The sequence below is a fragment of the Lactuca virosa genome, chromosome 7 (assembly GCF_052849685.1).
Source record: "Lactuca virosa cultivar CGN04683 chromosome 7, Lactuca_virosa_CGN04683_v6, whole genome shotgun sequence".
Classification (NCBI taxonomy): domain Eukaryota; kingdom Viridiplantae; phylum Streptophyta; class Magnoliopsida; order Asterales; family Asteraceae; genus Lactuca; species Lactuca virosa.
In genome coordinates, this window is record NC_136432.1 from 105,790,763 (window position 1) to 105,862,851 (window position 72,089).

The 72,089-nt window shown below is 35.1% G+C and overlaps 2 protein-coding genes and 1 pseudogene across 6 annotated transcripts; 2 read left to right on the forward strand and 1 right to left on the reverse strand.

The window, feature by feature from the left end:
- Positions 1 to 25,254: 25,254 nt before the first annotated feature.
- LOC145124359 (transcription factor IBH1-like 1 pseudogene) lies at positions 25,255 to 26,827 on the forward strand (annotated as a pseudogene). 2 transcript variants are annotated; one of them, XR_013715608.1, is made up of 2 exons: positions 25,255 to 25,386; positions 25,848 to 26,827. The product of XR_013715608.1 is annotated as a transcription factor IBH1-like 1 pseudogene, transcript variant X1 (transcript). The 2 variants fall into 2 exon arrangements; XR_013715609.1 differs by having other exon boundaries at positions 25,382 to 25,483.
- Positions 26,828 to 29,984: 3,157 nt separating this feature from the next.
- On the reverse strand, positions 29,985 to 34,944 carry LOC145124358 (Alg9-like mannosyltransferase family). Of its 3 annotated transcripts, XM_079059671.1 has the most exons (10): positions 34,747 to 34,944; positions 33,788 to 34,032; positions 33,586 to 33,703; positions 33,399 to 33,503; positions 32,446 to 32,732; positions 31,806 to 32,087; positions 30,829 to 31,009; positions 30,600 to 30,751; positions 30,321 to 30,483; positions 29,985 to 30,224 (listed from the first exon to the last, which is right to left on the reverse strand). In XM_079059671.1, exons 2-10 carry the CDS (start codon positions 34,000 to 34,002, stop codon positions 30,141 to 30,143), a joined length of 1,587 nt encoding a protein of 528 aa, XP_078915797.1. In that variant the 5' UTR covers positions 34,003 to 34,032; positions 34,747 to 34,944; the 3' UTR covers positions 29,985 to 30,140. The 3 variants fall into 3 exon arrangements, with proteins under 3 accessions (XP_078915797.1, XP_078915799.1, XP_078915798.1); XM_079059673.1 differs by lacking the exons at positions 33,399 to 33,503; positions 33,586 to 33,703; positions 33,788 to 34,032; positions 34,747 to 34,944 and adding an exon at positions 33,124 to 33,388; XM_079059672.1 differs by lacking the exons at positions 33,399 to 33,503; positions 33,586 to 33,703; positions 33,788 to 34,032; positions 34,747 to 34,944 and adding an exon at positions 32,850 to 32,955.
- Positions 34,945 to 38,539: 3,595 nt separating this feature from the next.
- Positions 38,540 to 39,067, forward strand: LOC145127016 (uncharacterized). Its single transcript, XM_079062271.1, has 2 exons — positions 38,540 to 38,820; positions 38,938 to 39,067. The coding sequence occupies exons 1-2, from the start codon at positions 38,540 to 38,542 to the stop codon at positions 39,065 to 39,067; spliced, it is 411 nt and encodes a 136-aa protein (XP_078918397.1).
- Positions 39,068 to 72,089: the final 33,022 nt, after the last annotated feature.

Here is a 72,089-nt window from a genome sequence, read left to right on the forward strand (position 1 = left end):
GTTGTTTAACCAGCAAACCTAAAAAGAAAGTTAGTTCACCCATCATGCTCATCTCAAATCTCTTGGACATAACCTCAACGAACTTAGAACTTAGTTTCTCATCAGTGGATCGGAAAAATAATGTCATCAACATACACTTAAGCAAGAATGATGTTGTAACAAACTGTTATTTCAAACCTATGTAATAATGTAGGTCAATTTGTAGTTCTTTATAAAATAATAAAGAGAAATTTTAGCATATTGTGTATATTTATATAATTAACCCTCAAAAATAAAGTATTAAACAATCTCGATTGGGATGAACCAAGTGGTAGAGATTGTAACAAGGTTTCCAAAAATATAAAGAACACTAAAATCCGAGTTATAACGAAGAAGTTATGACCAATCGAAGATCCGCGACAAAACCGGCAAAACACTGTTCAGTGTAAAAACTGAATTTTCAATAAAAGGCTTTTCAGCCATAATAATCTAAATGAAAGTTGTAGATTACGTTAAACCGAGAACTTTCATAAAAAGAACATCAAAATCTGACTTCGTATGAGGAAGTTATGATTTTTCTAAGTTTCAGTATAGCAGTATAGAGCTAAAAACTCGAAATATCGATCGAGTGATTTTTAGCCGACACAACCTAAACGATAATTGAAGGTCTCGTCAATAGTAGTACAACGGTAAAAATACAGACAAAAACGTAAGTCGGATGAAGAAGTTATGAATTTTTAACGGAATTCCTGTCCCGGTCTGTTAAAAATAATAATATTAAAAATAATGTCAAAATTAGCCAACGAAATCTAAACGAAAGTCGTAGAGTATAATTTTACCTACGCGTGCATATAAAGAACGTCGAAAACGGAGCTCGTATGCGAAAGTTATGAATTTCGCAAGTTTTGGGCACAAAAATCGAGAAATGTTGAAAACCGGGAAAATTTGCATGGTGTACCTTCAGCCACATCACCCTCGCATGCGAGGCTTCTCCGTGTCTGCCTCGTGGCACCTTCTTATTGGACCGAAGTTGCGGTCCAGTAGCCGTCGGACACGCCCTTCGCACCCTGAGCTTCCGAACTCGCACCGTGCCTCCTCCTGATTGCACCGAAGTTCGGTCCACTCCTGATCCGACACCACCGAGCCAGCTGTTCGAAGCGAGCCCTTCTCCCTCGCCACCTGTCCAAACACACAGCAGCTTCTCCCTGCTTCGGATCCGAGGCTTCGGCCTATATAAGAGCTGCGAGACTTCTCGGATTTTTCACACATTTCACCGAAATTTTCACCTTTCTTCACATTTTTCACCCCTTTCACTTCCATAAACTTACAAACAGCCCCCAAAGCCCCGGTATCATATCTCAAACCCTAAGCAAGCCTCGAAGCCCCGAGATTCATGAGAAAAACAACTTTCTCCAGTCGAAAGTCTGCTCAATTTAAGCCGGTTTTTGGTCAAATAAACTCCTTTCCAGGAAACGAAACGCTGTCCAAATCACCACCTATCAAGTGAGTTCATAACCCCGTATTTTCATAATTTCTACTGTTTTAAGGGGGAATACAAGTATAACACAAGAACTTTGTGTTATAAAATCATGATTTCAAATCATGATAAAACGACATTAAATCATCAAAAATACTCAAAACATTAAACTCTTTTATAAACTTATATTTTTCCCCAAAATTCATATTTGTATATATATATATATATATATATATATATATATATATATATATATATATATATATATATATAAGATTTAAAAGGCTTAGGACTGATAACTCATTCTGGGTCCTTTTCCTTGTTTGGATGTGGGCTTATAGTACCGGTTATTTGTCCGAGTGTCGTTTAAATTTTACTTATATATAGAATTGTGTATGTATACAAATATAAAAGTTATTTCATCGGTTCAAATACCTTTGTATCATGTTGAGCAAGGGGTTACATGCAAAAATAGTTAAATACCGATTCAGAGAGTACATATAAATTATAATAGGTATGATTTATGATACATAGAACAATAATTCATGATTCAATTATACTAGAATACACTGTTTTACAAGAAACAAGGGTTTTGATTCAAAATAAATCAAGGGTTTACAATTGTCAAATACATGTTCGGAATACTAATTCAAGAACATACTGTCAATCATTTATTTCAGAATGATTGGGTTTTCATGACTAATATACATGTAACGTTTATAAGCTTTTTATGAGTCATTCAATTCAGGTTGTTTAATTCATTTAGACAACCAAGGTAAAGTCCTGATATTATAACCAGAGTCTCCAGCCAGGGGATCGAAACAAGTTGTGTGTAGATCTATATCGGGATTGACAACCCCGCACTTAGGCTGCTAGCTACAGTCAGGCATGCACGCCAATGAGTGGCAATTATTATCAACAGTTTAAACGGCCACAAAGCGTTTGTTTCAGGCCATCATGTCTTAGTATGGTTATAATAACTCATTAAAAAGATATTAACAATACGTTAGTGTATAATCAACTAAACGTAAGTACACCTTCAAAGTACCAGTTTACAGAATACAACTACAATAGTACGATACAGTTTTCAATAACAGCTGGTGAAACCAGGCACACTCTCAGTTACAAGTTTTACAAATACTGAACATTGGTTTACAAATGGAACGGTTTTATGGGAATAAAACTACTTTTCATATACAGCAGAAAATATAGGATTTTTTGGAACAGTTTACATATTCGAGATACCGAAACATCCTTTTAAACATAAATACATATGCACTCACTCAATTTTATGTTGATACTCCCTTTTTAAATTACTTGTATTCTCAGGGAAACAATAAACAGGTACTCCCCGAGCTTTTTGAGAAGATGGAGCTAATTTGAGTCATATATTCTTCCTTTGAATAACTATTTTGGTTTCAATATACAATGATTGAACACATGTAAATACTTATACTTTTTAAATACAATGGTTGTTTGTACTTTGATTACTATGATGCATGTGTTGTGATACTACAATTGAAGTCCTCCACCCCTGGACGTTTCCGCCGTCTGGTTTGGGGGTGTGACAGATTGGTATCAGAGCATTGTTTATAGTGAACTCAGTATATCAATCCATAAAAGATATACAAACTATAAATATATCGGGGCTAAGAGCCCTGACTACAAGTATATTTTTTAAAGATTTAAGTATTTTTACAAGAAGTATACTAACACTCATACCTACAAGTACAGTATCACAATCATAAGAACTTAAAAGTATTTAAGTGTTGAAAATTATAGTCAAACCACGGCAGTTATGTAATCATATCTGGGATTAATATAGCCTGATCAACTATATTGATTTGAGATATGACCAACATGTGTTTGGGAGTGATAGTAGTGTTGCGACATGTCTAAAACTTACCAACCATACAAATTCAGAAGAACTATAGAACAGATCACATAAATTAAAATACTATGGGAGTATTTTACTATCCTTACCTCTAATACAGATAATATGGCCGAACATAATTTACCTGGGGACCCCTACAATCAACAAAATGCGGGTTGGATTTCAGACTCAGATGAAGAACCCTCTGAAGACAGTGAATCAAGTGGTACTGACACAGAACCACAAGTCTGCAATCCTGGGGAGCGTCCCCTGAGACAAGGAGAAGCAGAACCCATACCAAAATGGGGCCACTATATAAACAATTGGAGTCGGCAAGACGGCCAACGCCCTCCTTACGGAATGGCAAGAGGTTTCTATAACGTCTCTAGAGGAGGATCAGCCGATAGAGCTCTTCCAGTTATAGTAAATTGAATAGCCCGCCAAGCCGATCAAGCAAGGATTTCGATTAACACTGCAGATATCCTTCGTCTTGATGAAATGCAGGATGACACCCAACATCATATAGAAGCCCTTCAAAGGCAAGTCAATGCTGCTCAATCAGAGATAAGAGAATTGAGAGAGCATCAAGCTGCCCAAGAAAGGCGATGGAAAGCACAAGACGAAGCGGAACCCAGCAACCGTCGTAGCAACCGCCGCAAGTAGTGTTCGCACTACTTCTACTTTCTACTTTCTATATCGAATGTATATACTACTTTTCACGATATATATGAAACCGGGTATCAATAAAACAATAAGCACTTTACTTCAACAAGAGTTATTACAATTTTCATAAACATTTTATTCCAAAGATTTGGTACAGACATGTTCCAGTGTTATTTTTCATACTTTCAATACGACCGCGAAAATTTTATTTTCGGTAGGTCGGTTTGATGTCGACACTTTCTCAGTATTGTGGTATATTATAGACCTGCTTTAAGGTCAAATTTTCCGGACCTTATGTACTTAATATACCAATACAATCGACATGTACTTTCATACTCTTTGAAAAATAACCACTCAATTTCATATTATCCTTTTGCAAGTTGTACTTGCAGTTGATTTCTATTTCCAATTCTTTACAAGATTCATGTTCAATTAAGTGTTTAGTTCAGAGATATCAAATTCATATTCATTCTTGATATCTCACTATCTTTTTATCTATTGACTTTTATAGAAAAAGATGCCTCCTCGTAGAAATCCAATACATGTCAATGAAGCACCGACGCCACCACCACCTCCTCAATTCGACCCCGCTATGTTCCAAGCGGCGGTCACGGCAGCTGTAACTGTTGCCATGTCTCATATCAATACTCCTGGTGCTAGTGGTTCGGGAGCTGGTGCACATCCTTATAACCATGGCGAGAGTCATGAGCACTCGCGAGAGTGCACTTATAAATACTTCTCGAATGCCAAACCCAGGACCTTTAATGGAACTGGAGGAGTGATGTTTTTAAGGCAATGGATTGAGAAGACAGAAGCAATCTTTGAAATTTGCTCATGTTTGAAGAGAAGCAAAGTCAAATTCGCTGCTTGTACCTTTTCGGATAGAGCTTTAACATGGTGGAATGGCCATATTAAGTCACTTACTCTGGTAGTGGCTAACTCGATCAGCTGGGAGAACTTGAAAGTCATGTTAATGCGGGAATACTGTCCGCGAGGGGAAATACAGAAACTTAAGAAAGAACTCTGGGGCCTTACAATGGTTGGTTTTGACATATCAACCTATACCAGTAGGTTCTGTGATCTGGCAATTCTTTGTCCGGATATGGTTCCTATGGAGAGCAAAAAGATTGAGAGATATATTTGGGGTATGTCGCCCCAAATTTAGTCAAGTGTTTTAGCTTCGAAGCCTGTTACTTTTGACAGTGCCAAAGAGCTGGCACAATCTCTTATCGACCACGGAGCCCGTCAAAACTCAGTAGTTGCTCTACCAGAACAACCGAAGGGAAACAACAACAACAACAATAACAACAACAATAGCAAGAAGAAGGGTTGGAACAAGAGGAAGGGCAAATCTCCTCTGGAACCTTCAAAGAAGCAACAAGTAGTGGTAGTCCATGCCGCTACTGTACCTGCTACCATACTTACCACTGTACCTGCTGCTGTCCATAATAACCTTGCACCAACTAAGCCCTATGCTGGTAACCTCCCTAAATGCAACAAGTGCAATTTTCACCACAACGGAAATTGCCAAGAAATGCAGTGTCGTAACTGCAACAGGAAAGGGCATACTGCCCAATTTTGTAGAATACCACCCCAACCACTTAACCAAGTACCTGCCGCTGGAGTAGGTCAAGCATGCTACCAATGCGGTGATGTGGGGCATTTCACGAGATATTGTCCAAAAGCTGGAAATGTCGGTGGAGTTGGGAGGATTCTAGCACTGGGTCACGAAGAAGCGGTGGCAGACCCTGTGGTGGTAACGGGTACGTTCCTTCTCAACAATACTTATGCATGCATTCTATTTGATTGTGGTGCTGAGAGGAGCTTCGTGAGCCATAACTTTAAACATATACTAAATCAAAACTCCCAACCACTAAAAGAAACATTCACAGTCGAAATGGCTAACGGGAAATTCGAATCCACCAACGATATATACATATGATGTATCCTTACTTTGAATGACTTTTCTTTCCCAATAGACCTAATGTCGGTCTCTATCAAAAGTTTTGACGTCATAATAGGTATGGATTGGTTGTGCTCCAACCATGCTGACATCCTATGCTATGAAAGAGTTATTCGTCTGAACTTGCAAAGTAACGAAACTCTCATTATTTATGGCGACAAACCCGGAACGAACCTTCAGATCATTTCTTGCATCAAGGCACAAAAATATCTTCGTAAGGAGTACTGTGCTTTCCTAGCTCATGTGGTAGACAAAAAGCAAGAAGTGAAAGACATCACGAGCATTCCTGAGGTCTGTAACTTTCTCGACGTTTTTCCCGATGATCTTCCAGGAGTGCCTCCCGAATGACAAGTCGAGTTCCGAATCGACTTAATCCCTAGAGCTACCCCTGTAGCCAAATCCCTTATCGCCTTGCACCTTCTGAAATGCAAGAATTATCCAGCCATCTTAACGAACTCCTTAGCAAAGGTTTCATAAGACCAAGCTTCTCACATTGGGGAGCACCGGTTTTGTTCGTAAAGAAGAAGGATGGATCATTCCGCATGTGCATAGACTACCACGAGCTGAATAAATTTACCATCAATAATCGATATCCTTTGCCTCGCATTGACGATCTGTTCGACCAACTTCAAGGTGCGAACTACTTCTCGAAAATAGACTTAAGATCCGGGTATCACCGGTTACAGATTTTGGAGGAAAACATTCCCAAGACCGCCTTTAGAACTCGTTATGGTCATTACGAGTTTATAGTGATGCCATTCAGATTGACGAATGCACCTACTGTGTTCATGGACTTAATGAACAGAGTATGTCGTCCATTCCTAGACAAATTCGTCATAGTCTTCATTGACGACATCCTTATCTACTCAAGAAGCAAAGAGGAACATGACCAACACCTTCGTCAAGTACTACAAACCCTTAGAACCGAAAAACTCTATGCGAAAGTTCTCAAAGTGCGAGTTTTGGATTAGGAAGGTTAATTTCCCAGGTCACGTGGTCAGTTCAGAAGGAATACACGTCGACCCTTCCAAAATAAAGGCAATTGAAAACTAGTCAGCACCCAAAACACCTACAGAAATCCGTCAATTCTTAGGTCTTGCTGGAAATTATCGTAGATTCATCCAGAATTTCTCTCGAATAGCTAAGCCTCTTACCACCCTGACGCAAAAAGGTGTAACTTTTAGTTGGGGAGTGAAGCAAGAAACGACATTCCAAACGCTCAAACAAGCCTTGTGCAGTGCACCGATCTTGTCTCTACCCGAAGGGACAGAGGACTTTGTAGTGTACTGTGATGCTTCAAATCAAGGGCTTGGGTGTGTTCTTATGCAAAGAGGAAAGGTTATCTCCTACGCCTCAAGACAGCTTAAGACGCATGAAGTCAACTATACAACACATGACCTTGAGCTAGGAGCAGTGGTGTTTGCTCTGAAGATCTGGAGACATTATTTATATGGCACGAAATGCACAATATTCACGGACCATAAAAGTCTCCAGCACATCTTCGATCAGAAAGAGTTGAACATGAGACAACGATGATGGGTGGAGCTACTGAACGATTACGAATGTGAAATTCTTTATCACCCTGGTAAAGCAAACGTAGTAGCTGACGCCCTTAGCAGAAAAAAATACTCGGGACGCCGGGTAAAGTCGTTGACCATGACAATCCATTTACATCTGTCCACACAGATCAAAGAGGCTCAACTTGAAACCCTGAAACCTGAAAACGTGGCAGATGAAACCCTGAGAGGAATGGATAAGAACTTCAAAGTCAGGGATGATGGAGTCTATTATTTCATGAACCGGATCTGGACGCCAAAGTTCGGTGGTTACAGAGACATGGTTATGAATGAAGCTCACAAAACCCGATACTCCATTCATCCAGGTTCAGACAAGATGTATCTGGACCTTAAGAAACTATATTGGTGGCCTAACATGAAGGCCGAAATCGCTACCTTTGTGGGCAAGTGCCTTACTTGTGCCAAAGTCAAGGTAGAGTACCAGAAACCTTCAGGTTTATTACAACAACCTGAGATCCCTGAATGGAAGTGGGAGCGGATTATGATGGATTTCATAACTAAGTTACCCAAGAAAACGGGTGGTTATGATACTATTTAGGTAATCGTCGATAGATTAACCAAATACGCACACTTCTTACCAATAAAGGAAACCGAGAAGATGAAGAAGCTAACCAGAACTTACCTCAAAGATATTGTTAGACTGCATGGTGTGCCAATATCTATTATCTCAGACCGAGATAGTAGATTCACCTCTCATTTCTGGCAGTCTTTACAAAACTCTCTGGGAACTAGGCTGGACATGAGTACAACCTACCATCCACAAACCGACGGACAAAGTGAGAGAAAGATTCAAACATTAGAAGACATGTTACGAGCTTGCGTGATAGACTTTGGAAAGGCATGGGATATCCATTTACCCCTTGTTGAATTCTCTTATAACAACAGTTATCACACTAGCATAAAGGCTGCTCCATTCGAAGCCCTCTATGGCCGCAAGTGCAGATCCCCTCTGTACTGGGCTGAAGTGGGTGACACGCAGCTAGGTAGAGGTCAAACTTCTGACAGTGCTCTCACTGGTCCGGAAATTATCCGAGAAACTACCGAGAAGATCGTACAAATTCGAGAGCGACTTAAAGCTTCCAGAGATAGACAGAAAAGCTACGCTGACAAAAGGAGAAAACCCTTGGAATTTCAGGTTGGTGACCGCGTCTTGTTAAAGGTCTCACCCTGGAAGGGCATGATATGCTTTGGAAAGCGTGACAAATTGAATCCAAGGTACATAGGACCATTCGATATTCTTGCCAGAATCGGTCCTCTAGCTTACAAACTTCGACTACCCCAAGAACTAAGTAACATTCATCCTACCTTCCATGTTTCGAACTTGAAAAAGTGTCTATCCAACGAGACTCTTGTGATCCCACTCGAGGAAATCGAGTTAAATGAGAGCCTTAATTTTATGGAAGAACCCATAGAGATTCTAGACAGGGAAGTTAAGAAAACCAAACAAAGTCGTATCCCGATAGTGAAGGTTCGCTGGAATGCAAAACGGGGACCTGAATTCAATTAGGAGCGGGAGGATCAAATGCAACAGAAATATCCACATCTTTTTCCCTAGTCTATCTGTCATGCTAATTTCGGGACGAAATTCTCTCTAACGGGGGGATAATGTAACAAACCGTTATTTCAAACCTATGTAATAATGTAGGTCAATTTGTAGTTCTTTTTAAAATAATAAAGAGAAATTTTAGCATACTGTGTTAAACAATCTCGATTGGGATGAACCAAGTGGTAGAAATTGTAACAAGGTTTCCAAAAATATTAAGAACACTAAAATCCGAGTTATAACGAAGAAGTTATGACCAATCGAAGATCCGCGACAAAACCGGCAAAACATTGTTCAGTGTACAAACTGAATTTTCAATAAAAGGCTTTTCAGCCATAACAATCTATATGAAAGTTGTAGATTACGTTAAACCGAGAACTTTCATAAAAAGAACATCAAAATCTGACTTCGTATGAGGAAGTTATGATTTTTCTAAGTTTCAGTATAGCAGTATAGAGCTAAAACCTCGAAATATCGATCGAGTGATTTTTAGCCGACACAACCTAAACGAGAATTGAAGGTCTCGTCAATAGTAGTACAACGGTAAAAAGACAGACAAAAATGGACGTCGGATGAAGAAGTTATGAATTTTTAACGGAATTCCTGTCCCGGTCTGTTAAAAATAATAATATTAAAAATAATTTCAAAATTAACCGACGAAGTCTAAACGAAAGTTGTATAGTATAACTTTACCTACGCGTGTATATAAAGAACGTCGAAAACGGAGCTCGTATGCGAAAGTTATGAATTTTGCAAGTTTTTGGCACAAAAATCGAGAAATGTTGAAAACCGGGGAAATTCGCATGGTGTACCTTCGGCCACGTCACCCTCGCATGCGAGGCTTCTCCGTGTCTGCCTCGTGGCACCTTCTTATTGGACCGAAGTTGCGGTCTAGTAGCCGTCGGCCACGCCCTTCGCACCCTGGAGCTTCCGAACTCGCACCGTGCCTCCTCCTGATTGGACCGAAGTTCGGTCCACTCCTGATCCGACACCACCGAGCCAGCTGTCCGAAGCGAGCCCTTCTCCCTCGCCACCTGTCCAAACACGCGGCAGCTTCTCCCTGCTTCGGATCCGAGGCTTCGGCCTATATAAGAGCTGCAAGACTTCTCGGATTTTTCACACATTTCACCCAAATTTTCACCTTTCTTCACATTTTTCACCCCTTTCACTTCCATAAACTTACAAACAACCCCCAAAGCCCCGGTATCATATCTCAAACCCTAAGCAAGCCTCGAAGCCCCGAGATTCCCGAGAAAAACAACTTTCTCCAGTCGAAACTCTGCTCGATTTAAGCCGGTTTTTCGTCAAATAAACTCATTTCCAGGAAACGAAACGCTGTCCAAATCACCACCTATCAAGTGAGTTCATACCCCCGGATTTTCATAATTTCTATTGTTTTAAGGGGAGGAATACAAGTATAACACAAGATACAATGATTGAACACATGTAAATACTTATACTTTTTAAATACAATGGTTGTTTGTACTTTGATTACTATGATGCATGTGTTGTGATACTACAATTGAAGTCCTCCACCCCCAGACGTTTCCGCCGTCTGGTTTGGGGGTGTGACAGATGTGAGATCCTTAATGCTTGATAAATAAAATGTTGTCAAATTTTCCATATTTGTATCCACTCTCTAGAAGATAACTCGCCAATGTGTCATACCATGCTCTAGGTGCTTGCTTCAAACCATAGTCAGCTTTATCAAGATGGTACACATGATTGGGAAATTCTTCACTTTTAAACCTTAGAGGTTGCTTTAGAAAGACTTCTTCTTGAAATCCCTATGTAAGAATGCAGTCTTTACGTCCATTTGATAAGCTTTGAAGTTCTTGAATGAAGCAAAAGCAAGAAACAAATGAATTACTTCAATTCAAGCAATAGGGTCAAAGGTTTCGTCATAGTCTAATCCTTCCAGTTGACAAAATCCTTGGGCTACAAGTCTTGATTTGTTTCTAATGATGATTCCATTTTCATCCATCTTGTTTCTAAACACCCAGCGAGTACCAATGACGGTTTTTCCTTAATTTATGGGAACAAGAGTCCACACACGATGACGTTCAAACTCATTTAACTCATCTTGCATATATTTGATCCAGTCAGCTTCCTTGATAGCATCAACAACATTATTTGGTTTGATCATTGAGACAAAATTCACAAACATGCAAAAGTTGCTACTGACTCTGCTACGAGTGATAATCCCAAAATTTACATCTCAAATGATTTGAGATTTAGGATGATCTATAAGAATTTTAGGATTAGTACTCCCATTCGTGTTGTTTGAAACTGAATCTTCCTGATTTGAGAAGTTAGATGGATCAACTTCTTCAGAGATGACATGCTGATCTTCAGAGTTAGAATGTGAGTTGATAATTTGATCAACATTAGGAACAATAGGCTCAGTGACATTTGGCAAGAACTTAGGAATAGGGTCTGAAGGAATGAAAATATGCTCATTCAGAACGGAAGAAGGATGATCCTTTCGATCATGGATAAATGAATCTTCATCGAATGTGACATGAGCAGTTTCCTCAACAGTTTTTTCTTGAAAGATTGAATACCCTGAAAACCTTGGATACACTAGAGTAACCTAGAAACACTCATTCATCAGCTTTAGCTTCAAATTTAGAGTGATGATCTCTTTGAGTCAAAATGTATCAGATACACCCAAACACATGAAAGTAATAGGTGCTTGGCTTCCTCCCTGTAAGTAGCTCTTAGGCAGTCTTCCCATGACGCTAAATAATGATGGAACGGCTTTGAGTGTAACACGTTGTGTTGACAGCTTCATCCCAAAATAACAGAGGAAGACCAGCTTTAACAACCATAGTTCATCCAACTTCAATGAGAGTTCTATTTTGTCTTTCAGCAATGCCATTTTCTTGAGGAGTTCTAACAGCAGAGAAGTTTTGAGAGATTCCTGAGTTTGAGCAAAAGTCTTTTAGGAAGGAGCATCTGAATTCAGTGCCATGATCACTATGTAATTGTTTGACTTTATGATCATAAAGAACTTCCCATTGCTTAATGAGTGATATGATTTCATCAGGAACACGACTTTTCTTCCTTAAAAAGATTACCCAAGTAAATCTTGAAAAATCATCTACAATAACGAGAATAAACTTTTTACCAGCTCTAGATTTAATTAGGACCAGTCCAAAAAGGTCCATATGAAGAATGTGAAAGGGATTGCTGATGGAGGAACAGAACTTTGGCTTGAAGGAGGACTTTGTTTTCTTTCCCTTTTCACATGATGAACATAATTTATCTTTGACAAACTTAATCTTAGGAATTCCTCTTACAAGCTGATTCCCAGAAATATTTGATATGTTATTGAAGTTCAAGTGAGGTAGTCTATTGTGCCACAACCAATTTAGATGAGACTGAGCATGAGAGGAGAAGCAATGACGAAGAGAGTTGTCAGCAGAGAACGTATCCAAAACATAAATGTCATTTTGTCAATCTACAGTCAGTACAGTGACATTCTTTTAATCAAAAACCTTTCCTTCTTTCTTGTTAAGATGAACATCATAGTCAGCGTCACACCGTTGGTTGACTGAGATCACATTGTGATGAAGACCTTTTACATATGAAACATTCTTGAATACAACAGACTTGCATTTGATGGTTCCATATCCTTTTGTAGTTCCCTTGCTATTGTCTCCATAAGTAACAGTTGGACCATCCTTCCTTACAAAGTCATCTGGAAGTGACTTGAAACCTTTCATGTGTCTTGAACAACCACTATCTAAACACCAAATATGTTCTTTACCCTGAAAAAATAAAAAAAAATAAAAATAAAAATAAAAATAAAAATAAACTTAAAAATATATAATTAAGGTACACTGACCCATCTTGCAATGGGTCACTTAGGAGAAAATGTGACAACAACCATCATGGCGACAATTCAAGGAGTTTCCCTTTTTGATCCATTTATTAATTCGAGTTATGATGTTGTCAGTGCGAACGTAGCTCTTTTCAAATGTACACTCGCTGACTCTGTGAGAGGCATCACCACACCGATAACAAACTCTGGTTCCAGGATTCTTTCTTTTACTATTCGAACTTTGTTTTCTTTTATCAAGGGAACCTGAAGAATCTTGATCATTTTACTTAAAAACTCTTGATTTAGTTTTGGGCCATGGAATGTATTCGATGGTATGCTCTAATGATTCTTCTTCATGAGATACATAAAAGGTTAAAGAGTCATCTGAAATAGAATTTTTTTGATTTATCTCCAGATTCAGCGTTGCTAACAGTGCACTAAGGAAACATGCTAAGAATTTCGTTTACAGAATGAACTTCACCATTAGAGATAGGAAATTTTAGCAAGATCTTAGTGGAGGCAAGACATACTCATGATGAGGAGGTTGACAAAAAGGATCAAGAGTAGATAAACGAGATACACATTTGGTATTGCCATTAGAGTCAGTAGTACAATATGTATCAAGTAGAGTTTGAGTTATGAAATAGGTAGTTACAAACCTATTTTTAAAATCTTTCTCGAGACTGTCAGCGTTATAAAAAGTTTGTTTAGTCTCGACCTTTTTGATTAAGGAAACAACACCTTCAACATCACCTCCAAGGATTTTCTCTTACTGATCAGGAGTTTGATTATTAATAATTCTTGTGACATTATGGTGTGAAGAAGCCCAGTTATTTAAACTAAGTTGAATGCTTCTTGCATGATCAACATCTTTTTTTCTTTCTCAATGTGAAGAAAATTGTTGGTCAGTGAGATACGGGTGTTTTCCTTTTATAAATGAGAAAGTGAGTCTTCAGTAGAGGGCAGTTTTTCTTTAAGATTTTTTAACTCAACTTTGAGAGAAGATTTTTCTTTGTTTGAAATAGATAAATCGAAATGTAAATGATCAAACATATCATCATGTTCAATGGAAGAATAGTTAACAGAGTTCTTTACCTGATACATTGAGGCTGAGTCCCAATCCTAAGAGTTAGAGTTTGTAGCAGCTTGAGAAAGGTCAGCGTCAAACATACTAACAATGTCCCTTGGTGCATCAGTGTGAGACTCAACAATTTGATCCATGAGACACTTACCTATTGAAACTTCTTCATCTAAGAGATCTTCTCTGTCAAAGGAGGATGATAGGATGATCATCATCTCTTGTGCATTTGAGAAATTTTTAACTAAATGATAGACATGAAATGGAAGAGAATTTCCAATAGCAATCCTTGCCTTTACATCAAGACTTAGGGCCCTTTTTTCTTCCTTGTTGTATCCCTACACTGATTTTTGTTTTAGTTTACTACTGGATGCATTATCATTGGATGATTGATGCATAGAGACGATGGGGACTTTGTTGTTGATATCAAGCATATCATAGTCTATGATCTCGAGAACATCCATGGCCTTTGATTTCCAAGCAGTAAAGTTGTGTTCATCAAAAGGAGGGATCTTGTTGGGAACTGATTACTTGGGATTATAGGCGGTTGACATGATAACTTGAGTGTATAGAAACCCGCTCTGATACCAATTGAAGGTTTGTATAAAGCGGATATAATCAAGTATGAATAAACAAACTAAGCAACAGACTAAATAGAAAACAAAAGAACACAAGTAATCACAAAGATGCTTTCACTAAGAAAGAATGTTCTCATAAAGAGAACGAAGGACACAAAGACGGTCACCAAGATGTTTCATTAGGGTTTCACTATAATCTTGAATATATACAATTACAATAACTAAAATCCCACTAATTAAAAGATGTATACCTATCTAAGTAAAGGTCTGATCCTAATCACAAAGATTACAGATCAGATATCTATTTTATACACACATATATATATATATATATATATATATATATATATATATATATAACTACCTAATATACAAAAGATCACAAAGATCGTTGGTTCACGCTGACACTGACAAGACAGTGTGTGGACGTTGACACTGATGCGGGTGGTGACGCTGGCGCTGGTAGTTAACGTGTAAAGTGTTTGACTCCTCAGATCATAAGGTGTGACCATACAGTGAGGGAGAGAGATAGAGAGAGAGAGAGAAAAAAAAAACGAGAGATAAATATACAAGAGGAGGTAGAGACATAAATAATAAGAGAAATAGAGTATGAGTATTGAAATTGAGATATAGAGAGTGGAGGTAAAGAAGGAGAATAAGTGTGTGTGTGTGTGTGTGTATGTGTGTATGTATGTATGTATATATATATATATATATACAGAGAGAGAGAGAGAGGGAGTGTGTGTGTGTATGTATGTATGTATGTGTGTGTGAGAGAATGTGGAAAGAGAAAATGAGAATAATTATAAAGAAAGTAAAGAATGAGAACGATAATGAGTAACGATAATGAGTATCTGGTGAGAGTCAAATGCAAACTTGAGTAGGTGCAAGCCCAGTACTATTATTATTAGAGAAAATGATTGAGTGAAGAATCTTTAATTGATAAATGAGTCTTGAAAAACTATGCACTTCACGATTAGTGTATTTATGAGTTATGATTATTATGTGGCTTCAAATAAGGATTAGTCACTAATATCTTTGTAGGTTATCCTTTTTCTGATGTGTGTTTTGTAGGTAAATTCATTTAAGCAGGGAAAGAAGAAGAGAGATTGTGATAGCCGACTTGGATCATTGTATTTCATTTTCTTTGAATCGATCGTGTGGATAACTACTTGTACTGTATTTTTAATGTAAGCATACACCAATGTGTTTTTATAAATAATAAACAAAAATATTTTGGTGTACCTCGTATTAAAAGTCAGGTGTTACACAACTCGTCCCTTGTGAGTGTCCAAACTCGCAACACTTAATGTTTTCTTGTCATCAACTCACCCATTGGCCTTCAGCATAAAGTTGGTTAGCCCGCATCTTGGCTTTCCACACAAAGTTAGAATACCTCAGCCCACCACCACATATGTCGACATATACATAAAATAGATAAACAGCATCTCAGCATCACAGATAATAATCTACAAGTTTACATGCCTAACAACCTACCACAATCTAATCCCATCCTAGCATACTAGAACACATACTTCAGTAAATAGTATAGTGAGAAAACTCACCTGAAATAGAAAACACCACAAAACCACTGAAGTGGATAAGATGAACTCCCTCTATGAATGCCTACATCCCATACCAGAACTCTACTTAGATCATGCCTATATAATACGCAGAGTGTAATTTATCTACACTTTACTTTAGAACCTTCTTGTATTATCATTGTATATACATACACCTTCTCTTATATGGCATATATAACAGAAAAAGGTGAATAGAATTTTGATTTCAAAGGACAACGCATACACGAAATGAAGCTCTTCGGTTTTCGGGTTTTCGGGACAAAATTACATATAAAGGTGTTGTTTTCTTGGTTCTAGGAACCGACATAAGACTAACTAAGTTAAGGAAGCCAACTACTAGTCCTAGCAACCTAGAACGAGATCTGGAAAAGATGCAAGAGCTCAAAATATCGTGGGACTCATTCAATATGTTAAAAAACTGATAAACAAGAAAAAATGTAACTTTGAGAGCATTACGAGATGCTTATTCTTTCTTTTTCATAACAACGATCTTGTTCCTATGTGTTCAAGGGACCTAAGAATGACCTTACCCATGGCTAGAACTTGCTAAACTTGACAGAACATTTTTATAATATAAAATCCCGCTAAACTTGTTTTTCCGGCAGTTAGAGGGTCGTCGGAGGTAGTCTCGGCCTCCACAATGGAGGGAAAGTGTAGGAAAACATGTTAGGGATTGAATGGAGGTCTTACCTAACTTGGAGGTGGTCTAAAGTGAGCTCAACATTCGCATATTCCTCTCCATACCCTAATCCGGCAACCATACTTTCTCTCACAATATTTTTCGATCGGGGCTGAAAAGGAGATTAGAAATGGATTTTAATGGTCAACGAGCCGAGTTATTAGGGAATTGATCAAAAAGATTTTGAAAGTATCAAATTTTTAGACTCCAAAACAGGAAAAAATAAAAAGACATGCTCTGCTCCTGCGTTGTTGTTTGTTATTTGGAGAAGAAGGAGACAATGTTGTTTTCAAAAAATAAACTTTGGTCCCCGAAGTAATGAAAGATCTTTATGCCCAAGAGTTAGTATAGAATTATATTTGACAAATAAATATGATCGTATAGGATCACACCTTATAGCAAATTACTACTTATTGATTATTTATTAGAATATGTAGGATCAAATAGATTCTAAAAGATAGAAATCATGTTTAAAACGAAGTAAGGATTCAACACACAAGAGTAAATAAGATTTGGTTTTCAATTAGAGGATACAAGTTCGTTACAATATTGATCGTAAGAACTTCTGAAAAAGGTATTCTTCCTATCTAACTTACATCCCTTTATATAGTTGGACACTCAGGGAGTCGGTTAGAGAAACAACCAAGAAAAACATGAAACCTAAGAAGTGACAACATGTAAGACAATTAAGCATATTCACCGCGAAATCGAGGTGCATAAACTTCAAAACTACATAGACTTTCGGAACTAAACATTGAATATTAACGATATACAATTATAAAACCTTTCTCATTACAACTCAGACACATCATATATATATTTCAAACCCTAACAAAGTAATTTGATTATTAATAAATATAATCAACAGTTGTATTTAATTAGAAAAACATTATTTTATGAAAATAATATTTTTACCAACATATTGTGAATTATTGTTTCTAGGAAATAATAATAAAAGATAAAAAAAAACTAGTTATATCCATAAGGTGTGAATATGAATAATTTTTTTTAATTTTTGGGCACTTTGAGTAATCATTTAGTTACATTCTAAGTAGCTAGTTATGAGATTATGTGAAACACACTCCAACCCTCGACTTCTTGGCCATAAGTCATAACATTCATGAGAGAGTATGGGGTTGTTTCTTACATCTCTTACATTTCATGAAGGGTTCCATACTTTCTATTAATATTAGGTTTGACTTTGTACACATTAGTATGTATCAGAAGGAGGGCATTACTAGTAAGAAAAGGTTGTTATTTTGGTGGATTCTCCTCCTTATGTTGACTTCAATTTCCGAGAATTGGAGCTCTCTCTCCCTCTCTTCTTTCTTGAAATTTGGTACTTGATTTGAAGGTTCATGAGGTGCTTCTCCTCAAGGCTTATTTTGTATAAGTCCTAATGGCTTAAGAACAAATTAATATAAGTGAATACTAACATCTTGAAGTGGTTTATTCGTGCTTAGTGGACACTTCTAGAGAAGCTCTCTTTTAATGTTTTTTCCATCTTCATCAACTTCTAACCTCTCGATAAGAATCAAAATTCTTCAAAGGCGGTAGTTTTTTCTGTCACCCCCCCTAGCCGTCAGCGGAAACGTCGAGGTGCGGGACATAAATCAGTGATCACAGTTATTGAACGTACATTAAACAATACAAAATAAAATCTTCTATTATTAACAAAATAGAATTTACATTGACAGTGGCTATTGCTTAATCACGACACGCTGCTAACCACTCGGTGTTTACAAAGGTATAATAAAATAACGGAGAGACTTTTCTGCAAACTCTTACGACCTATTAATAAAATTGAGAATACATGCATTAAGATATATCAACAAAAGATTGTTGGTGGGTTTTATAGGTTTTGACACCAAATACTTTTATAACCAAAAGTGTTTTATAAAATTCATTTGGTTGTCATGGTTTTATAAATCCATACTTTTCTGTCAAAAGTATAAAAATAGATGAGTTATAAAAATGTTTTTGGACTTGTATACAAACGTTGTTTGTTCAATTCCCAAAAGTACAAAATTTGATAAATATAAGTAAGTTATACTTTTATCAAATTTTAACGTTCCCATGACCAAAAATTCATTTTTAAATAAGGATTTTGAATACCAAGTTATATAAAATAAAGTCCTGTTACACTTTGTGATAAAATAAAATATCCAGTTTCACTCTTGAAATTCCATACGAGCGATTTCTTAGTTTATATGTATAACTCATAATCTTTTGAGTTTATAAACTTTGTATGGTCGAGTCGTAGTGTTTATTAAGCATTATCTTACTTAGTTCGGGAACCGACACTTAATCAGTGGGGCAAACTCCTCCTACATAAACGTTGTATTTTCGTGTTACATTAATTATTAAGTATCACTTTACTTAATTTGGAAAAACGATATAAATCAGTGGGTAAGCTCCTCCCATATAAACATAGTGTTTTTATACAAAAACAAAGGTTTTATATAAATAACTTATTATATGTAAGTTAATAAACCTTGTCCAGTCGTGTCATGTTAATAAGTAAGTGTTATATGACTTAATTTTTTTTTATTGACACTTATCGTTTTGAGTCACAAACTATCCTACTACATACACTCTCTTTCAACTAGTACAAGTGAACAAAAACCCCCCATATAAATCATATTTCAATTCTATATGGTAACAATCCAAATTAGGGATCTATAATTAGCTCATAACCGAATTGTGAATCGCATCCTCTACACCAGCACTAAAAGGGGGGTGCTGAAAGTTCCACATCAATGCTTTATCAATTTCATGGAGTAAGTAGTGTAGAAACGTCAACACTTATTTTCAACTTGTCAGACGATGGTTGTAGCTAGCAACCCTCGACAGGATGTCTACCTATATAAATCAATATCGTTGATCTATACATAACGTTCCACATTCCATACGGATTAATGGTTATAACACAGAGGACTTTTACTAAGACATAAGGTCTTAGTGTAGACAACAACACAACCCATATAGATTAGGAAATGATGCTAGCTCCTATGGCTTTTAGAAACGAACATACCTCATATAGAAAGTCTCATGAGTATTTGATCCTAACAGTGTGTCTTGGCATCCTGATCCTAAACCTTCTGTTACAAGTTCATGTAACATATATAATTCTTTGATATTTATGAATAATCATTGATTTAAGTCTTTTAGTATTTGAGATTCATAAGACTTAACATATTTCCAAATTTTATTGTCTATCATGACAAAATTTGGGCAGCATAACGGCTGCTTTTATAACATTTACAGGTTTCAACCAACGTGAGACCAACAATTTCCACAATAATCGATAAGTTACATAATTGATATGATACATAATTTCTTAGATCATGATTCTTATAATCGGAAAATCAATTACGCTATCCTTGTGACGAAATTCACAATTTAGCGAAAATGATTTATATTTTAATAATAAATATAAAAATACATAAAAGTCATTTTTAAGTTCATTTTTACATAACTTTATAAATAATAGTTGATTTTTAGCAATTTTCAACTAATTATCATGTAATTGTTCAAACTTCGTTTTTCAATCAATTTAGGAAATGTACTTTTTTTTTGTATATCATTATGCTGCATAATATTTTTGGTTACGTGTATAATGTCTTTTTATACATTCTTGACATGTTCACACTTACATTCTAATAAAGATCATAGATTTATAAATCACAAAATATTTTGTATTCTTATAGCAATCTATTTATAATCTTGTGATTTTTTTTAACATTTATACTCATATTTCTCAACAAGGTATAACATATTATTTATAACATCCTACTTTAAACATATAAGATATATTGGTGATTATTAACATTTTAGGTTGTTATTTCATAAATCTTTAACCAATAACAAAGTATAATGCCTTTTTATGTATAAAAAACTTGTAAAACATCAATACTTAAATAATCACACATGTATTCTCCCTCAAACACAAAAACCATAAAAGTTGGGCCATAGAGACTCATCCTTGAAGTGTGAGTCCGATTTGTTCGGGAAATCAGAAACAGATAGATTCGTGTTTTCTCGTTTATCAAATGGGGGACCATTTGAACATTCCGAGTACACATGGTCGTAGATTTAAACTATAGGAGTTTGAAAATTTTGATTTTCACCATCTTAAGTTCGTCGGAATAGTGTTCGCCGGAGACATGAAGTGTCGTCAGAGTTCCTCGCCGAAGAACTCAATCCAACGGTTTTCTTCGTGTTGCAACCTTCATTTTCAAGGATCGGGCATTGGGAAGGCAGGTATGGAACCAGGGGTGGCGAAGGTGGCTGTTTAGTGCCAAAATAGTCAAGAAAATTGAGGAACTCGTTTTTTTGGTGACTCGCCCTTTGGCTGTTAAGCCTAGACAGAGGTTGCTAGCGTCGACTAGAGCTAGCAGCTGGGCAAGGGAGGTTTTGGTGGTTTTATATCGCAAATAAAGGAAGACAGAGGCGGAAAAAGGCTGTCACTATCGTTTGTGGTGGTGAGGGAGGCTACTTCAGCGACTTTCCTTGGTTATTTTTGTCATGTCACCAATAGTAAACTCGAAGGGATAGGGGGTATTTAGGGGCTTCTTGTGATCAATGAGAGGGAAGGATGAGAATAGGAGGTTGTTTCCTTATAGGTGGCTGGAGACACCTTCTACGGGGGTGTGTTTCACTAGAGAGCAAGAGATAGAGTTAGAGTTAGAGATGGAGAGAGATGTTAGAGAGAGAGAGAAAAAAAAAGTGGGTTCCTTCCCATTGAGTTATGGCTGCATTATGGAAGTCCTTATTTGACTTTTATAAAGATATTTTTGGTAACAAACATGTGCATGGTACTATCTTGTACCATGCATGATGGCATGCATAGTTTCTCACCCTTTTAAGCCTCGGTTCGCTTACCACCGATTCCGACATGTAATTCTATTTCTAAAAGTGCCTGCAAACTGTCTCGGTCGCGGTTATTCCAAAAATGCGTACGGAATTCAATTCTGATATACGAAACTTCGGGAAATGACATTTAAAGTTTAGTGATTAATTGTTTCAGATTCGACAGATTTTATGAATTCGATTGTTCTCGAGATTTAAAATGTCATAAAATGAAATCAAATAATAGACCACAGTCTGAGTTTAAAAATGTGCTCAAAAATAATTTACGAGATTCGTAGCTATTCCAAATGAATTAGTGTAAACTTCGTTTCAGGAAAATCGGATATATATTGATCTTATAACTTGAAAGAGGCGTAACTTCGTCATATGATCTCCATTTTGGACGTTCTTTATATCCACGGAATTAGGAGAACATAATATATTCAAATTATTTATTTGTATCTCTCAAGTATAATTAATGCAAAAAAATTATTTTTAGAGCATTAGTCGATACTTATTATGTGAATTGTTTTCCAATTGTTAACGGCTGTCAATTTTGAGAAATTTCAAGGTATTCCTTATGAAATTTCAAGTATAAGACTTCAATTGCACTCAAGAACAAGAAATACTACACAATAGGACCTTTAACAGTTACGTTCGTGGTGGTTTGACCGACGAACTTTGACCTATTATTACCAATTGTTACATTTTAGGTTTATGGTTGTATTAATGTTCCATGCTTTTCAAAATGATCATTGGTGAGCTAAAAAGAGTTTTAAGTCTATTCGGTTTTTAAAGTTTCCGTTGACGTTTTTAACGTTTTTAGGAAAACGATTTTAAATAAAAACCCAACAAGTAACCCATGCTGGCAGAATCTACCCCACAACCTAACTGTCTTACAAAATCGATTTCTAAAAATTACAATTTAGCCTCTGAACTAATTATTCCTTATTATTATTACAATTATTATTATTATTATTATTATTATTATTATTATTATTATTATTATAAGAATTACATACTGGGGATCGAGAAATTGGATGTTACGGGTGGACTGATAACAAGATCAGGATAGGTCATGAGTCAAATAGTGCTTGGTGGGTTGATGACATGATCGGGATGAGTCGTGAGTCAAAGAGTACCATTTTGGGATGATAGCAAGATCGAAATGGGTTGTGAGCTATAGAGGCCTAATATTTACATGTATATTTATTATTATGATGTGTGTAGTATTTTGGAAAACTCATCAAATTTTATGCTTACAATTATGGATTAATGTTTCCAAGTACTTTCTATGATCAGGGAAAGGCTCCAACTTGACCACATCACACTTGCATCATCATTGGCTGTTTTGACATTTTCACATAAACATGTTTAAAACTTTGATTTTTAGTTACATCAAGATGTGGCTCTCAAACTTTTGTTTTATAATTTGGAATTTAATGGAATTGATGTTATTGTATTCTTTTAAAAAATGTAAATTTTTGGTTGAATTTTTGGAACGTTTCATTTCAACTGTATCTGAATTAGGTATTATAATGTGGTCTTTTCTTAGCATATGACCCAAAGAATAACCCACAAAGAAAACAAACGACGAAATCTAACCCAACACACAACCCCAATAACAATCTGACGAGTCCCTAGAAGAAGCCCCCCTCCACCATTACCATATCCATACACACTAAAAATAATTCTACGAGTCTCCAAAAGAATACGGCTAGGGGCGCACATAGTTTGACTGATTGCGAGAACCCAAAAATATAGACCCTTAAAGTAGAAATCGTGTTAGTAGAGTCATGGATCGACATTTCAGAAGACGGTGACATCAGGAATGATCAACATTATGACCCTTTTGGAATCAGATTCTTGAGAGCTTTTCACAACAACTAGGGGTACCTATCATAATTCTCATCGATCAAACTAAAAGTGTGTGAAAATGCATATGAAGATCAACATGTTCAATGTCATTGACAACAAGTAGGTGGCCAATAAAACGGCCAATCAGAAACAAATATATTGTAGTCGACGAACATTGAATATAGAAACCTTTATATGAGAGACTTCCCTCGCTTTTCCGAATAGGAAGTTGTAAAAGATTCACCAAAATAGATCTCGTCTCTTTCATGGGTGATTACATATAACCATAAAAAGAACGAAGACATTTGAGTCAAAGCATACACGTCTCCAGCCCTCTCGTTTCCCAATGACAACATTGTAGATGATAAGGAGTTTCACATTCAAGAGTCACAATGACCCCAATGCTATATTGAACACCATATTCATCTATTCATAAATAAATGCATCAAAATCATCACATGTTATATATTTATTACAAAGAAATATATTTGAATCTTACTAAGAATCAGTATATTTGAATATTACTAAGGGTCATGTATCCACAATATATAAGTATTGCGTTGAGTTTAATGGACTGCGACTATCCCATCGTTATTTTATCTTTTATATGAATTTAAGATATAATATATTTAACTTTATAAAAATTCAATAAGACATTTAGGTGATGTTTGTTTTTTCTAAAACAAAATGTATGCGGTCTATAGACCACATTTGCATACCTCTACAGTAGAAGAGGTAGACCAAACGGTTGCAGTCTGAAAGAAAAAACTGTTTGTTTTTTAACATCTACTGTTAGAATAAATTAAAATCTAATTAAACTCATTTTTTTAATAAACTTAAAATAGCTTTTCAATAATTTTATGACTTATTATAGATATTAACAAATATAAATCAACTTTTATATATTATTTTATAAAAAGCAAAAACAAAATTGTACGAATTAATTAACGTATATAGTTAATAAAAACCAACAAACTTTGGTCGTAAAATTATACCTAAACATTGTGTCACCAAACCTTTTTTATTTAAGTATTGTAACTTTTTTTCCAAAGTATTTATCATAGACAAAGTTGGAATATTTGTGTTTTTTTAAGTTAGGAGATGTCTGAAAATGTTTGAAGAGTCTTCACATCCGAACCAAAAAGAGGACATGCAGACCATTTTAAGTCTGCGGTTTTCGAAAAAAACAAACAATCTATAAAACCTAATATTTATGCGTGGTCTACACGGCGCACAAAGAAGAGAACAATAAAATCTGCAGACAAAAAAACAAACAACACCTTATTTTAAACTTAAAAAACTTTTTTTTAAACTTTCATTCGGTTTTCTGAACGACATAACATCTTAGAGTTTAATTTATTTATTAAATGTTAACTGGACATCCTGTTTCATTCAAATTTTCTATTAAACAATATATTAATTATTGAATCTCCGACATAAAAGTAAAAACTTGAATTGTTTAATTAAATATTAAAAATACTGTATTTAGTTTCTATAAAAAATTGTGAAATAGAAGATTTAGGGTTTTATGGGGATTGTAGGCCTATACACCCATGTGGTTGCATGTGCTGTGTCTTTCCCTCTTAACCCCACCACCTTCCCTCTCTTTTTCTCTTTCGAGAAAAAACAAATAAATAAAGCCTCTCTCTCTCTCTCTCTCTCTCTCTCTCTCTCTCTCTCTCTCTCTCTCTCTCTCTCTCTCTCTCTCTCTCTCTCTCTCTCTCTCTCTCTCTCTCTCTCTCTCTCTCTCTCTCCTACATATTGTCTCTGCAACAACCGCTTTTTTCTCCTATACACCTCCAATGGATGTTCAACAATAAAAGATATCAGTATCACTTTATTCATTCAACCTTAGGAAGGTACACATACATTGCAAAGTTTATGACTCTTTTCATGTGGTCTTGTATGATGTTTTGCATGAACATGTTCATCCACATTCTCTATGGAGCTCTATAGGTCAAGATCTTGAAGTTCATCCTTGAATGCATGTTTTCATTTCAGGATTTTAGCATATATACTCGACGAATATATATTAAAACTCGAAAGTTTTCTTATGATACACAGTTGAATTGAATCTGCAAGACTTTCGAAAATGTTGAATCCGTCATTGTTTTTGCTGTTTTAATTTGTATTGTTGAAGGTGTTTAGTTGTTTTGTTTAATTTATTTCCTGAGTTTTTTGTTGCATGTGAGGAAAGAATTTCCAAAGATAATTGTTTCTGCATGACTATAATGAAATTATAATTCGATTCCAATATTTTTCATCAAGAACGCATTTTGATCATTTAATTTAATTAACTTTTAACTGTTGATTGTTGTAGGGAATTATAGTAATGCATACTTCTAGCAAGCTTAAGAGGGAATTCATCAAGAAATGGTTTAAGGGTCTTCAGATATGTTGTTCTTCAAAGAAAATGGATGTTTTGGAGAGAAAGAAGAAGATAAAGTTTTGTGCAGATATTGCTATGGCTTCTGCCAAAAATGCCACAACTTATTGGAGCAATGCAGTAATTTCTGATGCTATGAAATACGAAGAAAACTCTATTCTCGTGGATAATTTATTAAGCCACAAGTCAAGGTTCATGCCACAAAAGACTGCAGTTTGCAAAATGATCGCTCTCCATAAGAGGTTTCGAAGCAAGAAGATCTTGAAAAAGTGTTGTAGTGTTGCCCAAAGAGCAAAAAAGACGTTTCCTCCTACATCCAATTTAGCTACTTATATTGCAAAAAGATTGGTAAAAAAGAGAACCCAAGTTCTTAAAAGTCTTGTACCTGGTGGACAAGCCATGGATGAATTCTCCCTCATCAAAGAAGCATTAGACTACATCCTTTCCCTTAGGGTACAAGTTGATGTCATGAGAAATCTCGTGAATGCAACCGAGGTTTTGAATGAAAAAGTAATTCACCCATAGTCGATTAATACATAGCTTTATTCTTCTTGTGTATCTCAAAAACAACGGGATCGAGAAACTTAACTAATTAAGGCTCGATTTCTCGAACCAAAATCATGTACAGGATCAAAAACTGCGACTTTGGTTGATGATTTTTGAGAAAATGTAGTTCTTTACTTTAATTTATCATCTCCGGTTAAAGTTAAAAAAGTTACATGTTAGTTCTAAAGGCTTGGCAGCGTGTTTTTCTTGCTAGCATCAAGAATAAGTATACATTTTCTTGATTTAGCTAAGGACTTTTGTAAGTTGATTTCATTCTATTCTCAGGTTGTTTGTCCTTGAGTTGTTTGTAAATATATTGAATGTGAAGCACAAAATTGAGACAGGTGTTGGCTTTTTACATGATGCAAGTGTCTTGAATAATGTCAAGAGGAGTAATGGTTGATTTAATATTCATAAGGTAATTCTCGTGAGCCATGAATGGCCACTAATTAATACCCCCCCCCCCCCCCCCCCCCTTTATACGTGTGATGCGTAGATCTTTAATATTGACAGTTTGACACAGATCTACCAGTGAAACTGTTAGCGTCATATTAGCAACGAAAATTATTTGTTGGCTAATATAATGGTGGCTAATTTCCTTCTCTAATCTGAACCATCTTTAAAACCAAATGTTAAACAATCAAAAAGTAACGGATTACTAACCGAACATAATGACGGATTACCAATGGATTTTTAGTTATAACAAAAATTAACTGTTGTTAAACAAAATTATTTTTTATGAAGTTGTCTAAATAAGTACTCCAACTAAATATATTTTTATTACGTTTACAAATAAAAAAAGGAAAGAAAATTCTTTAAACTAACTATTCTGACATAGTCAGATTGTTTTAAAAAATCATTCAAACAGTGTCAGCAACCAACCGAAATGTCAAACTATGAGTAAGTTTGTTTTTTGTTTTTTCGAATCGGATGAAGTCTGCGGATCATCTCTGTAACCCTCTGCAGCAGAAGAGTGGATAAAACGGTTGCAGCCTGTAATAAAAAGTCTGTTTATTTTTTTAAATCTACACACTGCTGCAATAAGCTGAAATTTAAATAAATTGATTTTATAAATTGCAAATAGTTCTCAACACTGAAATTTTTATAATTCTAGTTTTAATACATTGAAAGAATACTAAAATAACATGTAAAAAACAAAAATATAAAATTTCTAAAAAAATATAAAAGAAGTTATCAGTTTTTTTTCTAAAAAAAACTAAATTTAAAGAACATAAAAAAAATTAAGAAGTTATGAAAAAATTAAGAAAATATTACAAACAATGCCTAGAAAATCCGTAAAAGAATCACACGTGTTAAAAAAGATAAAACAGAAACTGAAAATATTATTAAAAAACAGATAATAAAAAAAAATCAAGTTAGAAAAAATTATGAAAATATAAAAAAAAAATTGTATCAAATCCGTAAATTAAAGTTTAAAAAAAATGAAGTTATACTAAATTTCTAAAAAAATTACTTGAAAAAAATGAAAGTCGGAGAAGTTTGAAGATGCAAGTCAAATGTTGCGTCGCGCAGATGTTTTGTTGTATGAAGTCTTCCAAAAAACAAACTGTTGAAATAGGGCAAGTGTTGTGTGTGCGCTGTGCTGCGGAGCAATAATTGTTTGAGGAGGTTTTCTAAAAAAAACAAATTGACTCTTAAACGTCATGAATTTGAAAATTAGTTGCAATATAAATGCATCATGTTTAAGAGTACATTTACTTACCATTTGACATTTCAATTGTGGACTTTGTTGAACGAATTTGGAAAGCCATTGGTGTCCTAATAGCAGGAGCGAACATGGGAATTGATATTAGCTGTGGCATAAATTTTTTTTTCTGGAAAGGGAAGGACCTAGTTGCACAATTTTTTTTTAGGTAGTTGCACAATAGATTAAAAAAACTTTAAATTTTTTTTACTACGTACAGAAAAAACAGATGTTGCCGGTGTCTCCAGGGGCCAACTAAGAACCACCCCTACCTAATAGATATAAAGAAATCTTGAACAATGTTGTCACCGAAAATGTTAAAAGGGAGGGTAAAATAACTCCTAAACACTATCCATTCCAAGATTACTTGTAATTAGGTCGGACGGCCCATCTTTTCAAGTGGCCCAAAAAATTCATAGGCTATATAATATTGATATATAATGTCTATTTTTAAGTAAAAATAAGATAAATTATAGGAAACGCGATATAACCAAATTCAAAGGCCAAATTTCATATATCACTAGAATCAAGAATAAACAACATCATACATCAAAAAGAATTAGATGGGTAGGTGCATCAAAAAATGGTGGATATCAAATCGACAAATTATAAACCAACGAAGTATGAAGAAATCAAGCAATTATAGAATGCATTAGTTGATTAGATCATATCAACTCCTAAGTCTTAATTGTTAGAATCTTATTGCATATAGAATCTTATTAACTATTTTTTCCATTGTATCTTCGGTAAACAAAAGAAATTCAAAGTTGAAGTTGTTAAAATTTTAGATAACCTTAGCAATGTCATAAGAAAATGTTGAATGATTTCCCTAAAAAATATACAAAAAGTATTTTTCTTTAAATTAATGGATTTTTATAAATTGTTTGTCTATATTTGTGTATTTGATAATATTATTAATGATTTTGCATCTAAAAAAACTAGAAAAACCATCTTCCTTTAAGTTGATAAATTTTTGTAATTTTTTTGGTTATAATTATGTCTTTGAAGGGTCTTTTTATTACCTCTCGCCACAGGCTGAAAATATGTTTGTACCAGTCATACTTGCAATCTAAATGTATCACATTCAAGACTTGTTTTACCTACCCTTGACACTTTGTTGAATGAAATTGTTAGTGATTGGTGTCAATAACAATTACAAACACAAAAAAGAAGAAAAGCACAAAATAATCGTAAACATCTTCTTATTTGATTGTTATCATCTTGGACTCTTGTCATGCATGTAGCAAGGCATGTAATGAATTTCTTATGGTTTAGAAAACTAATAATCACCATGCTATATGCATGCTACTCGTCATTCGACTTGCCATTGATGTAAAAGATCACAATGGGACAAACATAAATGTCACGATGTTATACATAATTCGAGATAAATTGAAGAGGTTTCAATGCTTTATTAGGCTTTTTGTGATCTGCATTGCTTGATTTTTAGTTGAATAGTCAAATTTTTTAGGCTCTATTTCAACAAACATCGACAATCATTTAGGCTATGCATAGGATTATTTTAGTAGAAATAATGAATTTCTTATCGTTTAGAAAACTAATACTTAGAGAATAAAAAAAGACAAAAGAGGTGATATCAGACTCATTTATCAACTCTACCAATAGCAATCCTTCAAAAACACGATGTCAATTTGATTTCTAGAATCCTATCAAAAAAACATGAGAAGAATTCTAGAAGTTACGAAAAGTAGTTCTATACTTACGTGGAGAAAATATCGAGTTACATCCAATAAAAATTATTAACATAGATGATATCATATGGCTTCCATTTATCATTTTGTTTTAACTAAATGAACAAGTATTCTAAGATTATTATCAATAATTAAAAAGCTCATTCGCGTCTTTTATACATGAGATCAAGAATACATAACAATATATTAACAAAACATGAAGGCTAATTAAGAATACTTGACAAATTAGGCTTCTTGTAATTAGGTCAAAATAAATATAAAATGTCATTGGTCTAAAAGAGCATACACAACAACTGATGCTTGAAGATCTCGATCCACCTTAAAATGAGCATGAAAGAATCTTTTTATCTAAAAATCACAACACAAATTTGGTTTAAATAATTAAATAATAAAAAAAGGATGTGTTATAACTTATAAGTAATTTAATTAATATAACAAGTGTACCTCTTTGAAAGAATGTGAGAAAAGGAAGTCTTTAATATATTTCTCTTCTGTATCAAATAGTACAATATGACTTGGTGGGGCCCAGTTTTTTACATATTCCGATACGAAACCAATTGGATCCATTATGAAGCGATCCGACTCATCTTGGATTCCCTTAATTTCGCTGATAACAAATTACCAAAATACCCTGGTAATTAGTTACATTGCTATTTTGTGCAAGTTGAGTTTTATAAAAAAAAAAAAAATAGTGTCAATGTGTATGTAAATTATGTATAATACCTTGGTGAACAATCCAAGAAATGCATAGGAAGATTTTGATGTAAAGTTGAATAGAAGGGAGTAGAATGACATGGCATTAAGAACAAAATGCTTTTCACGTTCCTTTGATTAGCTTCTTTAGCTAAATAATTCATCACATCCTCAGTTCCTCTCTGGATATTAATTTTTAGCATAAGTTTTTACACATTGGTGGAAGGGCAATTTGGGGATTTTAAAGAAGGAGATGTACCTGATGAACCATAGTCATGTAAAGAGCCATGGGAATATTTGTTACAAGTAAGAAAAAAACTGCTGCTTTTATCTTCCAGAAGCTTTTATTTTTGTTGCTGGATGAATGTTGTTGTTGGCTTAATTTGGCTAATGAATAACCAGAGAATAATAAAGCTAGTGGAAGCACAGGTAGGACAAACCTGTTGGTTTTATTTTCTTTTAGAAGATGAGTTTTTATTGTAAAAAAAAAAAAAGATAGTAATAAACTTTTCTAATTTGTTTTTATTGTAAGCAAAATATTTATTCTTGTAAAAATGAAAGAACTCTTGAGTGTTTAGTTTGCAGAATGTCTTGGGAGGAATTGGAATTGGAATTGGAATTGGAAACTTTTAAAATGGGAATGAAATGAATTTATCAACAAACAAAAAAACAATTACGAAACAAATGTTTTCTTGAAAGGCAAAATACATACTATAATGTTAAACGTAGGGGATAAAAGGGTATTTTAGTCATTTAAACAAATAAGGGAGCATATTTTAAACTGAATTCTAGTCTGTGGAAGGAATCTAGATTATACAGTAAACATAAATTTATCAACAAACAAAAAAAAATTACAAAACAAATGTTGTCTTGAAGGGAAAAATGCATACTATAATGATAATAGTATGGCATAAAAGGGTATTTTAGTCATTAAAACAAATAAGGGAGCATATTTCAAACTGAATTCCAGTCTATGGAATAGATTGTACAGTAAACATAAACTTATCAACAAACAAAAAAAATTATGAAACAAATGTTTTCAGGAAGGGAAAAATACATACTATAATCATAATAGGCATTAAAGGGTATTTTAGTCATTTACACAAATAAGGGAGGATTCAAAGTTTCAAACTGAATTCCAATTCCAACCAATTCCTAAGGAATCTAGCAAACCAAACACCCCCTAAACTTTATAAAAAATAGCAAATTTGGATTTTACTCTGTAAGAATGCATACCTGAATTCTTTGTGCCCTAATATGCTATAAAGAGCTAAAACCCACAAAATGAGTCCAGAAAGCTTCCAGTTTTTAGACTGAATGATGCCAACCACCATAAAGGGTAAAAAAGTAAATATTATAACTGTAAATCCCTGGGTGAAATACCAGTGCCATGGGTGAGTTCCATAATAGTCACCTCCAGATGAAAGAAAATTAAACTTTAAAAAGTTTAAAGGCACTAAAACCCATGAACCATACATCAATCTGTCCAATATGAATGTCAATCCAAGCACGATAGATCTGATTTAAAAAATAAAAAATAAAAAAAAAAAAAAAGTCAGAAACATAATAATGTAAGCAAATTTATACATGTTAATCTTATGGCTAAATGCAAGAAATAGCAACAATCATTACAGCAAGATACTTTACTTATCCCTAATTATTGCTACTACTTGCAGGCTGACAGAAATTATACCTAAAATGCCCAAAATACCCTTCTACTACAAGAGATTCCCTCATTTGCTTAAGTGAATGCATAATAAAATGGAAAGAAGGATACTACAATATACAAATATATGAAAGTAAGTTGCTATTTAATGTATTTAGCATTAAACAAATGAATGAAAATAAACTTTTATTTCTTGTATTTAAGACTTACCCAATTGGCACAACTTGAAGAAAAATGAATTTGAGCTTATTGTGGGACCCAAAAAACTCGGTAATTCCAACATAAACCCAAATGATAGCACTTGTGGGGCGAATGGCACAGGCTAAAGCAGCTGTAAGCAAAGCCCAGGTTCTAGAACCTGAGGGCATTTTGGTCAAATTGGTCCTCAAACTGGGCCAGTAGTAGAGACTAACAACTGTAAGAATTGTCTCCAAACTATTTGATAATGTTCGTGTGATACAGTAAAACATAAACCAGTTTGTTAACTGTGCAAAAAGCTGAAATAAAGTTAAGCAAAACATACAAGAAGGGCATTTTCGTCTTTTGCATAGACAATAGAGAACAAGGCTTGAAAATTAACCTAAATATAAAGAGGATGTGACACAAAAGGATACAGCCCAATGGGCAATATGGACACGATACAGAAATTTCATTGGTAAGGAGAAGGGCATTTTCGTCTTTTGCATAGACATAGGACACCAAGGCTTAAAATTTAACCTAAATATCAAGAGCATGTGACAGAAAAGGATACAGCTCATTGGGCAACATGGACACCATACAGAAATTTCAATGGTAAGGAGAAGGGCATTTTCGTCTTTTGCATAAACAATGGACACCAAGGCTTAAAATTAAACCTAAATATCAAGAGCATGTGACAGAAAAGGATACAGCCCATTGGCCAACATGGACACCATACAGAAATTTCAATGGTAAGGAGAAGGGCATTTTCGTCTTTTGAATAGACATAGGGACACCAAGGCTTAAAATTTAACCTAAATATCAAGAGTATGTGACAATAAAGGATACAGCCCATCGAGCAACATGGACACAATACAGAAATTTCAATGGTAAGGAGAAGGGCATTTTCGTCTTTTGCATAGACAATGGACACCAAGGCTTGAAAATTAACCTAAATATAAAGAGCATGTGAAATAAAAGGATACAGCCCAATTGGCAACATGGCCACCATACAGGACATGAGAGAGTTTGAACAAGTAGAGATCACCAAAGGCAGACAACAAAGATTGAAATAGTCTTGGAGCTTTGATCTATAAAAAGGGTAGAAAAGTAAATTTATCTTTTCTGGATAAGATGAACATGTATGAAACTCAATAAAGAAAAGTATTTTACCATGAACAATGGAGTATCAAGATGTAAAAGTGAAAGAACTTTATATAGAACTGCAAATATCATTGGATGCAAATAGCTTCGTATCCCTTTTGTCCACTCCCATGTTAAATGTCCATATCTGTCAATTAATAAATAAAGTTGAATATTTATATTTTATACAAAAAAAACATATATAAAGTCAAATGAAAGAAATAGATAATACCCAAATGTAATTCTATGTGCAACTTCAAGAGCTTGCCAGTGTTCATCTGGGTTGAAATATGTTTGCACAAATAAAGAATTTGTGATTCTGAATATTAAACAAATTAAAAAGATTTTCTTGGATGATGGAAATTGATTTCTATCTTCTTGAAAAGATTTGGGATTTGATGCTTCATCTCCATGTGCAAATTCAGCAACTTTTGTTCGTTTTCTCATTATTGAATTGATGACACTAAAATGTTATACCTACATGAAGGAAGAAAGGCACAACAAAACTTCAAGTACAAATCCATCATAATAAATTTGTGTTATAACCATTAATTTATTTGAATCTAAACCAACAATGGCTTTTTATAAAAACCAACAAATAATCTTTTGAATTTACATTTTAAACCAACAAACACCATCTTAAATAAAATAAATTTGTAACTACAATGTTTTAGGTACAAACCAACAATTCATATTTACAAAAAAACAAAAGAAACATAAGGTGTGTTATAAACAATAACTATGAAAGAAATGCCTTCACAATCTTTGACTACATGATTTTTTATATAAGAAAGAAAACATTTCCATCTATCATAAGATCTATCTACCAAAAGAACAACATTAAAAAACAGAAACCAACCATCAATTATAATCAGAAAACAACTCAGAAATCAGATTGTGTAGAAACTCAGAAATCAGAAAACAACTCAGAAATCGGAAACAGACAACATTGAAGCCTAACCTCAGCTTGTTATAACCCACACATGATATAATTCAGAAATCTAACCTAATCAATGTAAATTTCGACAGTAGCTTGCAGACAAGAAACTTCAAAATTGTAACTTAATAAGTGAGAATCTAGTAGAATGAAGATGAAATTTCAAAAATATGTATTTAATAAACATAAAAAAAAGGCATAAATTGAAGATTGAAGCATTATAATCGAAGCTGAGATTGAGTTGAAAATCAAACCAGAGATGCAATCGTCGGCTGGAGGAGTGGCCGGAGGAGAAGTCGCCGCCTAATGTTGTCGCTGGAGGTGGAGTGGCCAGCTCGAACTGTGGCCGGAGATGGAGTTGATGGGGTGATTTCGTATTTCTTCCCGTTGTGGTGGTGCGTTCGTTCAGTAAACATGAGCGTAGGGCACGCTTTTTCTTTTTTTTTTTTTTACTAAATACTAGAGGGTGTTTGGCTTTGCTTTTAAAACCACTTTTGAGATTTTTGGCTTTTCCAAAAACTCAAAACTTTAAAAAGTTATTTGGTAATTAGAAAATATCTTTTAAATTAGTTTTTTGAAAAAAATAAAATGAGGCTTTTAAAAAGTCACCAATCTGTGGCAACTTTTGCCTTTTTTTCTCTTTCCACCCTCAAAAGTTTAAACAAACACATTTTAAAACTATCTTTTGGAAAAATATATGAATCAAAAATTTCTTTTTTAAAAAGGACTTTTTGGTCTGAAAAGCTATCCCAAACACCCCTCTAAGTCACCTTATTTGGTAAATAGTTTTAGCGAAAACTGCAATAAAGTCCCTACATATTGGTTTCATAATCGATTTAGTCCATATATATTTTTTTATTCAGTTAAGTCCCAAATACCGGTAATCATATTCAATTTAACCCTTTGACCCGGTCAACAGGTCATCCAACTTTCAAATTTTCAAATTTCAAAATTTGTTACAAATTTGGTTCAAAATTTACCTTTTTTGCCCAAATTTTACAATTTTATTACGAATTCATCCTAACTTTAATCTTTTTTATAACTTCTTTTTTCAAAAAATTGTTTCAAATATGTTTTTTCTTTATAAAATCATATTTATACAAAAAAAAAAACGTATTTTCACATAAAAATCTTATAATTTATATATAAAAACTTTTTTTAAAAAGTTTTTGTATATGAAATATCTAGTTATAAAAATATATATTTATTAAGTATATAAATATATACAAATCCGTTTTTATAAAAAAAATGTGTACAAAAACGTATTTTACATAAAAAATGGATACAAACGCCTATCACCTTATATATATATATATATATATATATATATATATATATATATATATATATATATGCACACAAATAGGTGTGTATCTATATTTTTTTTTATAAAATCGTGTTTGTTTATATTTTTTTATAAAAACGTGTTTGAATAATTTTTTATATAATACGTGTTTGTATACATTTTATAAAATCGTGTTTGTATACATCTTATAAAAACGTGTTTGAATAATTTTTTAAATAATACGTGTTTGTATATATTTTATAAAATCGTGTTTGTATACATTTTATAAAATGTATACAAACACGTATTATATAAAAAATTATTCAAACATGTTTTTATAAAAAAAAAAATATAAACAAAAACGATTTTATAAATAAAATATAGATAAAATAGGTGTTTGTATACATATTTTTTTGTAAAATACGTTTTTGTATACATTTTTTATAAAAACCGATTTGTATATATTTATACACTTAATAAATATTTATTTTTATAACTAGATATTTCATATACAAAAAAGTTTTTATATAGAAAATATAAGATTTTTAAGTGAAAATACGTTTTTTTTTGTATAAATATGATTTTATAAAGAAAAAACATATTAGACACAATTCTTTGAGAGAAACGTTGTAAATAAAACTAAAGTTAGGATGAATTCATAATAAAATTCTAAAATTTGGGCAAAAAGGGTAAAGTTTGGACCAAATTTGTAACAAAATTAAAAATCTGGGCCAAAAGTGTAAATTTTGGACAAAATTTGTAATAAATTTTGAAATCTGGGCCAAAAATGTAATTTTTGAAAGTTGGATGACCTGTTGACTGTGTCAAATGGTTAAATTGAATACGATTACCGGTATTTGAGACTTAATTGAATAAAAAAAATACAAAGAGACTAAATCGATTATGAGATCAATATGTAAGAACTTTATTGTAGTTTCTCATAGTTTTAAAACCATATCATCACGTAAATATTTTTTTCAAAAATATCCTTTTTTTCAAAAACTCTAGGATCGTATCGTTAGTTCTTAGTTCTTATTATTTATTTATTTTTTCAAGAAAAATCTAATATTTCTGTTTGATTAACATATGAGAGCTCATTTTTTCACTTAGCTTTATTATTCATTAACATCGTTAGTTCTTAGGTCATCCGGAATGAGAATTGTATGAAAGTTTAATAGAATATATATGAATATAATATAGAGGAGAGAAAATGTGGAGTTTAATAGAATAAATTGTATGAAAGTTCTAATAGAATTGTAATGAAATTTTTTATGAATTTTTTAAAGAGTTGAAGTGAATGTATACATTCTCTCTCCTACTTGGTATTTCATACAACTCTGAATGAGTTTAATCCATTGAAGATAGCCTTAGTTCTTATTATTTGTTTATTTTTCAAGAAAAATCTAATATTTCTGGTGGATTAATATATAGGGGCTGATTTTTTCACTTAGCTTTGTTATCCATTTACAGGAAAAAAAATACTGCCTCCGTCCCAAAATTATTGTCCACAAACAAAAAAAACATAGATTAAGAAAAGCAATCATTAGTTTTGTCTTTTTGAGTAAAATGACCCTCTTGTCCTTTTCTAAAACCAATGAGAAATGTGCGTTTATAATTATTCAAGTTTACTTTATTAAATGTTAGGGATAATATGGTAAAAGTGTATATCTACTTTTGGTAGTGGACAATAATTTTGGGACAAACTAAAATAGTAAGTTGGACAATAATTTTGGGACGTAGGGAGTAGTACATTGAGAGAGAGAGAGAGAGAGAGAGATCTAGATCTGGAAACTCCAAACGTTTCCAAAACACGTAGGACAATGATACGCTCATTTATTAATTTATAAACATAAATATTTTATGCCCCCATTTTTTCTTTGCAACTTTGCAATGTAAGCAGCTCAACCAATTGAATATTTTGCCAAGACAAAGATTCTCAAGCTAGCTAGTTCAGGCGTTGGCCAAATATGCTTACAAGGAGTTAAAACTTAAAACTTAAAACCATTCTCATTGGCAGAAAAATTGTTGTCTGGAAGCTTACAAAAAGTATTGTGATATAGAATACCATACCCCAGCAAGATTTTGAAGTAACATACAAATGGGTGTAGACAAACATTGCAGTAAGAAGAGGTGTCTGCAATTCCTCTACATGTAGACAAACATAGCAGCAACACCCAACACAACTGCTTCTGCATCTGCATCTCCTGCCCATGCCATTTTAATGGATTTGATTGTATTAAAGAGGTCTGATGGGTACATAGCCACAAAGGGAACTTATGTATATGCACGCCGATAAGATTACAGAGGGACTAAAACTGGATGTGAAACATAAAAGTGGATACAAAATCTGCAAAAACTAATAAACTTGACCAGAAGCGAGAAAGAAAACTCACACCAACAACAAAGCGCTAATGGAGGAAATCGTTAATAAGATCACAGAGGAACAAATTTGGGAGCGGACAACGGGTATCGCGTTAATCCGACATGGCACAAAAAAGGGCGTTATAACGCCGGCTACACCGCCCCCGGCCGGCGTTAAGTGGCGTTACGTTATTCGACGTTTGGGTGGCAACGGGACGAAACGCGCAGACGGTCAATTTTTCGACCGTTGTGGAACGGTCACAACTTAAAAAAAATCATTTTAATTCCTATATATATACACATTTTAACTTCAAATATTTACATACAAAATTCATCAAATTCTCTCAAATACACATTTCTATCAAGTTCATTATCTTTTATATTTTTCTAGTTACAAAAAAATGGATTATTTTGATCTGTTCCGTCCATACAACGATGATAACGACGACGATGATATATTCGTGAGTATGATGTATCGATATTCTACGAACATGCTACCGCCAGAGCCAGCTCCACTACTAACAAGGCATGTGGCGTCAAACAGAGATCGTGAAGAAGGGCATAGACGTCTAGTACATGATTATTTTGCGGATAATTGTGTCTACCAACCTAGCGATTTTAAAATAAGGTTTCGTTTGCGAAAAAATATGTTTCAACGGATAGCCAATGCATTGGAAAGCAAGTATCGAAAATACACTTTTTAGATAACTGTTTTTTAGATAACATAAATATACTTTTTAGATAATTGTTTTTTACATAACATAATAACACATTTTTTACAAATTAAATATATGTTTAGGTATGAATTTTTCCAAATGAGGTATGATGCGAGAGGTAAACGAGGTTTTACAGCGTTGCAAAAATGTGTTGCTGCAATCGAGCTTATAGCTATGGGGGAGTCACCCGATTCCATTGATGACTATATGTGAATGTCGGAGCGAACTGCACGAGAAAGTTTGTATAGATTGGCGAGAGGTGTTATCGAAACCTTCAGTGCAAATACTTGCGCAGACCTTCATTGAATGACATGCAACAACTATATGCGGCACATGAAGAATGATATGGTTTTCTAGGTATGCTTGGAAGCATTGATTGCACAAAGTGGATATGGAGAAATTGTCCTGTTGCGTGGAAAGGTCAATACACAAGTGGTCATCTTGGATAGCCTTCGTTGGTATTAGAGGTTGTTGTTTCACAAGACTTATGGATTTGGCATGCTTTTTTTGGAGTCGCGAGTTCTAACAACGATGTAAACGTTCTTGATCAGTCACCAATATTTCAAGACCTTCTGACAGGAAAGGCATTGGATGCTCCTTTCACAGTGAATGGTCATGAGTATATGTTCGGGTATTACCTCATGGATGGAATATATCCACCATATTCCACGTTTCTGAAGGCCTTTCGCCCGATGGAACCAAGAGACAAATGTTTCAAAAGAAGACAAGAATGAGCACGTAAGGACGTAGAACGTGCTTTCGGAGTTCTGAAAATAAAATGGCACATAGTTCAACATGCAGCACGACCATATGAGTTGGACACTCTACGAGATATTATGTATCAAGGTTCTAAATGGCGTTAGGCATGGCGTGGCGGCAAGGCAAAGCCTCAAGCTTTACGAGCCATGGCGTTTTTCAAGGCGTGATGTAAGGCGGCGATTTGGTATTAATTTATAGTTATATTACCACATAAATGTAAATTTATATCAAATATAACTACTTTTTAGAAGTGTTATATCAATAACTAATAACAAAAAGTTAACGAAAAAAACATAATACTTGTATCTCCGATTAGAAAAGACATAACAAAGAGCAAAAAAAATGTGTCTCCAACGAAAAAACACGTGCCATAACACGCCATAACGCGCCATGGAACGCCATATCACGCCTTGCCACGCGCCATGCCAAACAGCAATGTTATGAGGCTTTTGTAACGGCGAAGCCACGCCTCACGCCATGGCACGCCTTGGCGCGCGCCATGACGTGCATTTTAGAACACTGTTATGTATGCATGTATCATAATGCATAACATAGTGATTGAAGATAAAAGACAAAACATTGTGGAGTATTCGCCTACGGACCCAAGATACATTCAATTTCAACCAGAGACATTAGAATACTTACATAGAGTCGTTGACATTCAAGACCAACGAAAACACAAGCAACTTCGAGAAGACTTGGCAGATCATATATACGAGAGTACTGTAGATTAATAATATAGGTCAAAAAATATAATTTTTCTCATCTTTTTTTGTTTTTGTTTTTTTGTTTTAAATGGTTTTGTCATGTGTTGTATTTTTTAATGTTGTTTTTAATTTAGGATTTATTTGATGGGTTTTGAGCATTCTAACACTCCTATGGTGTACATGCAACCCTAGAAACCTTGGATCTATGTTTTCTCTATTATACATGCAAACTTTTATTTTTCCAAGGTTTCATCCTAACTATCATATTATGGACCATATGTAATACAAAAAACTAGTAGAATGACATACCTTTCTTGTAGCTTGGATTCCTTAAGATCTTGTAAGCCTAGCACCCCAAATTTGATGCCTCAAATGCTTCACACAACACCACAACTCTTGGAATAACTTGAGAGAAGAACACTTGTGCACAAAATTCGGCTAGCCCTCACTCTTATCTCTTAGTTGCCGATTTTGCTCCATATGAGGCTCTTTATATAGTGTGTCACCCTAATGTGTCTGGCTTTTCATTTCCTCCATGATCCATGGGTTTTAACTTCCGTGGAGCATCCATGGAGCACCCTATGGGTTTTAGCCCAATCCAATGACTCATGGATCATAAGCTCACTATATAAGCATGGATGATTTACCAAATCAATCCTCATATATTTAATTAGTCTCTTTTGATCACAAAATTAATTCCAAATTAATTCTTGATCAATACTAATTAAATAATATGATTTCATATTAATATATTAGATCTTACAATATATTAACAAATCATAAGTGTCCTTATTCTCATTTTGTCTATCCAATTGTTATGATGCCATGCAACCCAAATGGACCATGCTAAATCGGGTCAAGTACATACCAAATATAGTTATGGACTTAGACACCTTATCCAACATTATTTGTAACACTCGGTTTCAGATTGCTTCATTATTCGGGGTTCTGGCCCAATCATTAGTTATCATGAGGCTTAGGGCCTTGGGGGAGAAAGGATTTGGCCCTTTTTGGATGTGGGCGCTATAGTATAAGTGATCCGAGTGTCCGCTGGCGTTTCGGAGCCCAAGGGTATAATCTTAATTTATTAGTTCGGGCCTTTATGAATTTTGGGTTCTTGTTCGGGAAGTTTTAAGGCAATGGTGAGTTGTTATAAGCGTAGGGCTTCTCCTCACCTTTTCGTGGATATAAAGTGATGGGTTTTGAGCATTCTAACACTTCCTAAGTGTACATGCAACCCTAATAACCTTGAATCTATGTTTTCTCTATATACATGCAAATTTCTTTTTCAAGGTTATTTTCTAACTAGCATGGCATGGGGATTACATAAAACATAAAACTAGTAGAAATACATACCTTGTTGTTGCTTGGATTCCTTCAAGACTTTGTGAGCCTAGCACCCCAAATGTTGTGCCTCAAATGCTTTACACAACACCACAAGACTTGGAATAACTTGAGAGAATACTTCTAGCACTCAAAATTGGTTATGCCCTCTCTAGTAACACTATGTCCACTAGCTCCACATTTTGCTAGCCATAGGGTTCCTTTTATAGTGTTGTCACAATTAGGGTTTACACATGAATGCCCTTAATTGTCATGACTCTTGATTTCCCATGACCCATGGATTTGTAACTCCCATGGACTATCCATGGAGCTCCATATGGTTATAACCAAACCCATAAACCATGGATCATTAATCCACCATAAAAGAATTGATGATTGTCATAATCAACCCTATATATTTAATTAGTCTCACTTTGATCACTAGATTAATACTAGATTAATACTTGATCAATACTAATTAAATAATACTATTATTAATATATTAGAACTTATAATATATTAATAATCATAAGTGCCTTATTCTCTCATTTAGTCTATCCAAGTATTGCAATGCCATGCAACCCAAATGGACCATGCCGGGTCGAGTCAAGTACATACCAAATAAAGTTATGGACTTAGACACTATATCCAACAGTCTCCCACTTGGATAAGTCTAATAACTATATTTGCAAATATGACTTCAGAATCCGACTAGCAATCGTAGCTCTTTCAAAGTCTCTCGGAACTAAGATGATGATGATACGCCATTTAAGATAAGTGATCATATAATCCTCTGTTCTCATGATATCAGCCGGACAAACACATGGAACATGGTCTTACTTATTGTCCAGCATTTGTTTCTCGATCTCTGATTTGTTTCGACATAGAACTAAATTGAACACATCAATTAGGTTCTGACCGGGCCCGGTACATAAGTCAAAACCAAATCATCGAGGGGCCCAGATATCGCTTCTATTTCTAGAAGGAACAGATAAACTTCGACTGATATGCTTGTACTAACTACTTGTTGAATTATTCACAAAGGCACGTTTTATAACATCGAGTTACCAATGCGTTTTCGTACAATCAATGAATAACCAACTCATAGTCAACAACTCATATCTCTAGGTTTGAAGATTTATATGATATTACCGTCTCACGATCACTCGAGATAAATTCCATGAAGTGATGCAAGTGAGCGTGGGTTGAATCCAATACTCAGCCCTTATGAGTACTCATGAATGTTGTAGCAACCATTGCATTGTCTAAAGCACTTTAGACAAATCATACAAGCCAAATTCATGACAGTCTTGATTCATATCTACTTCCAACATATGACTGACTGTGGATGGTTTGAATAATATGATATATACCATAACATAATTATTCTGGAAGTCAAAACATGCAAAGTGAAACATAAGAATAATACTAATCTTATATGGCCCCAACACTTTGAGTGTAAATAAAACACCTTTTATTTAAGCACCATATTGATTACTCATTATTTATGTTTCGATTAATCAACTTTATGCTTGAATTAAAACATTAGTTGTCCCATGCTCCAAGCATGTACACTATGTTTTTCCAAACAACAATTATGCCATACTCCAAGTATGCATACTATGTTTACATATGGTCCTCTCTTTGTGAAATAGATCAATTGACAATATTCCAATGATGCTAATTTCACAATTCCAATCCTCGTTGTAAATGAAAGAATACCAAACTCTTGCCATCTACTGTAATCTGTTAGATTCTAAACTTATATGCAATGATCCCCTTGTAATGACTATGCACAGAAGTCACAAAGACTTGGCAACAGAAATTACAAAGTATTCCAATGGAAAACAATTCCATGGAAATGAAGTCTCAAATTCAAAGTACATTCCTTTGAACATCCTTCTTAGCATTAAGTTCTTTAATCTTACACAGATTCAAAGAATAACTTCCACCTATGGAGACAATTCCATATTACTATTTTGACCATCACTTCTGAACAAGAGTTGCCTCTTTTCAAAATATGTCAATATGGTCCTTACTCTATACTTCTAATTGTCCATGAGCAACCAATCTTTGGTAAACCTCAGATTGTCCTCGACAACTTTGCTTAATCATTTTAGTCATTTCCAGTTCTATTCCTTTTTCCATCTTAATGCCCTAGGCATTTAATGGATGAATATTATAGCACATGTAATCAAACCTATACCCAAAGCATATGGGACATGATTTATGCTATAAATTTTTTTATTTGCCATGTTTTCATAATTCGAACTATGAAGAGGGATGCCGTAATCATAATCGAATTTTGAGAACGCAACATATATAGAATTTCCTTATGTTAAACCATTCCAACATAACATTCATATATATTCTTGACTAAAGTAGATTAAATTCTCAATCTAAGCTTGTAGAATTGGAGTGAAGTATAAAATCCTCTCCCTTAATTATAGCAAAACAACTTTTTCAAGACGAATTGAAACTTTTGTTTTCTATAATTAACATTGCTAACCTGCAATATTTAACATAATCGTCATGCTCCCACTAGCATAATGATTACCAACATAACACTTTATGCTCCCACTAGCTTTGACATGTACTTAGAAATCTACTGGACTTCTAGAAATCAATACTTTATTGACTTTCTTACCAAAGTTCATATTTCTGATACTAGATTGCTTTGATAAGACTTTATCAAAAACATACACCTTTCCTTAGATAGCTCACATGTTTGTCTAGACCTTTTGCAATTCTCACTAGTTAGTGTGCCGGTTAACCACACACGCTCCACTAACTATATGAGAATGCAAATATCACAACCGCTATCTACTTAAAATCTTCTTAGTGGAAGCGTTTCCTCACCATCATTTTCATGAATCGAAGAGAAACCTTATGACACTTAGATTTTATGGTGTATGTGTTCCTATCCATGTGAATTTGTCATAACCATAATCACAGGACTAGGTTAGTGACACTTCCAAATTCATAGGGACTGAACTTGTGCAATCTTAATTTCTTGCCTCCTGGTAGCACAATGCCCACCATTGCTTCCGGGTTGTTATGCAAACAATTGAGAACTCATAGAACTCACAAGCATAATCAACTTTCAACTGGAACAGACACAGAAACAAGAATATGTCAACACGATAGGTTACAAACCTCAAGTCGTGGGCTAGTGATTAACAAAACTCTTGATTTAGTTCTTGAAACTATTTCAGAATCATTTAAACTCCCACTATCCTCTTGACATATAAGACTTCTCTTTGTCAAGAACCAGTCCTTGACAAAACAAATATTCAAGATCTAGTGCGGATTCTTATCAAGTTAAACACTTCTCACTATTGGTCTTAGCTGGTCTTTGTTTTATCCAAAACATCACAACTTACCAATCTCAAATGTACAAGAATAGGAAACATCTTACTCTACATTTGACAAGTGTTATGAACTTTCTAAAGACTATGTCACTCAAGTTACAATCTTGGAGTATAACTCCAGGATTTGTTTTTGGCACGAAGTATGAATTATCTTTTGATTTAACCATTTCAACAATTCACGATTCCTCTCCTCAGGCAACAAACACACTAAGGTGTCCTTAGAGGATCAATTGTGATATGGTTCCATAATCACTAAGATAATCAAAATACACAAGTACTCTCCCATCTCTTCAGATTGGAGAAAATTTTATCTTTCTGCCTTATTTGATTCTTCTTATTCATTCTGCCATACATTGAAACTTTTCCAATGTTTCAGAATTACACTTAAACTCGTAAGCATAACCATATTTACTAAACTTTAGTAAATCATAACGAATAATCTTATCTATCTTTGTGGTGGACCTGACCAGCACACAACCAAGTGTACCCAATCTTTTAGTCCTTCACTTGACTCACATGTACATGTGAACAAGGAATTAGTCTTAATTTCCCAAAGACGAAAACTTCTCATTCATCATACAATACAAGTTGCATGATTCCAAGTTTCTATCTAACTGAAACTTGGGCGATGAGAATCTTTCCTTATTTGTTAAATTATGATACTACCACAAATGAAAGAATCAAATCCATTTTCAAATATTGCTATTAATGGAAACATATAATCAATAATTTTTCACAAATGCCATTGTAAGGATACTTAAAATAAATAAAATCAAAACTTTTCTTTATTTTAAAACTTTGCGGAAAACTTATCCTTACAACCCATATGAAAACCTTGTTGTTATCTATTCCTAAGCAATATGTCTCAACTCTTAAGTAATAGCTCAAAATTCTGATCACCGAACCATGCGATCAAAATCCCTCTTCGCGATCAGAATCAGCATATACTTCCTTTAAGTTTCTTCACTTTTCTTTGATTCTTAAAACATCAACATGTGACCCAGTCACATCATGCAATAAGAATCTCAGAATAGAAACTTAATAGAGTTAGACAATGGACTTTACCTGAAGTAGAGTCAAACATTTGACTTTACTATCCTTATGGACTTTTAGGTAAATTTGGCAGCTTCGCAACCAATGCCCTTCCTTTGGCAACAGAAACATATGGACTCTTTGGAAACGGTACACGGGACTATCACAGACTTAGCCTTTCTCTTTACCATTTGGTCAACCGAGTTGACTATGGCCAATCCCTTTCAATTGGGAAGAGAAAGTTTTTCTGGACTTCCAATGTTACCATTGTCAATGTCCATTGGGAAGTTGATCTTCCAATCAAATTTTGCTTTACCAATGCTCCAAATAATTGCTGATTCAGCATCATCAAGCAAATAGGTAAGATCATTAAGGGTCATGTCGTGATCTGTTATCAGGGAGTGACCAAGTCAACAGCCAGCTACCTTGAGACTTCGACACCCTACTCTCCCGGCTTGTCAATATGTGACTTAATCTCCAAGACCTAAGCACATATAGACTTTGTTTGCCAATAGGGATTGAGTGACTTAGAACTTATCATGTCTTGAAACTTGTGGGATAAGGAGATTTATTGGAGGAGGTGGAGGAAGTGAAGTATGATTTCCAGTCCCACTAATGCACAACAAAGGGATTGATCTTTCACCTTGGTTGCCATTTGGGATATCATCTTCATTAGGAAGCTTGTTCCTAAAGATTTGGGAAGACCATAGCTGTCTAAACTAGACATCTATAATGGGAGAAATTCAATTTAGTTGATTTAAAGTCCTTAATATAACACCCAATATGAAATATTAAGGCTAGGACCCAACAACCTATTTATAACTGGAAGAGGGATGCCGTAATCCAAATTATAACATAGTTGAAGGTAGGTAAATGACGATTTACCAATTTCCTACCATAAAAACGAAATATAATTAAGTTTTTAATTGGATTTGAAACTCCTAGATCTTTTGAGATACATTGAACTTTCAATGGCATGTTTGAATCTCGATTGTGCCCTCTCAAGTTTGTGACTGGGATGCCGAGGATCACAAACAAGGTGTGAATAACCATACAAATTGACTTGGTACCCTCAACAATATTACCTAATCGATGTGCCGGTTAACCACACACGCTCCACCGATCTATAATAAAGTCAAGTTACCCTTTGCCACTCTTACTAGTCCATGTTAGTGTGCCGGTTAACCACACCCGCTCCACTAACGACTTGGTAAGGTACAAAGTGTAATTTTATGGGCTAGCACCAATTTCACATTTTCCTAAAGTAACTAAGATTGGGAATTTATAATGTATAGTTACTTTATAATTCATTATACTTTTAACGAGTATTTAAAGTCGTATCCTACCCGTTCGGCTAACGACCCTCCACCGATCAAGGAAGCGGTGGGTGAGAGTGGACACCCATTAAGTCACCATTTTATAGGCAACAACCTTATACCCCCCTTATAGACCGGCTTCGTGAATGAGGCCTACTAACGGTAAGAATGACATATTCTTATACATATCTATATAATTAAAATTATAATAATAGTATGAGGGTGTATTTTAAACATTTAAAATACTTGGTGGTTTAATCTATTAATTAAACTATACTTAATTTAATTAAACTTAAACCATGTCTTTATGGAATTATTAACTCTTTTAATTAAACACTTTAATTAATTTAATGAAGTCCATAAAGCTTGAATTTTACCTTTAAAAAATTCTAAGAGTTCAATTTGGAATTAAAGTGTAAGGCTTTTCAAATTCCAAAACTTGAGGGCAAGAATTGAAACTATTCCAAGTCTCTTCAATTTGTAACTTATGAGTTTTAATGGTTCATAAATGAAGACTCTTCATTTTATGAAACCTCTTTAGTTCTTTAATCATAATTAAAAGAAGTGACTTTTGGTTATCCATAACTTGAGGACAAGTTATGGACACCATCATTAGCATTAAGATCATGAATTAAACAAGCATGTAAGTTACACAAAATTCCTATGATCTTCTAAAAACTCATAAGAACAAATATTCATATCAAACAATTTCAAGAAAATCATATAAACATATACAATACTTGAAAATTGATAAAAGTAATGTAAAATGGGTTAACATAATCATTATCATTTTGAAAAACAGATTTTACAAGTCCAAAACAGATTGGGATAATGATCTTAATCCATTTCCAGCAACAAAACTCGAAAAAACTGCCCAGCACGCTCCTACTCGCCGAGTGCACTATTATACTCGGCGAGTAGAATGAATTTGTTCATGGACTCGGCGAGTCCTCCCCATGGACTCGGCGAGTCCAGTCGTCAGAATGCAGAATTTTCGATTTTTAAGCAGTTTTGCATCAAGTATACAGAAAACAATCCTAGGCTCTGATACCACTGATGGGTTTTGAGCATTCTAACACTTCCTAAGTGTACATGCAACCCTAATAACCTTGAATCTATGTTTTCTCTATATACATGCAAATTTCTTTTTCAAGGTTATTTTCTAACTAGCATGGCATGGGGATTACATAAAACATAAAACTAGTAGAAATACATACCTTGTTGTTGCTTGGATTCCTTCAAGACTTTGTGAGCCTAGCACCCCAAATGTTGTGCCTCAAATGCTTCACACAACACCACAAGACTTGGAATAACTTGAGAGAATACTTCTAGCACTCAAAATTGGTTATGCCCTCTCTAGTAACACTATGTCCACTAGCTCCACATTTTGCTAGCCATAGGGTTCCTTTTATAGTGTTGTCACAATTAGGGTTTACACATGAATGCCCTTAATTGTCATGACTCTTGATTTCCCATGACCCATGGATTTGTAACTCCCATGGACTATCCATGGAGCTCCATATGGTTATAACCAAACCCATAAACCATGGATCATTAATCCACCATAAAAGAATTGATGATTGTCATAATCAACCCTATATATTTAATTAGTCTCACTTTGATCACTAGATTAATACTAGATTAATACTTGATCAATACTAATTAAATAATACTATTATTAATATATTAGAACTTATAATATATTAATAATCATAAGTGCCTTATTCTCTCATTTAGTCTATCCAAGTATTGCAATGCCATGCAACCCAAATGGACCATGCCGGGTCGAGTCAAGTACATACCAAATAAAGTTATGGACTTAGACACTATATCCAACATAAAGTTCGTTGGAAACATACTTGGGATGAAGGAGTTAGAGTCGAATGAAGTTTTGGAGTTTGGAGGTCCATCTAGTACGCAGGGCGTACTAGATGTGTATGTGGAGCGTACCGAGCTAAATGGTCGCGGGTGAGCCTTGAGTATGCCGGGCGTACTAACTACTAAGGGATACGCAGGGCGTACCTCCTTCAACCATAAAACCCTAATTTTTCGTCCTTGACCATATTTAAACCTCATTTCTTTCATGAGCCTCATCTTTTATCAACCTCTAAGCCTCATAAACCCTAGAAGTCGACCCTTAGCCTTTATCTTGGATCTTTTAAGACATTGTGAAGGATCTTGGAGTATTTTGTGCACTTTGAAGAGCTTGGAGCTTGTTGAAGAATCACCACCTGGAAAGGAGCTTGTGAATCCAGAGGTTTTCCATCTTTTGCAATCTATTGAAGGTAAAAAGCTTTGATCTTGTCATCTCCTTGGTTAGATCTTCTTTTGGCTTTGATTATGGTTATTTTAGCCCCTTTGGTTGGTCCTTGTGAGCTAAGGTTGTTTCTGAGGCTTGATCTTGTAGATATGGACGTTTTAGGTGTCTCAAAGGCATAAAAATGTGATCTTTACAGTTTATTTGGACTCATGCATGTGTTAGGACCCTTCATTAAGCTCTTTTGAGCTCTAGAATCCCATTAAGCCATGCATGCATGTAAAGTTGCCAACTTTACGTGATAAGTCATCCATGGGAAGTAGATCTGAGAATTTGAAGCAAGGACTTAAGTGGTTAAGTGCTTAATGGAGAAGATTGGGGTTCATGGGAGTACATTGGGCGTACCCATCTGGTACGCTGTGTGTACTGGCCCAAAGAGTGTACGTTGGGCGTACCAGCTGAGTACGCGGGGCGTACTCGACCTGTTGGGATTTTCTTGTTTTGTTGACTTGTTGTCCATAGAGTGTTGACTAGAAGTTTGACCAGGTTTGACCATTGGTTATTTTGAGCCTTTTTGGATGTTGGGCCTTCTCAGGTTGGGCCCATGATGGGTTTGGTCCCAATTTGGATATTTGGGCCTTAATGGGCCTTATGGTGTCATTTCGGGTTTGGGTTATCGTTTGGGCTTGGATTGCTTGGGGCTTTGTTGGGCCATCTATAGACAAGTGTTGGGTTTGGGAAAGTTAGTGGGCTTTAGGGTAAGGCCCATGTAAGGGTTTGGGCCCAATTTGGAAAATTGGGCCATAATTGGGCTTTGGATGAGTATTTGGTTTGCGAGCCTTTGATTGTGAGTTTGGGCCTTAGTCTTGGACCAAACTAGGTGAGGGGTAAAATGGTCTTTTTACCCCATATATGGATTATTGGATTGGGTATTGGAACCCAAATGTTAATTGAATGTTTTCATGTTTATTAGCGTGAGGATTCTAGCGGATCTGTCGTCAGAGGTATATTTGTGGGTTCAGCTATCGAGGTGAGTCTCCATTCATAGAATTCGTGGGTCGAAGGCACCAAGGCTAGCCCATTAGTTATGGTATAGCATGATTATTGTCTTCGGGACATTACAACTTGGTATCAGAGCCTTGGTTTGAGGGATTCGGGCATACTCTCGGGTATGCCTGGACTCAAACTGAGGGTTTGGTGTAAAATAAATGTTTTATTAAAAAGGGTTTGTAATCAAAGAAAGGGGGTGTGATGCGTGCAATCAGTCGAGCTCAAGTAAGTGGTTCCTAAAATACCAATACATGATTGTTATGATATATGATATGATTATGAGAATTGCATGCTAGATAGGGCTAAGGATGTGCTCAGTATTATATGATAGGAGAGATGCCTTTATATGCCTGATTGTATGAGCTTTCGAATTGCATGCTAGTATGAATCTCCGATAAGTGGATATAATGGCTTGATTATTGTATGTAGGTTAGATTTTCTATTGTTTGAATGCTGCTTTCTTTGTGCTTTGTGGACTCTTAGTGGTGTGGAACAGCTACTAAGTGAATATGTTAAGTCACATGTTGAATAATCTCAGAGTGATGTATTTGGACCTATTGTGCAACTCTCGTTTGAGTCTAACCGTTCTAGGTTTGAGTCTTTTACTCGAAGGATTATCTAATCTCTGTTGCATGTGACTATATTCATGAGGTCCTTAGTTGACATTAATGAGAGCTTTTCAGCAGCTAAGGGCAGGGTGAGGTCAGGAACCTAGGAGAGCCTAGGATATGCTTCAGTGGGTTTAATGGCATTGTTTAGTGAGTTTTTGGTGCATCAGTTTGAGAGGGTGACTTAGAGGATTCGGGATGATTCCTGAGGAAAGTAGGGATAGGTGCGAAAAGTAGTATTGGGCCCATACTACTAAAAGCACAGGATCCATACTCGAAACGGGGAGAGTCTTGGAGAATCTAAGAAGCTTGGGAGGAGGAATTTTTGGGCATGTTCTAATCTTTGGCATGTTGTATTTCAGTTTGGTGATGAGCACTCCGGGAGGAGGTTCTGGTTCTGGTTCTGGTTCCGGATCAGGTGCAGGTACTGAGCCGATTAGTGAGCAGATGCAGGAGTTTATCTCACCAGAGATTACTTGCGGTATTTTGGAGTAGACTCCTGTGATCTTTGGTTAAGTCAAGGATGAGATTTTGGAGCTAGTGGATAGTCGTCTCGGGGAATTTCGGACCGAGATCGTATAGGGGTGGTTGAGGGCTCATCTGGAGCCCAAGGCTTGTGGATCCCTAGGATCCTTCAGGAAGGAGGATCCTATTGCTAGCTCTTGACAGTTGGGATTGGAGGTGGGTTATGCACCATGTCTTCAGGGGAGTCGACCACATGATTGGATTTCCGTGGAGGTTTCGCGAACCCTACGTGAGGAGTTACCCGACATCATTGGGCGTGTCACTAATAGAGTGCTTGTCAGGTTCGAGGGTCGGGCCTCAGTTATTCAGGCGGTCGATGGGGTGGTCGGGGTAACCCGGGAGTAGGATATTGGTTTAGATAGGAAGTTGGGGAAGAGGAAGTAGACTGCAGGTCTGCCTCGACGATCTGAGAAATTAGACGCTTCCATGGCTGGTCTCAGAAACCCAAGGGGTCGTGGTGGTTGCACGAAGGATGAAGGGGCATATGAGGATGTGCGCAGAAGGTCTAAGTACGGCAGGTGCGGATGGAAGGGTCACAACCGTCAAGAATGCACAGTAGAAGTAGAGTTATGCCATTGTTGTCATCAGCCTGGTCATATCAGCGCGAATTGCCCCTGCTTAGTGGTTAGGGCAACTCAGGTTTCATCGCAGGAAGAGGGATTCGAGGTTTCGGCAGGAAGAGGGATTCGGGGTTTCTTCAGATGATATTGCGGCTATGTTATCTTTTGCCTTCCTTGGTTGTTATTCGTGTTTATATTGCTTGGGATTTTGTATCGTTTTGGGTAAGCGTTATTTTTGGTTTATATCTCTGTTTATGTTTGGGTTATATCTTCAAGAATTTTTATATTCCATTTGCATGCCATGAATCATCAGTGGGTTAGTGAGGGTTGTATCTCGTGTAGCGGATACCAAGTGTTCGGTTGTTATTCTAGTTTTTGGTCGAGATCGGTTCAGGGGTATTGTGTGGAAGGTCTATGGACAAGATTCAGTGGGTTAGTTCTCCAGTATCGTCAGGGTTCAGTGGTTTTAGAAATCATGATTGGCTGGCTCCTGGGGGTGCCAAGGAAAGTGGTCTATTGTTGAGGTTCTGGATTGGGCATCGGCTCAGAGGGCTTCAAGATTTGGGTGTTATATCATTAAAAGCATCTGGGGTTATCAGTTTTGCTGGGATTTCGAGGAGTGTTTATCTGGTCTTCAGGGTTGTACGGTCTTTGGATTGGTTAGAAATGGAAAACTAGCATTAGTAAGTGCCAGTTGTCGGCGGTTCATTCATAAGAGGCTAAGATGGATTGGGAATCCTTCAAACCTTGTGGGCTGGGAGAGCTTAGTCGAATCCAAGTGGGGGAGAACTGTTTAGATTTTTAGGAGCGGAAACAGGTGTGAAACTAGGATGAGTTTCACATCCCCGTAGGGGAAGGGCGGCCCAAGTGACCGTCTGGATTGAGGATTGTGTGAGTGGGAGTTCAGGAAACTTCCCAACAGCGGGTTAGCGCCTTCGTGGCGATGGATAGCAGACTTTTAGTGGACTCAGGTTGGGGTTCTAGGCATGGCTCGAGACCAGCTTGGGCGCTTGGTCGGGTGCGTGTTCAACTCTGGGTGTGTATGGATTGATATATTAGCGGTAAGACATGGGCGGCGACTGTGGCAAAGTAGAAGTGTTGTAAGACTGCGGGATGGCCCGTAGCATCCACTAGTAGGCAATTAGTGTAGAAATGTTTGTAAGACTGCGGGGTGGCCCATAGCATTCACTAGTTGGCAGTTAGTGTGGGAGTGTTGTAAGACTGCGGGGTGACCCATAGCATTCACCGATCCCTGTGCAGCGGTAAGGGTGTTGTAAATCCACGATTAGTCATAGATTTCTTCAGATGGTTAGGACCAGAGTGGGTTAACTCGTAAGACTGTGGGAAGGCCACATCATGCTTGGAATCAGGAAATGATAGGTTGTTGGAGACCGGGTATGATATAAGACTACAGTTGGTCATGTTGAGTTCAGTTTAGCATTGGGTTTGGTGGCGAGATGGTTTGGGTGATTATTGCCAGTTGAGGCTTTCTTTCGGAAGTTACATGGGGCGACTGTATGTGTGGGTGTGTCTTTTGGCTCAGTAACCAGGCAGGAATCCGGTATTTCAGAGAGTTGGCAGATAAGTTGAGACCAAGGAGGTCTCGACTGCTTTTGGAAAACAGCTAGGAGGCAGCACGATGATTCGGGGAGTATTAGTGATTTGGGTTTCAGGCGTGTGGAGTTGCTTGTTGTTCGGGAAAATGCTAAGTCACTTGCAGTTGGATTAAATAATCTCAGAGTAATTGATTTGACCCTGTTACGCAGCTCCCGTTTGAGTTTAACCGTTGTAGGGATGAATCTTCTACGTGAAGGATTATCTGAGCCTTTTGTCAAGTATAAGTGTTCTGCAACTGTTTAAGGTCAGTGACTTTGTTCCCAATGGTAGCATCTGATAATCAGGGTTGGAAGTGTTTTGTTTAGTCTGGTATTCAATGTGGAATTGGCATGGTAATGGTTCAGTGTGGGCGGTCTGTCAGGGAGTCAGACCAAATTGAGACTTCAGGTTTCGGAAAGTTAGAAGTGGTTTTATCCATGGGTTTAAGGATTCGTCTTCGTCAGGTCGAAGAATTCTCCCAGGTTTGGGTTCGGTTGCTTTGGGAAGGTCGTTGTATGCTCAGGTTTTTCGGGTGCGTTCCACGGGTTGCTTGGTATGATCTGAGTGTTAGTAAGGAGCGATTTCGATGACGAAGTCTAATTTAAGTAGGGGAGAGTTGTAACACTCGGTTTCGGATTGCTTCATTATTCGGGGTTGTGGCCCAATCATCAGTTATAATGAGGCTCAGGCTTTGGGGAAGAAAGGATTTGGCCCTTTTTGGATGTGGGCGCTATAGTTTAAGTGATCTGAGTTTTCGATGGCGTTTCAGAGCCCAAGGGTATAATCGTAATTTGTTAGTTCGGGCCTTTATGAATTTTGGGTTCATGTTCAGGAAGTTTTAAGGAAATGGTGAGTTGTTAGAAGCGTAGGGCTTCTCGCCACCTTTCTGTGGATATAAAGTTCATCGGAAACGGGCTTGGGACGAAGGAGTTAGAGACGAATGAAGTTTTGGAGTTTGGAGGGCAAGTAAAGTTTCCAAGTTAAGCTCATGCATGTGTTAAGACCCTTCGTTAAGCTCTTTTGATCTCTAGTGTCCCATTAAGCCATGCATGCAAGTAAAGTTGCCAACTTTATGTGATAATTCATCCATGGGAAGCACATATGAGAATTTAAAGCAAGGACTTAAGTGGTTAAGTTCTTAATGGAGAAGATTGGGGTTCATGGGAGTACGTTGGGCGTACCCAGTGTACTGGCCCAAAAGGGTGTACGCTGGGCGTACCAGCTGAGTACGTGAGGTGTACTCGGCCTGTTGGGCTTTTCTTGTTTTGTTGACTTGTTGTCCATGGAGTGTTGACCTCACCTTTGTTGATTCCCTTGATACAAAAGAAAAAAAATAAAATTTTGAATTCTTGCATGACAATTATTGAATATGGAGTTGGAGGAGGTAGATCCATGGAGGGATTGAAATGGAAGTGGTATATAATGGGTTATTCACACTTCGAAATTACTACCTTGCCATTCATCATGGGACTAGTGGTATCGGAATTTGGATGGTGTTCGTATATTCATTGCGGCTTACTTTAAAATGTTTATTTATGATAGCACATTGTGGTATGGGATTATATTAATTTTTAAACAAGGAACCATGCATAGAGTCCAAGGAGTTGTGATCGATTTGTGAGGGGTGGTCATTTTGCAAATTGTGATGTTGATTCATCGTCATAGATATCGTAATAATATTCTAAAGCTAATTGTATTTCGTAGTTGTTTCGATATGGTTCCATCATGAACTTAGTGATAGACATAGTCTCTTGTAAATTCCATCTTTGAAGCCTCTTATTCATGTAGTATGTTATATATATTGTATAAATAGTAAAGCAAAGATGCATAAATTAAAATTTGAAAGAACAGTTTGTACAAACAAACATTTTGTGTTAATGAAAAAATGTAACACCTAGTTTAGTATTTAAAAATATTCCTAAGGTAAAAAATAATATTTAGATGAAATGAATTCTACAAATCCGTGAAAAAAATAAAGTTGGTGTTGGGTTAGAGATTCGTTGGAACAAAATGTTACCACTTAATATAAAATCTCAAGAGTATTAGGAATAGACATTGTTCCCTTTATCAACCTATGTGGCTTAGTGTTCAAATCCCATCTAGAATAGTGACGTATTCTTGAAGAATAATCCATTGAGTGTCGTTTTACATTCAGAATAAATAAAAATTTGTAAGAAGAAATAAATTCAGAACAATTACAAAAGTAGTGCAATTGAAACAAAACATTGCATTTAAATCCAAAACTATTTATTCATATAGTAATAGTAACTCTCGTTGATTTCAAAATGTCATAGTTTATTATTGATCTAAAAAGAATAAAAGAAGAAATAATCTAAACGTTGATTATACGGACGTTCGTCAGTAATTCGACTACCAATACTCAATCTTGATAACTCCGACGACAGGGTCGGCAATGATTTCAAATGCTTCTTTAGAAAGGTCTAGGCTTCCGCCACAACCTTGACAGTGATCAACAATTTTAACAGTGATCGTTTTACCATCATATCATGGGTGAGGGACTGTATTTGTGGCACCAGTGCATTTGCATTTAACTGTGAACATCTTTCCGCAAATGGCTCCCCAATCCCACAAAGGATCACTTGTTGCGGCAATTATCACTCCTCAGGGGTGCTCCCATAACTTGCAGATGCTATTTCAAAAGTTATTTACACAATTTACGTATGTTAGGAACTGAAATACATATTTCCAATATGTATACTTCTTATAGATCCACTCCATATTACTTATACGTATATGTTTATATGTTAAAGTATGTATATGTCTATATGTGTACATATCATGTAATCATAATGGTTAATCCTAAACCATACAGGGCGGAGAGTAAACACTTACGAGTATATTGCTGGTAAAAGGTGGCAGTGCCTGGAATTGCACTAGACATTGAAACGAGAAAAATAATGAAGAAAATAGACTTCATTTGTAAAAATATTACTCTTTGTGTGTTATAATAATGCATTGAAGTTTATCCATTTGGGTCCTTTATATAGATAAATTTATATACAGAAACGGTAATACTACTTAATAAATAAAGTTATGGCTTTCGTTACAATACCGTGTATTTATTATGAATAATTAGGATTATACATTGTAATGGTCTATTACAATATGGACATTGTACTTAATATAGTGGTTGGCGTCGTTTCAATCGATTATCTTCACATTTTAATAAAACGACTACATTTTGCAAATTATTTTAATGTGAGACCTTTCTTGAAAGACTCTCACTTTCTTTCGCTTTCTCTCTCTCTCTCTCTCTCTCACACACTCTCTCTCGTAAGACACCAAGTATTAAGTTCTTCTTTCAATACAAAAAATTGTTACCCATTTTACTGCCGAAAAAGGTAAAGATATCAAATAGATAACAAATAGTTGTTATTAACTATCTTACTTGTTGATAACATTCGAAAAAAATAGTTTTGTTTGTGTTTTATAGATATTAAAGAATTACGATATGTTTCATGTAATAGGTATGAAAGCCTAGAATTTCATTATTCGAAGGCCTTTAACAAAAGTTTGAAATTCATGAGGGTATATATATCTTAATTATTTAAATCTTTAGAATTGCAAGTGCAACATTAACATTGCCCCAAACTTAATATTTATCATAGATGCAATGCCTAAACGAGTATAAATTTATGTCCAAACATGTAATGTCTATTTTAAAAATAAAACTAGAGATATAGTTATCCACTTAATTGAAAGAAAGTTTTGATTAAACTCTCAAAACTAATAAAATACTTTTACTCTTAAAATAACCAAAATATGATACTATGAATAAAAGCATACTAGTCGAATGCCCGCTTGTTGTGCGTGAATATAATTATTTAATTAAAATAATAACATTTTACAAACTATGATTTAATATTTATACATGTAAAACCAATGTCAATAACAAAACAAACTCCATAGTTAACATATTACTTTTATTAATTTTAATAAATTTATATCATTAGTTATTTCCACTATTAATTCATGATTGTATAAACCGTTTTATGTTGTGTAAATTATATATCAAACATATATTGATTTTTATATATAAAAAACAAAGTAGTATGAAAAAAAAAATATTACAACTTTTGATGATTTTATAGAACGTGTTAAGTTGTGGAAATTATATATAAAACGTATGCCGATTTGTATATAAAACAAATAACAGTTATATAATGGGTAGATAATGGGTTATTCACACTTCGAAAATGGAAGTGGTATATAATGGGTTATTCACACTTCGAAATTACTACCTTGCCATTCATCATGGGACTAGTGGTATCGGAATTTGGAGGGTGTTCGTATATTCATTGCGCCTTACTTTAAAATGTTTATTTATGATAGCACATTGTGGTATGGGATTATATTAATTTTTAAACAAGGAACCATGCATAGAGTCCAAGGAGTTGTGATCGATTTCTGAGGGATGGTCGTTTTGCAAATTGTGATGTTGATTCATCGTCATAGATATCGTAATAATATTCTAAAACTAATTGAATGCATATTTCGTAGTTGTTTCGATATGGTTCCATCATGAACTTAGTGATAGACATAGTCTCTTGTAAATTCCATCTTTGAAGCCTCTTATTCATGTAGAATGTTATATATATATATTGTATAAATAATAAAGCAAAGATGCATAAATTAAAATTTGAAAGAACAGTTTGTACAAACAAACATTTTGTGTTAATGAAAAAATGTAACACTTTGTTTAGTATTTAAAAATATTCCTAAGGTAACAAATAATATTTAGATGAAATGAATTCTACAAATCCGTGAAAAAAATAAAGTTGGTGTTGGGTTAGAGATTCGTTGGGACAAAATGTTACCACTTAATTTAAAATCTCAAGAGTATTAGGAATAGACATTGTTCCCTTTATCAACCTATGTGGCTTAGTGTTCAAATCCCATCTAGAATACTGACGTATTCTTGAAGAATATTCCATTAAGTGTCGTTTTACATTCAAAATAAATAAACATGTGTAAGAAGAAATAAATTCATAACAATTACAAAAGTAGTGCAATTGAAACAAAACATTGCATTTAAATCCAAAACTATCTATTCATATAGTAATAGTAACTCTCGTTGATTTCAAAATGTCATAGTTTATTATTGATCTAATTAAAAAGAATAAAACAAGAAATAATCCAAACGTTGATTATACGGACGTTCGTCAGTAATTCGACTACCGATACTCAATCTTGATAACTCCGACGACAGGGTCGGCAATGATTTCAAATGCTTCTTTAGAAAGGTCTAGGCTTCCGCCACAACCTGATCAACAATTTTAACAGTGATCCTTTTACCATCATATCATGGGTGAGGGACTGTATTTGTCGCACCAGTGCATTTGCATTTAACTGTGAACATCTTTCCGCAAATGGCTCCCCAATCCCACAAAGGATCACTTGTTGCGGCAATTATCACTCCTCAGGGGTGCTCCCATAACTTGCATATGCTATTTCAAAAGTTATTTACACAATTTACATATGTTAGGAACTTAAATACATATTTCCAATATGTATACTTCTTATAGATCCACTCCATATTACTTATACGTATATGTTTATATGTTAAAGTATGTATATGTCTATATGTGTACATATCATGTAATCATAATGGTTAATCCTAAACCATACAGGGCGGAGAGTAAACACTTACGAGTATATTGCTGGTAAAAGGTGGCAGTGCCTGAAATTGCACTAGACATTGAAACGAGAAAAATAATGAAGAAAATAGACTTCATTTATAAAAATATTACTCTTTGTGTGTTATAATAATGCATTGAAGTTTATCCATTTGGGTCCTTTATATAGATAAATTTATATACAGAAACGGTAATACTACTTAATAAATAAAGTTATGGCTTTCGTTACAATACCGTGTATTTGTTATGAATAATTAGGATTATACATTGTAATGGTCTATTACAATATGGACACTGTACTTAATATAGTGGTTGGCGTCGTTTCAATCGATTATCGTCACATTTTAATAAAACGACTACATTTTGCAAATTATTTTAATGTGAGACCTTTCTTGAAAGACTCTCTCTCTTTCTTTCTCTCTCTCTCTCTCTCTCTCTCTCTCTCTCTCTCACACACACACTCTCTCTTTAGACACCAAGTATTAAGTTCTTCTTTCAATACAAAAAATTGTTACCCATTTTACTGCCGAAAAAGGTAAAGATATCAAATAGATAACAAATAGTTGTTATTAACTATCTTACTTGTTGATAACATTCGAAAAAAATAGTTTTGTTTGTGTTTTATAGATATTAAAGAATTACGATATGTTTCATGTAATAGGTATGAAAGCCTAGAATTTCATTATTCGAAGGCCTTTAACAAAAGTTTGAAATTCATGAGGGTATATATATCTTAATTATTTAAATCTTTAGAATTGCAAGTGCAACATTGACATTGCCCCAAACTTAATATTTATCATAGATGCAATGCCTAAACGAGTATAAATTTATGTCCAAACATGTGATGTCTATTTTAAAAATAAAACTAAAGATATATTTATCCACTTAATTGAAAGAAAGTTTTGATTAAACTCTCAAAACTAATAAAATACTTTCACTCTTAAAATAACCAAAATATGATACTGTGAATATAAACATACTAGTCGAATCTCCGCGCGTTGTGCGTGAATATAATTATTTAATTAAAATAATAACATTTTACAAACTATGATTTAATATTTATACATGTAAAACCAATGTAAATAACAAAACAAACTCTATAGTTAACATATTAGTTTTATTAATTTTAATAAATTTATATCATTAGTTATTTCCACTATTAATTCATGATTGTATAAACCGTTTTATGTTGTGTAAATTATATATCAAACATATATTGATTTCAAAATATAAAAAACAAAGTAGTATGAAAAAAATAATATTACAACTTTTGATGATTTTATAGAACGTGTTAAGTTGTGGAAATTATATATAAAACGTATGCCGATTTGTATATAAAACAAATAACAATTATATAATGGGTAGATAATGGGTTATTCACACTTCGAAAATGGAAGCGGTATATAATGGGTTATTCACACTTCGAAATTACTACCTTGCCATTCATCATGGGACTAGTGGTTTCGAAATTTGGAGGGTGTTCGTATCTTCATTGCGGCTTACTTTAAAATGTTTATTTATGAAAGCACATTGTGGTATGGGATTATATTAATTTTTAAACAAGGAACCATGCATAGAGTCGAAGGAGTTGTGATCGATTTCTGAGGGATGGTCGTTTTGCAAATTGTGATGTTGATTCATCGTCATAGATATCGTAATAATATTCTAAAACTAATTGAATGCATATTTCGTAGTTGTTTCGATATGGTTCCATCATGAACTTAGTGATAGACATAGTCTCTTGTAAATTCCATCTTTGAAGCCTCTTATTCATGTAGTATGTTATATATATTGTATAAATAATAAAGCAAAGATGCATAAATTAAAATTTGAAAGAACAGTTTGTACAAACAAACATTTTGTGTTAATGAAAAAATGTAACACCTTGTTTAGTATTTAAAAATATTCCTAAGGTAACAAATAATATTTAGATAAAATGAATTCTACAAATCCGTGAAAAAAATAAAGTTGGTGTTGGGTTAGAGATTCGTTGGGACAAAATGTTACCACTTAATTTAAAATCTCAAGAGTATTAGGAATAGACATTGTTCCCTTTATCAACCTATGTGGCTTAGTGTTCAAATCCCATCTAGAATACTGACGTATTCTTGAAGAATATTCCATTAAGTGTCGTTTTACATTCAAAATAAATAAACATGTGTAAGAAGAAATAAATTCAGAACAATTACAAAAGTAGTGCAATTGAAACAAAACATTGCATTTAAATCCAAAACTATTTATTCATATAGTAATAGTAACTCTCGTTGATTTCAAAATGTCATAGTTTATTATTGATCTAATTAAAAAGAATAAAACAAGAAATAATCCAAACGTTGATTATACGGACGTTTGTCAGTAATTCGACTACCAATACTCAATCTTGATAACTCCGACGACAGGGTCGGCAATGATTTCAAATGCTTCTTTAGAAAGGTCTAGGCTTCCGCCACAACCTGGACAGTGATCAACAATTTTAACAGTGATCGTTTTACCATCATATCATGGGTGAGGGAACGTATAAGAAATCTTTCATGAACACATACGAAACATTTATATAAAATTAGGACTTTAGGACACAAACCAAATCGAAAAAAATATAGTTGCCACCGAATTCTTTAAGATGTATCTACACTGAACCCTAGTTGCGAACGAATTCTCTCAGAAGTATTTATAAAAAAAAAGAATAAGATGTAAAATTCCGCAAACCAATGCTCACATCTTCATTATATAGTAGGTCCAGTTTAACTTTAACTTAGAGAGCATTGTTGCATTGAGCGAATAAAAAAAAGTGTGTTAATTAAATGAATGCAAAGGATGAGCGAATTATTGTTAATAGAATCCTAGATTGGTGTAAATATAGGAAAAGGAACGCGATGGTCCTTAAAGTAGATATAGAGAAGCTTATGACTATATAAATTGGATTTTTCTTTTCCAAATTATAATGCCTATGGGGTTTGGTAATACTCGGTGCGAGTGGATTAAAGCGTGACCTTTTGGTTTATTTCAATTCTTATTAATTGTGCCCCAAATAAATAAATTATTCATAGTTGTGGTCTCAAGCAAGTAGAACCGATTTCCTGTTCTTTTTTATCATTGTGATTGAAAGGGCTAGTGTTTCACTATTGAATATTGTGACAACCCGGAACTTCTATCTTGTTCATCTATTCAACTCAATCAATGATAGACTCGTTTCTGTTGTCTTTTAGCACCGATTAAGGGTTCGTTTAAGTGTTCTAATCTTTAGTACAACCAAGGTTGAGATTAGAGATGAGTTATCAAGTCATAGAAGTAGCAAATTGGGCCATACACTCCTTTAGGAGGAGTGTACGGCCGTACACCCCCTTATGGCCGCACACTCACCCTTATATATATGGGTAGACCTCCTTTCCTTCATTCCTTTCTTCTCTTGGCTGCACACTACTTCCTTTCTCTCAAGTTTCTTCAACCGTGAACTCTTTAAGGCTTAAAAAACATGAGTATTCCATCCTCTAGCTTGTTATACTTGTAAGACCTCTTGATCTAAGTCTTGGTTCATCAAGTTTCATCATGTTCTTCATTCCTTGAAGGAGTACGGCCGCACACCTTCATAAGGTTGGCCGTACACCGCCTTCAAGGCCCTCCAAAGGGAGAGTTTGACCCCTATCTTCTAGTTGGACATGACCCTAGCCTTGATTCACCTTAAATTCGACAAATTTGGCATGAACATGAAGGGTGTACGGCCACACACCCCTTGTACGGCCGCACACACCTCTCAGGGCCGTAAACCCACTTTGATGATCATTCTAAGCCTCAAACTTGCATTGCAACTAAGCAGGGGACGTAGAACACTTCTTGGATGCTAGTTAGAACCTTGGAAACACCTCAAAAGCACACCTCTTCATGAGTGTACGGCCGTACACTCATGGGCCGCACACCCATGGCCGTACACACCCTTAAGGTGGCCGTGCACCTCCCTCACTCAATCACATGTGGTTTTGACACTTAGTTCAAGTGTTTCCAAGTCCTTAGAGTGGTTTCCCATCATGTCTAGTAGTGAAATACCCTAATTTGACTCCTATATGTGTTATTACATGTTAAATAGGATCTAATTGTGTTCGAGGCTTCACTAGACACTCAACATCTAATACCGATCTTTCCTTCAAACCGTTCACTCGAGGTGAGTTCATACCCCTACATTTTCCGAGTTTTCAATGTTTTCAGGGGAGGGGGAATACAAGTAAAAGAACAAGTAATCTTGTGTTCAAATATATTATTTTGTTTAATATATTTCCATTAATAATATACATCGGATATAGAAATCAGTTTTACAAAAAGTGTTCAGATACTAACCTTGCAAAAGCAGTTTTCAAAACTAGGGAAATGAACTTATGAATCATGTAAACTAGATTATACAAAATTGTGAGGCTCTACTTCAAAACTGTACCCTTAGGTGTACTGAATTAAATCCTATCCTAGTATAACCAGAGTCTACTGGAGGGAGAGCATGAGATTTGTGAATAGATCTATTTGGGATAGATAATCCCACACCTGAACTGCTAGCTACAGTTAGGCAGGCATGCCTGGGGTGACAAATGTCATTTAACCAACACTTGAAGAACGTTGTAAAGTTCTCTAGGTCATATCAAGCATGGTTATGCGACTCACAATAAGTATAAACTAATCATTTGTTTACGGGATTTTGCTCTTTAATTAGTTTTATTTATGTAATAAGACTAATATACATCACTGGGGGTAACTAGCGTTTTCAAAAGGAATAATGCTTAACGATATAAGTATGGTAGATACTTTCGCTCTTCGATTAGGTTTGTTTATTTAATAAGACTAATATACATCACTGGGGGTAACCAGGGTTTTCAAAAGGAATAATGCTTAAACGATATAAGTATGGTAGATACCTGTACTTTCTGATTTAGAACGAGTAATTCAATAACTTTCACTTAAGGGAAATGCAGGATTTCCCAGGGTAAACATCAGTATTTTATAAACAGATGGTTTATTAATCAATTAACGAATATTCATAATTCCTCCATAACTCCTGGGTTTATGCGTGACTAGTATGAACCAAGAAGTCATAGAAGAAGTGGGTTTAATCATGCTTTTCATAAGAAAATATGGGATTTTCTTGAGGAACACCTTCAACAGATATCAAAGGATTATTTTACTTATGGTTTATACATTTATTACACCAGCTAGTATAAGGTTTTCTGGGAAAGATATCGCACTTTTCAAAAGAACCGAGAACCGTCTTTGTAAAACAAAATGCTTATGAAATCACCAGCTTTATGCTCATACTCTTTCAAAACTTATTTGTATTCTCAGGGCTCTAGTAGACAGGTACACCCCCGAAGCTTTTGAGAAGACTGCTTAGTACCGTACTGTGACTCCTGTTGTCTTCTGTATCTACTTTGATGTTTGAATTTGAAATATTTAAAATACCTATGTAAAACTTATACTTATTAATGCAATGGTTGGCTGTACTTTGATTACTATAATGCATGTGTTGTGATACTTACATGAAGTCATCCGCCCCCGAACATTTCCGCCGTTCCGGTTTGGGGGTGTGACAGATTGGTATCAGAGCATTGTTTATAGTGAACTCAGTATATCAATCATAAAAGATATACAACTATAAACACATTGGGATAAAAACACTCTGACCAAGAATTATACTTTAAAAATATATCAATATTTTATGAAAAGTATAAATATATATTCAGAATATGTATATACTAGAACAAGAATCACAAGAAGAACAAAATAAAAGTATTTGGATGTTGGACACTATGGTTAAACCTGGGCAGTTATGTAATCATGTCTAGGATCAATATAGCCTGATCAACTATATTTATTTGAGACATGACCAACATGTGCTTGGGAGTGACTATGGTGTTGCAGCAAGCCTAAAACTTACCAAGTAACGAGCATCCAATTATAATGCTATAGAATGTTATTATACTCGGCGTTTAATTAACTATCCCTTTCGCCACTATTCTCGCGCGTAGATAGCATGGCTGGATTCAATCTTCCTGGCGACATGAATTTCCCAACCAAGGAAAAAATGGATGGCTTGAGGAAGATCCAGAAGAAAATCATGAAATTCCTTTGGACGATGACTTCGCCGAACAATTTCCTGAAGAGACTGACTCCGAACCCGAAATCGAGAACCTACCTCAAGTGGCCTCAATACCAAATCCTAACCACCGACTTGAATTCCAAGGTCCAACGCCTATGTGGGTTGGGAGTTTGAATAGGTGGATCCACGAGCAAGGTCTGTTGAAAATACACGATCTGATTACCACGAATAAAGGCTCGGATACCAGTTACTGGGTGACATATATATATATTTAAGGAGATAAGATGCGAAAAAAAAATTAAGAAGTGCGGAATAAATATAAACTGGAAAGCTATAAATGACTGAAAGCTATAAATGAAATAAATGACAGTATTTAAATGACGTAAAGCTGTAATAAAATATATAAATATATAAATATATATAAAGTCGGTTCGTCAATAAATTGACTGAACTGGTTTAGAGTTGGACTGGATCTTAATATACTGTGTCTCTATTTGTTCAAAGTTCAATCCGGTAAGTAACAATAAGTTCTTTTTATGTAACAATGAATTGTTTACAAAACGATACAAAATACACGGGTAATGTTTTTTGTATGTGGGTATGGGGTTTTTTAAGGTGATTTGATGAGGTTGAAGTGGGTATTTGGAGGGTGGTAGAAGGTGGAATAAGGTTGTAGTTTTGGTGGTATAATGTAACAAAGAGGGTGATGTTGAAAGAGCTTTGGGTGGTTATGAATATAGATTTTCGTAGTAAATCTCTCTGGATAGCCAATTCTCTCTCGCGTCTCTCTGGGGTTTGAAGTGGTCAAAAAAATCGAGGAAAATTCCTGGATGTAGGTAAGGTCCTGAATAATTTTCGGTGCAAATCTCTCCCGTATTATCTTGTTGAGTTGTGCTCGGTGAATTTTTTTTTAACTTGCAAATTCTGATGTCGAAAAACAGCAAGGTGGTGATGGTTGTGGTGATTTGAAATGGTTTTTGGAGGAGATTTAAGGAGGGTATTTGGAGGGTGTTTGGAGAGTATTTTGAGGTTGGCTATGTGTTTATTCTTCTGGAGATGAGAGAGTAATAGGAGATATATTACAAGGAAACACAAAACACCCACAAAAACTCATGTAAACATGCATCTATATATATGCAAAGGAATCAAGCAACTCTTGTTTGTTTAAGGAAAAGTAATGAAGTGATTGATTGTAAAGGTTGGAAGCACACATGATGTTTGGTACTTTTGCTTTTGTGAAGATTTCTTTCCAATATATATATATATATATATATATATATATATATATACAATATATACAATATACATACATATATATATACAATATAATATATATACATATACGAATATATATATATATATATATATATATATATATATATATATATATATATATATATATATATATATATATATATATCCAATTGTGAATTGAATTTCCATTTTTGACCCTTGAGGTTTTTAAATTCTTGACAATTTTAGTCTTGATTTGTTTTGTCTTCAAACGACCAAATATTGCGTTTATTTTTCCGTCTTTGCGTATTTCGTCTTTTGCATATTTTTCTATTTCATAATTAAGCACGAATCCACGCAACCTGAAATAACTGATAATATTTGTTAGATAATATAAAACCAATTCGTCTTATTTCAGTGATGATCACATATAAAAACATTTTTCAACAATTTCCCCCTATGTGATCTGATGAAATAAGGATAGATATAATCACATTAACAGTTTTAATCTTGAAGATTTGGGATAAAAGTTTTGTCAATGAGAAGATATATATAAAACCATTGTAATCGTTTTGAAAGTTTGTGACGTGGTTTAACATATCTTATGTAAAAGATTTTCAGAAATTTGTTTCCGAATCAAAGTCTCGGGTTCGGTTATCAAAGGGTAGTCATATATGTACCGGTGGTGATTGGTCGAAGCTCCAGTAGGTAGCCACTCCCTTCTCGGGGAACCGTACGTGAGACTTCCGCATCATACGGCTCCGTCCCGAGTCTAAAGAAATTTCCTTAGATTTTATAGCATTATTAATGACGACAAGTGGTCTAACAGGTCGATTCAGATGAACGCTAATAGGTATAGCTCACACTTCACTTGGGTGTTTGGTTGTTCTGGCAGCAGAACAAGTTAATGATCACTAAAAATGAGTGATATCTCTCTCTGACGACTCACACTCATATCGGAGGTGTTCAGCTTTGCTTTTCCTGTAAAGTCACTTAGTCTCATTATTAGATAATCAATCACATAAGACTGGTTTCGGCATTACTCAGCGGGTTTCTTCATTTATGCCATTAAAGTTCACTCTCTCTCCGTCGGGAAATACATGTAGAGGGGTTTAGCAATTTTCATAGTGCAGTTTGCAACTAAGATTCTTCAGTCATGAAGGCTACAGTATCTCGGGAAATCCATTGTTGTTGCAGCTTCTTCTTTGATAGTATCCTGTTTGTTGATCAATATCGATTTATTGTAAAAAGATATTTTGTTTTAGCATTGAGAATTTGCTACATTTGAGACCTTTTTAAGAGTATTTGACTTGAGTGATTGAGATATCTTCTTTTGTGAAAAATGGTTAAAACAAATCGCGAGATTTTATGATTTTTGTTTTGAAATAACCATTTGGTTGAAAGTTTGTTTGAAAATACCAAATATAGAATATTTTTTTGTTTTGTTTGGTATATCTTTATTGAATCCATTTGTTTTCTTGTTGATTTGTCTTTGAGGATTGGATGTTGATAGATATTTGTTTCTCCTTTGGTTTTCTTGTAAGGATATGTCGTTGTTTGCTTGATGGATCATGGGATCGCAAGTCTTCATTTTTGGTTGGCTTTTATCTAGGTAGGGATAGGTGGCATAAAAGACAGTTTGTCTAGTATGTAAGAAATGAATGTATCGTCCCTGGTCATTTTGATATCTAAGCAAAAATGAGACCGTGACAAGGTATAATTGGGTATACCTTATAAGCAATAGTGACACACCTAAGCTCACAAGAAATGATTTCCACAATGATTTAGATCGACGAGGCACAAATTCTCACATGGGTTTTTGTTTTCATCTGAACCTCCTAACCTTATGTCCCTTGATTGTTTAAAATCGTCAATAATGAAATAAAATCGAAGGAAATAAAGTTATATACATTATGAAAAGTAGGATATTTGAACCTTCACTCCAATTGAGAATCAATATGACTTAAAATCTTCATCGAGCATAAGCATCTGAAAATTAAGTCAAGAGAAGATTAATCACAAGGTTCTATAAAAGCTTATTATGGCAAGTCTTTTATTAATTTTTTTTAAAGATTTGTTTTTCTGAATGTTTTTGGAAATATTGGTTATTTGAATGTTTTTGGTAATTTTTAAAAGGAAAGCAATTTTCAATTGTTTTTGAATTTTCCTTTTGAATGAAAGTAAACACACTTTTGTACAAACAAAAAGTAAAAGTTTAAGGATAGATGTTATCTGGATTTAACATTCCTAGACGGCCTAGGAAGTATTGAAACTTTGTTTCATCGAGAGCCTTAGTGAAGACATCAGCAATTTGATATTCGGTGTTGATGAAGTGCAATTCGATATGACCCTTTTGAATGTTGTCTTTGATGAAATGATATCGAATGTCGATGTGCTTTGTCATGGAATGGTGAACGGGATTGTGAGAAATGGCAATTGCACTGGTTGAGTCACAAAATATGGGAATTTGTGAAATTTTGAAGCCATAGTCTCGCAGTTGAGTTTGCATCCATATGACTTGCGAACAACAGCTGGCGGCAGCGACGTATTCAGCTTCTGCTGTTGATGTGGATACACAAGTCTGTTTCTTTGAAGTCCAACTCACTAGTCTACCTCCTAGGAATTGACAGCTACCAGATGTACTCTTTCTATCTAACTTGCATCCTCCATAATCTGAGTCGGTGAAAGAGTTCAGCTGAAAATCGGATTTAGCTGGATACCAAAGGCCAAGTTTGGGAGTGCCTTTTAGGTATTTGAAGATGCGTTTCACAGAAACTACATGGGATTCCATAGGATTTGCTTGGTATCTGGCACAGACACATGTAGAAAACATGATGTCAGGTCTGCTGGCAGTGAGGTATAAGAGTGATCCGATCATTCCACGATATCTTTTCTGATCAACAGGTTTGCCATTTAAGTCTGCATCGATTTTGTATCCAAAAGCCATTGGGGTTTTTGCGGTATTGGATTTGTCCATTGAAAAGCGAGTGAGTAGGTTTTTGACATAATTCTCTTGGTTGATGAAAATGCCATCAGTTGACTGTTTGATTTGAAGTCCGAGAAAAGTAGTCATCTCCCCAATCATGCTCATTTCAAATTTGCTCTTCATTAGATCTGCAAACTTAATACTCAAAGATTCATCAGTAGAACCGAAAATAATGTCATCAACATATATTTGTACGATTAACAGATGTTTATTATAGATTTTACGAAAGAGGGTTTGATCGATTGAACCTCTTTTAAAACCTGATTCTTCGAGAAAGGTTGTCAATGTGGCATACCAGGCTCGGGGTGCTTGTTTTAAGCCATAGACAGCTTTCTGCAATTTGAAGCTGTGATCAGGAAATTTGGGATCTTCGAAACCTGGTGATTGTTGGATGTATACATCGCGATCTAACTCTCCATGTAGGTATGCACATTTAACATCCATTTGGAATACTTTGAAGTTCTTATGTGCATCATATGCAAGAAAGATGCGAATTGCTTCAATTCTGGCAACTGGAGCATATGTTTCATCGTAGTCGATTCCTTCTTGTTGTGAATATCCTTTGACTACGAGACGTGCCTTGTTTCGACAAACGATTCCTTGATCGTCAGTTTTGTTTCTGAATACCCATCTTGAACCTATAACAGAAACATCGGGTGGGGTAGGGACAAGATTCCATACGTCATTTCTTTCAAATTCTTCTAGCTCTTCTTGCATAGCTTTTACCCAGTCTGGATCTTTGAGAGCAGAATGTATGGTTTTGGGTTTAGTCATGGATAAGAAGGCTCCAAATAAACAATCATTAGAAGTTGCGGCTCTAGTTTGGATGCCTGAGTTTGGATCTCCGATGATTTGGTCAGTTGGGTGGTTTCTGGTCCATTTTATTAAGCGATTCTCTTCCGCTATAATAATTGGAATTTCAGTATCCCATTGTTCTTCTCCGGGAGTTTCTTCTTGGAATAGGTTTGAAGGTTGCCCCATAAATGATGCATCGGGATTGTTTTGGATATTTGGGGATGGGGTATTTAAAGGAGGATTTGGTGTTTGTTCCAATAAAGAAGTATGTGTAGGTGGTTCCCCCTCGAATTGATCTGCATCATTTCGGTTTGTTTGTGGAGTTCCTTCAGTGGTTGTTCCTGTAGAATCAATAGAAGTAGTTAGAAGTTCAGAATTGTAAGCGGTTTTGGGTTGTTCAAAAAGTAAATCAAGATCGATTTCAATATCTCTGTCAGGAGAAGGTGTTTGTTGAATTGGATTTTGAAAAATATTATCGATCATTTTTGAACCAAAATGTTCACGATCCAATTTCCTGACATAAAATTCATCGAAATGAACATCGGTACTTTTTTCAATTACTCTGGTACGTTTGTTCAGTACTCGATAAGCAGCTGAAGAAAATGAGTAACCAAGGAAAATTCCTTCGTCCGACCTTGATTCAAATTTTGAGAGGTGGTCTTTATTGTTCTTTATGAAGCATCGACAACCAAAAATATGGAAAAATTTGATGTTTGGTTTTCAGTTGTTAATGACTTCATATAGTGTTTTATGAAGATGTTTATGGATTAAGGAACAATTTTGAGTGTAGCAAGCTGTGGCTATTGCTTCTGCCCAGAAGTATTGTGGCAGATCAGCGAAGATAAGCATTGATCTTGCAGCTTCACATAGAGTTCTGTTCCTTCTTTCGACAACTCCGTTCTGTTGTGGAGTGTATGGGGCTGAGAAGTTATGTTCAATTCCTTTGTCTTTGAGAAATGAATCTAGAGTCTTGTTTTTGAACTCTAAACCATTATCACTTCGGATTCTTCGAACAGGTCGTTTGAGCTTCAGTTCGATTTGTTTTATGAAGTTGATCATCTCTTCAGGTGCTTCTGATTTTAGTCTTAAGAAGAAGACCCAAGTAAAGCGCGAGAAGCCATCAACGACAACAAGAATGTACTTCCTCCCTTGTATGGTTTGGGTTTTGGCAGGGCCACAAAGGTCTATGTGCAACAATTCTAGTGGTTCGGATACACTAGATTCTGAGATGCTTTTGTGAGTGGATTTGGAAAGTTTTCCCTTTTCACATGCAGCACACAGAGTTTCATTATCAAGCTTCAGAAGTGGCAGTCCTCTAACAAGATCATCGCCGATCAGTTTGTTGATGTACCCAAAGTTTAGATGGGAAAGGCGGCGGTGCCATTAC

Excerpts from the sequence above, each read along its gene's own strand:
- LOC145124358 (XM_079059671.1), bottom strand. The coding sequence starts at position 34,002 with ATGAGAAAACGAACAAAAGTTGCTGAATTTGCACATGGAGATGAAGCA. Across the intron at positions 33,504-33,585 it reads TTGATACTCCATTGTTCATG|ATCAAAGCTCCAAGACTATT; the intron begins GTAAAATACTTT and ends CCCTTTTTATAG. Across the intron at positions 32,733-33,398 it reads GCCATGTTGCCAATTGGGCT|CTTTTTGCACAGTTAACAAA; the intron begins GTATCCTTTTAT and ends ACTTTATTTCAG.
- LOC145127016 (XM_079062271.1), top strand. The coding sequence starts at position 38,540 with ATGGATTATTTTGATCTGTTCCGTCCATACAACGATGATAACGACGAC. Across the intron at positions 38,821-38,937 it reads GCCAATGCATTGGAAAGCAA|GTATGAATTTTTCCAAATGA; the intron begins GTATCGAAAATA and ends ATATATGTTTAG.